This window comes from Mesocricetus auratus, unplaced genomic scaffold (genome assembly GCF_017639785.1).
Source record: "Mesocricetus auratus isolate SY011 unplaced genomic scaffold, BCM_Maur_2.0 Super-Scaffold_4256, whole genome shotgun sequence".
Classification (NCBI taxonomy): Eukaryota; Metazoa; Chordata; class Mammalia; order Rodentia; family Cricetidae; genus Mesocricetus; species Mesocricetus auratus.
Window position 1 is genome coordinate 402,304 of NW_024429182.1, and position 71,482 is coordinate 473,785.

At 42.1% G+C, this 71,482-nt stretch overlaps 2 protein-coding genes and 2 non-coding genes across 4 annotated transcripts; 3 read left to right on the forward strand and 1 right to left on the reverse strand.

Annotated features, from left to right (window-relative positions):
* The first annotated feature begins 2,826 nt into the window (after positions 1-2,826).
* Positions 2,827-33,420, forward strand: Eif3a (eukaryotic translation initiation factor 3 subunit A). Its single transcript, XM_040741990.1, has 22 exons — positions 2,827-3,027; positions 9,814-10,004; positions 10,155-10,291; positions 11,193-11,356; positions 13,138-13,337; positions 14,716-14,924; positions 16,415-16,586; positions 17,790-17,894; positions 18,233-18,331; positions 19,468-19,584; positions 19,795-19,980; positions 20,482-20,829; positions 21,381-21,485; positions 21,798-21,911; positions 22,322-22,444; positions 23,358-23,511; positions 24,467-24,651; positions 25,754-25,842; positions 27,006-27,847; positions 29,974-30,172; positions 31,013-31,212; positions 32,251-33,420. The coding sequence occupies exons 1-22, from the start codon at positions 2,979-2,981 to the stop codon at positions 32,466-32,468; spliced, it is 4,206 nt and encodes a 1,401-aa protein (XP_040597924.1). The 5' UTR covers positions 2,827-2,978; the 3' UTR covers positions 32,469-33,420.
* LOC121135638 lies at positions 17,977-18,104 on the forward strand. Its single transcript, XR_005872738.1, has one exon. It is a non-coding gene; the product is annotated as a small nucleolar RNA SNORA19 (small nucleolar RNA).
* LOC121135635 lies at positions 19,031-19,161 on the forward strand. Its single transcript, XR_005872737.1, has one exon. It is a non-coding gene; the product is annotated as a small nucleolar RNA SNORA19 (small nucleolar RNA).
* Positions 33,421-34,620: 1,200 nt separating the features above from the next.
* On the reverse strand, positions 34,621-38,606 carry Nanos1 (nanos C2HC-type zinc finger 1). The gene has a single exon (XM_013124676.3). The coding sequence runs from the start codon at positions 38,323-38,325 to the stop codon at positions 37,501-37,503; it is 825 nt and encodes a 274-aa protein (XP_012980130.1). The 5' UTR covers positions 38,326-38,606; the 3' UTR covers positions 34,621-37,500.
* Between the last annotated feature and the right edge of the window lie 32,876 nt (positions 38,607-71,482).

A 71,482-nucleotide genomic window follows, 5' to 3' on the forward strand; every position in this document is an offset into this window, starting at 1 on the left:
ATTCTCATTGTATAAACATCTATTTTTTAAAAAAACAAAACAAAACAGGGAATCATTAATCCTTTGAGAGGAGGCATTGGGTATCTTTTCTCTACCACTCAACATTATGGCTGCTAGCTGGTACTCAAAACCTGGGAATGTATTTACCCTGGTAATCAATATTATTGCTTTCATTAACAAACAGTACCAGACTCTATTAAATTGTTGGAGAAGGTGTCTTGTATGCTACCCAGTTGGTCTTGAACTCCTATCTAGGTTCAAGCAATCCTTCTGCTTTAGGCTTTGAGTGCCTGGGACTACAGATACCAGCCACCATATATAACTAATTTGACTGATTTTGCTTAATGCACTTAAATGATCATTGGCTATTATATCACCAATGTTTCATATGCTTTAAACAATGTAAAAGGGAAAATTGTCAATATGAGGGATATTGATTTCAGTACATCTTTTAATTTTCTAGTATTCATCTGACTGTGGGCCTACAAAATTATCAATGCTGGACCCATTTACCTTTTAAATAATTTTAGATTTATGTGTATGAGTATTTTGCTTTTATGTACATATGTGTACCAGGTGTGTGCAGATACCCTGGGAATGGGAGTTATGGATGGATGGTTGTAAACCACCATGTGGATGCTTGGAATCAAACCTGGATCCTCCTCAGGAGCAACAAGTTCTTTTAACTGCTGAGCTATTTCTCCACTCCTATTTGTTTTTATTATTTTCCAATATGATAAGCATCTTCTGATATTTAGGCCAAGTTTCCTTTTATTGTTTGCATCTTCCTTTAGCCTATGAAGTAATTTTTATGTAATAAAAACTTCATGAAAGAACTATTTGCTTTTTATGTTTGGCTTTTAAATTTTGACTTAATTATAATATACACAAAGAAATCCCTTGATCACGCTAATAAAACAGTTGCTAAAGCTTCTTAGTACTTGCTGTTCCTTTACACCAGCCCTGCCTGGTATTTGCTTTGGAAGGTGAAAGCTCGTGCATTTGGCATGGTCTAAGCATTCTGGAGTAAGAACTCTTGAAATCAACTTACACATATTTAAAAAAAAGTTTTGTTTTTGTCTGTGTCGTCGAGTGGAGAGACCAGAGGTGATGGATTTCCCTGGAACTAGAGTTATGGGTGGTTATGAGGAGCCTGATATGGGTGCTGGGAACTGAACTAAAGTGCCCTGCAAGATTAGTAACCTTTTTAAAGGTTAAGCCATCTCTTCATACCTTATTTGAGAAACAGTTTCTCTGTGTAGCCCCGGCTGGCCTCAAACTCAGAGCTTGCCTCTGCCTCCTCTGCTGGGATTAAAGGCTCACTCTCTCTCTCTCTCTCTCTCTCTCTCTCTCTCTCTCTCTCTCTCTCTCTCTCTCTCTCTCTCTCTCTCTCTCATTCTGTGTGTGTGTGTGTGTGTGTAGCCTTGGCTGTCCTGGAACTCACACTGTAGACCAGGCTGACCTCGAACTCACAGACAACTGCGTGCCTCTGCCTCCCAAGTGCTGAGATCAAAGCTGTGTGCCACCACTGCCGGGTTTTTGTTTTTGAAAAGAAATTGTGATTTTTTTTTTTTTGCCCATCACTGCATTACACGGAAATACCTCATTGTGGAGACATAAATAAGAAATGGTTTTACGGCATGTACTGTGGGTTCGCTCATTCATCGATACAGTATCTCATTAATTCACATATCCCCGATCTACTATTGTAAAATCTGTAATAAACTTGCAATAGTTTATTCCACCTTTTTTTGTGAACCTTTTCTTTGTGTGGTGCTAGGGATTGAGCCGAGGACCTTGTACATGCTAGGTAAATGCTCTGCCACTGTACATCCTCAGCCCTCAAATCAAGCTATTTCCTACCAAGAGCAGCCCTGAACTCAAGCTATTTCCTACCAAGAGCTTAATAATTCGACGCAGTTTAAATGGCTTTCAAGCTCTAAGCATAGTAATTAATCTATGCACACTAAATTTCTTAGTCAGCAATAAAAGACACGGCTTGCAATAAACCTTTTCTTCACCAACACACATTTCTTTTGTTTGTGACGTGGGCTGTATGTAAAAATCGAAGACACTTGCGTATTTTCAAACATACAAATCTGCTATGTTCCAAGGCCTTCTCCTTATATGAGGTGGCTCTGCCCTCGCTCGTCTTCTCTCGGGAATCCTTAAGACACTAACCCCACAAGGATACCAAATAACTCAGCTTATTATTAGCGTGCTCCCCTCCCCTTCCGTGTCACTCAGGCGATTATTTCCCCGCCATGAGTACCATTGGCCTGCGATACCTGATCAGCACTTCCTTTAAGCACATTCGGCCGGGCGGGCGGCGGTAGCACACGCCATTAGTTCCCAGCACTCGGCAGGTAGAGGCAGGCGGCTAGCCTGGTTTACAAAGTGAGATCCAGCCCAGCCAGGGCTACACAACAGTGTCCGGAAACAAAAACAAACAGCCTTTCCTGTCAGGCGAGGTCCCCGCGTAGCCAAAGTGACCTTATCCTAAAATACGGCCTGCCCACGCGCCACTCCTTTTTGGAAACGATTGTGTAAACATAGTTTTTTCTCGTCGTAGACATGACCGAGATTTCCCCTTCCCCACCCTACGTTCGTTGGAGCACCGCTGTCAGGAGGAAACTGTCTCTAGGGTCCTCTCCCACGCCCCCAAAGAGGCACACAACAATTCGCGCCACCCGCTAGCCGCCGCCACGTCAACCCTGGCTCAAGACACCAGCGCGCCTGCGCGCGGAGGAAAGTCGGAGCATGCGCAGAGGTCCGCCCCCTACATCCGGGGCTCGGGCGGCGGCGGTGCCGCCGCAAGGCAATCACGTGGCTCCTTCCTTTCCGTCTCTGGCCGGCTGGGCGCGGGCGACTGCTGGCGAGGCGCGTGGAAGCTCGCGCTAGTCCCCCCTCCGCCTCCTCTCCCGGTCCGGGCCACTAGGGAGTTCGCTGACGCCGGGTGAGCCGAGCCTACCGCCAAGATGCCGGCCTATTTCCAGAGGCCGGAAAATGCCCTCAAGCGCGCCAACGGTGAGTAAGGCAGCAGGTCGCGTCGTACAGGGCCGGCCCGAGGCTCGGGAGATCGAGGGCCCCGGCCTGCTCCCCGCAGCCCGGGCTGTGGAGGCCAGCGATGACGGCCGCCGCCACCCCGGCGGTGTCTCGGCACGGCCTCCCCCGCTCAAGCGGGCTCCCGCGGCGGAAAGCGCGGATCAGGAACCGTCGCCCCGGCCTGTCTTCCCCGTCTGCCGCCCGGTGCTTGCGTCGCAGGCCTGCGGCCCGGGAGTCAGGCCTCTCCCGCCCTGCGATCCTTCCCCTCGATGGGCCTCCCGCCGGCTCTTCAGACCCGCGGGCTGCTTGGGAAGCCCCGCGCTCCCTACCGCCATCTGGGAGTGCCGGGGAGGAGGAAACATGGCTCCCTCCCGGGACAATGCACGCGAGAACCTCGGCTCCACCTCCCGTCGGGGCCGGGAACCCGGCTAGTTTACCTCCACCCCACCTCTCAGGCTCGTCTGACCCCAGATCCCACGCGGAGGCCTGCTGGGTCAGGGTCCACTTCCCTTACACATAGTCGCTGGTTTGCACTTCATTCCTCTGATCATTAACTTGTTTCCTGTGGGTCGACCTCCCCCCCCACACCCTGTATTGATTAGGGTCAGTTCTAAAAGCCTGTTCTGAATCACAAAAAGTTAATATTCTTTAGGGATTTAAAAATGCTTCTTCCCAGATAAACCTCTAGAAAGAGTTGTTTCCCCAAGGTCACTTGGAAGTGTCGGGAAACTAGAATAGAAACCTCTCTTGATATCCAGATCAGGTTTTTTTTTTAAACCCCCCCCCCCCATTTTACCGCAGCGCCACCGACAACTATTTCTATTTCCACATGAGTGCTTAAGCCTTGGAGCTTGCAGGAAAGCCATGTCCTGAGCTCTCCAGTTTGACATTGTGAGATGGAAAAGTCCTGTGTACACCTCTGATCTTTAAAAAGTCCTAATAATTGTGTAACTTTCCCTTTTAACTCCCTCAGTCCAAGCAGATAAACCCAATTTGTTAGAACTGGAAGTCAAAAGGCCATTTGAGTCGGTACTTAGAAAGGAACATTGATGATAATCTGTCAGGAATAAAGATGTGTTGGTTACATACTTCTGAAATGTGATTTTTTTTTCTGTGTGTGTGTTTAGGGAGCAATCTGCAATAGTTATGCACCTCGGATTTGTATTTTAGAACTTAATAAAACTGCAAGTTGCTGATAACTAACCAATCAGAACTGTAGCTAAGTTAGAACTTTGGACGTTTTACTTAAAATTGTATTGTGCTGTAGAAAAGAATTGGATGGACTTACTAGGTATAGCTAGCTGTTGTGTCTGTGTTTAACTTAAAGTGTTCACCAGTGGGCATCCCCCCCTCCCCCATAGCTGTCTACTTAAAGCACTACAGTCTTTGGCCTACATATATACATAGTAACATGCTGACCTTGTTTTTCTGCTGTTTGAAATCTTCATATGGACTTAATAGCTCAATAAACTTTTAAAGTAGGAAGGTTACATAATGTGTTCTAAATTTGCTTTTCACTCACTGTTTCTCAGTTGAAATAGACTTGATTAATGACGAGCAAGTTGAGAAAACTATCAGCAAAGTACTGTATGGGTAACGGATCATATTGGTATATTTTTCCAAAGGCCTGTATTGACTTATTTCTGTAGCTCCATTACATTATCTGAAGTAGCAGGTAGTGATACCTTAACTTCCTAGGGACTTGACAAGAGCAGATTGTCTATCACACATAGCACTGTTTATAGAACATTAAGGCTTTTCACATCTTAGAAATCTTGTTTACCTAAGCGTCTTATTTGTAGCATCTGTAACGCTAGGGATATTTAGATCTAGTCTACTGAATTATTATTATTATTATTTTTTGGTTTTTACGAGACAGGGTTTCTCTGTATTGTTTTGGAGGCTATCGGTCCAGCCGGGCCTTGAACTCACGGAGATCCGCCTGCCTCTGCCTCCCGAGTGCTGGGATTAAAGGGGTGCACCACCACCACCCAGCTTCTACTGAATTATTTTAATAAAATTAAATAAAACAGCCCTGCACGTCACCCTAAGCAGTAATTTTGAGGGAAAAATGGCACAGCCTTTCACTTTACACTCATACCCTACAACTCCTGCTTTGAGAGATAGTTGAAGTCCCACAACTGAATATTAACATTATATTTTAGATACTTAATCTGTTGTACAGACTAGTGAAAAATGAAGGGTTGATGTGAACCATTTCCTAAGGATTCTACACTTATTCTAGAATAATTCTGCATTTCAGTTTCTTAAATCTTGAAATCATTTAAGTGTTGAAATCCTTCTAACCTCAAAAGCCTTCCCACCCCATTAACTAGGCAATTGCAAGGAGCTAAGTCTCCATGCATGTGAGTTAGAGTAAGCATGACTCAATCATCATGAAGTTTGTTCCAATTTCAGATTTGTTTAAAAATATCTATCCCCCCCATATTTTTCTTCTTATGGAGGGGTGGTAGGGGTTTCTGTCCATAATTTTGTATGTTTTGAGACAGGGTCTCTTATGTAGACCTGGCTGTTTTGAATCCACCAGAGTTCTGGGGTTAATTTACAGGCATGCTCCATCACACCCAGTAAAATATTTTATATGTAAGTGTGCTTCCTTTAGTTTGAGACTTTCAGAGTTAGAAAGGATGAGTTTTGAACCCAGACTTAATCGTTAAAGGTTTATTTTTGTAGGGTTCTTGTTTGACTGCCAGTCTTATTAGGTAGCCTAGGTTGTCCTCAAACTTGATGCTGGTGCTTCAACCTCCTTCAGTGCTAATGATAGAGATTTGATTCTACCACATGAATCTTCTAAGCATGACACTAAGAAACCACTCTACCAACTAACTGTAACTCCAGTTGAAGGTGATATGTTCTTTTCTGACATACAAAAGCATGCTTGTGGGGCAAAAGAAAGTAAAACACTTCATACACATAAAATGATAAAACAACTAGTATTTTTTAAAAAGTAAAGAAACCACAGTCTCATTGGGAATATGGATTATATTTCCAGTGTTTTATATTTTATTTTATCATGGGTTCAGTTCTCAAGTTTAACTTGATTTGAATTACATATTGTAAACATTAAGAGTTTGAAATTTTAGCCGGGCGTTGGTGGCGCACGCCTTTAATCCCAGCACTCGGGAGGCAGAGGCAGGCGGATCTCTGTGAGTTCGAGACCAGCCTGGTCTACCGAGCGAGTTCCAGGACAGCCTCCAAAGCCACAGAGAAACCCTGTCTCGAAAAAACCAAAAAAAAAAAAAAAAAAAAGAGTTTGAAATTTTAAATCCTTAGTGTTAAAATTGGGAGTTATGTAAATGGGCATAATGTTATTTTAATGTTGCTTTACATTACAATTTGTATTTAATTTTATTTTAGATGTATGTGTGTTTTGCCTGCATGCAATGTCTATGCACTTTGTGCAAGTAGTGCCCTATTGAAAGTCAGAAGGGGGTGTCAGGAAGAGTGTTGGATCAGCTGGAACTGCAGTTATAGATTATGTGAGCTTCTGTGTAGGCGTTGGGAATAGAACACAGGTCCTTGAAGAGCAGCCAGGGTTCTAAACTGCTGAGCCATCTCCCCAGTCCTGCTGCATAAAATGACTAAATTCATTTACTAGTAAGTTTTTTGTTGTTGTTGATAGGAATTTTAGTTAAATTGATATGGAAAACACTTAAAGTAACGTGGAAAACAACCGTAGGCACATTTCAGAAACAGGATAGTACTTAAGACTTTTTGGTTCCAATATCATATCTAACTGTAGGTGCTTGTTTCATATAGTAAGATTTTGGGGTGGCGCTATGCCTGAAATGAAGAGTCTTTCCCACATAATGTTGAGTTTATACTTGTCTGCATGTACCATTTGATACTGTAACGGGTGGAGCTAGGGTTGTGTCTTTTGCCTGGCATACCAGAGATGAGGCCCTAGGTTTGGACTCCAGCCAGAGAGAAAAATTGCTGATAAGTAAGAGGACTTAGAATATTTTGTAAAGATGCTTAGTTTTTGATACATTATGTGTTTTGTTTGTGAACTTAGTATGTTTGAGAGCCAGAGCAGTTTTATTTTACTAGAAGATTGGAAAGCACCATTCCTGAAACCTTAGTCATTAAACCTGTAGATCTGGTAAGCTCCCAAATAAGGAGCTTTTGGCCTACTGAGTGCATGAGTATTTTACTTGTGTGTGTGTGTGTGTGTGTGTGTGTGTGCTCGTGCGTGCGTGCGTGCGTGTGTGTGCGTGTGTACACACCTGCATGTCTGGTGTCCATGAAGTTCAGAAGAGAGGATATCAGATCCCTTGGAACAGATGGTTTTGAGCCACTTTGTGGATCCTGGGATCAAAACTTGAGTGCTGAAAGAGCAACAAGTGTTTGTTCTAAAGCATTGACCACCCACCCCTCCAGCCTCAATGCTAACCATAAAAAAAAAAATGGTACTGGGGATTGAGCCCAGAGCTAACAATCTTGCTTTAAGGCAGAACATTCCCAAATTCAGATTAATTCAGAAAAATTTAAGACAGCAACTGGATTTGTAAATGTGACTTAATTACACATAATGCCTTCAAGCTCATAAAATCATGTTAATTTGCCCTATAGTCTATATTTTTAAAAATAGCCTTAATTTAAATTCATTAAAGTTTTTAGTTTCACAGAGTCATTTAAAGGTGGCACAGAGGTTTCACTGTACCCAGTTGTTTCCATTAGTGAACATCCTAAAACAATAAGGTATATTACTCATAACCAAGGAGCCAGTAACTGAAGTTATTTTTCTTTTGTTTTAGATGTATGGCCTTACTTTGTAGCCTTGGCACTCGCTAGTAGACCAGACCAGCCTCCAGCTCACAGATCTTTCTGCCTCCGCCTTCTGGGTGCTGGGAGCAAAAGTATGGATCAGCATTCCTGCCTAGCAATTGACTTTGTTTTTTTTTTTTTTTTTTGAGACAGGGTTTCTCTGTGGAACAGTCCTAGCTGTTCTAGAACTCCCAGAGATCGGCTTGCCTCTGCCTCCTGAGTACTGGGACTAAAGGCATGAGCTGCCACCACTGCCAGGGCCACAATTGAGATTATTAAGTTTCTACTTTTTTTCAATTACCTTTTGCCCTAGGATCCTATCTATATACTACATACATTTAATTGTCGTGTCTTAGTTGTCAGTGTCTTAGACTTTTCTAGTTTCATTTTCTTTCTTTTTTTCATCACAGATTTGAAAAGTACTCCTGTGTTTTGTAGAATGGTCTTTATTTTAAAATAATCTGTGAGTGCTGTTGTAATGAGATACCATATTCTTGGTACTTTACCAATCAATACAAAGAATTTATTTATCTCATTTCTGAAAAGTTCATAATAAATAAACTAGCAAGTTCAGTGTCTGGTGAGAGCTGGTTGTTTGCCCTTTACTGTTTCAGGGGGAGATTAATGTGGTCCTTGCTTGATGAAATAGATAGAACAAAAAGGAAGCTATCTATGAAAGCTACTTGTTGCATTTAGAGGCTAGAACTCTTTGAATCAATCATCTCTTTAAAGACCAACTCTTAAGTTTGGGAGGACACTTGAATTTAGACCATTGAATCCTAGTTGGTGTTTCTCTTGATAATTGTTTAGAAGTTTCTTTTGGTTTTATTTTTTGTTTGTGTTTGTTTTTTGAGGCAGGATTTCTCTGTGTAGCTCTGGCTGTCCTGGGACTCAAAGATCTACCTGCATCTGTCTTGCTGAGTGCTGGGATTAAAGGCATGTGCTACTAGGCTTAGCAGCTCCTTTTTCTTTAAAGGTTTATTTTTGAGCAGGAGCAGTGCTATATAGATGAGAGAGAGAGAGAGAGAGAGAGAGAGAGAGAGAGAGAGAGAGAGAGAGAGAGAGGGAGGGAGAGAGGGAGAGGGAGAGAGAGGGGGGAGAGAGGGGGAGGGGAGGAGAGGAGAGAAAATTTTGTGTGTGTGTTAAATGCTGGAACAACCAGAAGAAAGCTGAAAGTTACAGGCTGTTGTGAGCTGCCCGTGTGGGTGCTAGGACCTAGGTTGTGTGCAAGTGGTGGTATGTGTAGTGACCCATTTACATGATAGGACTAGATGAACTTAGATGAACTATAACTACTCAATATAATCCCAAACAAAATCTTTGCAAGCTGTTTTGTAATCATTTGTAAAATTTGTATGGAAAGACTCAGACCTATGTCAGAACAGAGATACCAACTGAGAAAGTTGGAACACTTCTATCCAATTCCAAGACTTCTAGATTTCCATAAGAATGAACTCATTTAAATGTTGCCAACTGAAAAAAATGTTGCTAACTGGTCTTAAAATAGATATTTAAACAATCTACTGTTTTTTACTTCATCTTAATCATACTTAGACTTTCAGTTACTGGGGTACATATCCCCCAATCCATTACTTCAGTTTCTAGCATTTTAAAAATCACTGAGTTCTACATGGACGCTATATCTTGAGATAACACTAATTTTTCATTATTATATGTTGGATGATTTTGGGATTCCTATTAGGAGCCAAATGAGTTAGAAAATTAAATCACTAAGGAGGCAAATTTAGATTTTTAAAAACCTTTTCTTTTACGTTTATTTGTGCAAGTTAAGGGGACCTGCATATTTGTGCATGTGGAAGTCAGAACAGTTTTCAAGAGTGGGTTGGTTCTCCTGCTAACAAGGGTTCTAAAGATAAAACTCTAGAGGATCAGGAAGGACCTTTACCTATTGAGTCATTTAGATTTTTTTTTTATATAGTATGCACAACTAACTTTAATTCTTAATTTTTTTCCACCCAGAATTTCTTGAGGTTGGCAAAAAGCAACCTGCCCTGGATGTTCTTTATGATGTTATGAAGAGTAAGAAACACAGAACATGGCAAAAGATACATGAGCCAATTATGTTGAAATACTTGGAACTGTGTGTGGATCTTCGTAAGAGCCACTTGGCTAAGGAAGGTTTATATCAATATAAGAATATTTGTCAACAGGTACTATGCTCATTTTTATATTTTTAAAGTGCTGTTAGTAACTTCTAGAGGAATTTACCTTTCAAATTAAATTTTGTATCTTGATTTGCTTTTTAAACATTCTTTTAATTAGTTCATTGGAGAAAAATACATTCTTTTTCCTTCCTGTAGGTAAACATTAAATCTTTAGAAGATGTTGTTAGGGCATACTTGAAATTAGCAGAGGAAAAAACCGAAGCTGCTAAAGAAGAGTCCCAACAAATGGTGTTAGATATAGAAGATCTGGATAACATTCAGACGCCTGAGAGGTATGTGAGTTCAATCCCTTAGTAAATATTTTTATTATTGTTATTATCTTTTTTTGTTTTGTTTTTCAAGGCAGGTTTCTCTGTGACTTTGGAGACTGTCCTGGAACTCGCACTTGTAGACCAGGTAGGCCTCGAACTCACAGAGATCCTCCTGCCCCTGCCTCCCGAGTGCTGGGATTAAAGGTGTGCGCCACCAACGCCTGGCTAAATATTTTAATTATTAACACTGGTTTTCTTTTTGCTTTTTTTTCGAGACAGTTTCTCTGTGTAGTTCTGGTTGTACTGGAATGCACTCTGAAGACCAGATTGACCTCAAACTCACAGAGATCATCCTCCTACCTTTGCCTCTCAAGTGCTCAGATTAAAAGTGTGTGACATCACACAGCAGTGTTTTTTTTGTTGTTGTTGTTGTTGTTGTTGTTGTTGTTGTTGTTTTGTTTTTTGTTTTTCAAGACAGGGTTTCTCTGTATTGTTTTGGAGGCTGTCCTGGAACTAACTCTGTAGACCAGGCTGACCTCGAACTCACAGAGATCCGCCTGCCTCTGCCTCCGGAGTGCTGGGATTAAAGGCGTGCGCCACCAGCCCGGCCAGTGTTTTTCTTTATATGGGCCATTATCACCCCCACTTGAAGGTAGGTGGTTATCAGGAAAAAATGCTTATCTTTGAAATTTAAAATGTATAATTCAGCCATGTAAGTGATATTTAAAATTTACACCTTAGGATAGAACATGCACTAAAAGTTCAACTGTTGTAATACAGACTGAAAATTCAGATACAAATGGTGAGGGACAGCTTTGACAGTATATATATATGAGGTTTTGGGAAGAGTTTCTCGGATTTGGGCTTTCAGGTCATAATAAAAATTGTCTAAGATAGTTTTCAATCCATTTTTTCTTCGTAGTGTTCTCTTAAGTGCAGTAAGCGGGGAAGATACTCAGGATCGTACTGACAGATTGCTACTGACTCCCTGGGTCAAGTTCCTGTGGGAATCATACAGGCAGTGTTTGGACCTTCTTCGAAATAATTCTAGAGTAGAGCGTCTTTACCATGACATCGCCCAGCAAGGTAAAACAACAATGTGAAATGCTAATAGACTGATTTGAAAAGATGACTTTAGATATTTGTAGACAGTTTTTAAAAATAACTAGTTTTATCCTTAGTGAAATTGACCTTTATTACATAAATAACAGAAAAAGAGACTTATCTTACAGCTTGATACATTGCCATATGAATTGTTTTACTGACTCTTGAAGCCCCCTCCTGCTTTTTAAAAGTTAAGCACACAGTGATAGACTTCATTATGGTATAGTTTCATGTTGTTATACTTATTCTTGATCATCACCCTCCTACTGCCTACTCTCTGACTTCTTTTTGTTGCCCCCACCCCAGTAAATCTGTTACCCTCCTTTCTATTTGGATAGCCTTACCCTTGGGACAGGATGACCTTGAACTCAGATATGTCTGCCCCTCTGGGATTAAAGGCATAAACCACTCTGCCCACCATATTTCTCATTCCTAAACACAGTAGTGCCTAGTATTGATGTCATGGATTACTTCATACTTGGTTACTTTTCAACACAAACTCTGAAGGACTAGATTTTTTTTTGTTTTGTTTTTGTTTTGTTTTGCTGTGATGCATGGAGCCTTGTAACTGAGTGACTACTTGATTTCCCCCCCCCCTCGGTTTTTAACAAGTTTACATTAGGGTATCATTACCTGAATTTCTTTCTGTGTCTGTCTGTTCTCCTATGTAGTTAGGATAGGTTGATCTTGACTTTCCCAGGTGCTAAGGATTATATAGAAACTCACCCCCACACACACACCTGGCTCAGAATTTCTTTATGTGTTGGTAACTTTCTACTATGACTGCTTTAAGAGGAATATTGTTACCTGTGTTTATTTGCATATATAGCTTCTATATCATGTCTCACAAGCAAACTTGGACTTGTTGCTGATTTGGTAAAAAAAAAACTGAGTTGGGGTTAAATAAAATTGCTTATATAGAAAGGTTTGTTTATTTACTTTGAGACAGGGTTTCTCTGTATAACCTGATTGTCCTGGAACTTGCTTAGTAGACCAGGCTGGCCTTTAACTCAGAGATTCACCTGTGTCTGCCTCCCAAGTGCTGGGATCAAAGGCATGTGCCACCACCACTCAGTGAAATACAATTTTTTTAATAAGAGCAAAGATGTCCCAAAAAGTACTCCGATACTGCGTAGATGTCCATTTTAATGATGCAGCAAGTAATTATACATTTTTATGTTTCTGTACAAAAGCATGTCACATTATATGTACATTAGATATATAAGTTCTTTGTATTTCAACCTAACAATTTTTGTTTTTTTAGATCTTTGATAGATTTTTTATTTTGAAATAGTTTGTTTTTTGTGTATGGGTGCTTTGACTGTACGTATGTCTGTATACCATGTGCATGCCTGGTGCCTACACAGGCCAGAAGAGGGCACTGGATTCCCTAGAACTGAAGTGACAGCTGGCCCTGAGCTGCCATGTGGGTATAGGGAATCTAACTTGACTCTGGTATAGCCAGATGTTGTCCATCTCTCTAGCTCCTGACTCTTCCTAAATTTAAGTTCTATTCATTTCCTTTTTTTAAATTTCTAGAACCATATATTGGGCCAGGACTTATGACCATGTCTTTTATTTTGCTCAGGATTCAGAGTGGTGGCAAGTTCATGAAGGGAGTTAAGACTGGCTCTCATTACATAGAGTAATGGTGAGCTTAGTGAATCTTGTTAAAATTGATCTTAATATGTGGCATATCAAACTTAACTCAGATGTTTAAGTTGACAGAGTATCTAATTCTTGTTTGACAATTATGCTTACAGCTTTCAAATTCTGCCTCCAGTATACTCGAAAGGCTGAGTTCCGCAAGCTCTGTGACAACTTGCGAATGCACTTATCTCAGATTCAGCGCCACCATAACCAAAGCACAGCAATTAATCTTAATAATCCAGAAAGTCAATCCATGCATTTGGAAACCAGACTTGTTCAGCTGGACAGTGCTATCAGCATGGAACTATGGCAGGCAAGTTAACTACCTTGTATTGGTATTACTGTTTAATTTCCGTAGGTAATGTGAAAATTTAAGGTTGTCTGATTGACAGCAGAAATACTTCTATGTAGGAAATTCATAACTCAGTTTTTAATCACTTGCAAAATCTTGGCTAAATCATGTAATCCTTTCACTCTATGCCTAAACAAGTCAAAAACAAAACAAAAAAACCTGAGCATTGGTGGCGTGGTAGCGCTCTCATTTAATCTCAGCACTCAGGGAGACAGAGGCAGGCAGATCTCTGTGAGTTCAAGACCAGCCTGATCTACAGAGCGAGTTCTAGGACAGCCTCCAAAACAAAACAGAGAAACCTTGTTTTGAAAAAAAACAAAAAACAAACAAAAAAACCCAACAAAAATAAAAACCCAAAACCCTGCTCAAAATGTGGTTCTATGTAATTGGTACCATTCTGAGCTGGATAGTCTCAAAGTATGGAGGAAAATATTAACAGATGGAGGTGTTTTTGTTGCTGCTGCTGCTGTTTCCTCAACTCATTTTGTTTGGTTTTGGTGCCAGGAATTAGTGCCACTTTGTGTATGCACTAGTCCTAAACCAAGGGTCTTGTTTTGACTTGGTAGGCTGGCACTTTAATGAGCTAAATCTCCAACCCCCTGGTGCTGGTGGTTAAACCCATCACCTTTCAAATGGTAAGCATGTGCAACACCACTGATTACATCTCTAGTTTCTACAAAGGCTGTTAAATAGCAGGTTCCTCATAATTTTGTATTAACCTGATAATACATTGTAACTTTATTATACGTTGAGCATTATTGATAATTAGAAGTTAAAAAGGCACACCCGTTTTTGTGTTTGGAGAAGTGCCGCTTTAGCCCCATACATGGTGTATACTGCATTTTAGTGATGGCAATAATGATGAAAAGCTTCTGGCCCTTTCCCCCCCTTCTTAGAATATATTCACATCATTTTGTGACTTTTTAACATGAAGGCTTTTATATTTATTTAACATAAAAGCCAGCTGAAATTACATAGTATTAAACTAAAACAGTTTTTAGTTAAAATGTGATTTAAAAATTAAAAGTAAAAATATGATTCAGTTTACTGCTCTTGCCCATAGTACTTTTCTATACTGCTTGGAGAGGACAAGCAAACTTGATTATATTAGGAAAAATGTTCCAGGACAGCAAAGGCTGCACATAGAAGCCCTGTCTTGAAAAAACAGCAACAAAGCAAAACAAGATTTCAAAGATAGCATTTTTGTGGTTATAACAATTTCTCAAACAGAAATAGAAACAATATTAGGCATTTTATTTATTTATAATGGGTTTTAATTTCATAAAAGTGATTTGTGTTTGATCATTTTTTATTGAAGTGATTAATTTGTACATTTTAGGAAGCCTTCAAAGCTGTGGAAGATATTCATGGGCTATTTTCCTTGTCTAAAAAACCACCAAAGCCTCAGTTGATGGCAAATTACTACAACAAAGTCTCAACAGTGTTTTGGAAATCTGGAAATGCTCTGTTTCATGCATCTACTCTTCATCGTCTTTATCATCTGTCTAGGGAAATGAGAAAAAATCTTACACAAGATGAGATGCAAAGGTAAGAGTGTTAGAGTTGAATGGCAGTGAAATTAAACTTCAGTGGTAGTGTGGTCTAAGCATGGTATCAGCTCCTGGATGGACATTTTGGATTGGCTAATACTGTTGTGTATTGGTAGAATGTCTAGTATCCCTAGACTCTACTCCTTAGGGTCAGGAGCAATCTCTGATTGTGACTACCAAGTGTCTCTGAGACATTGCTCTCCTTGGAGAGTATTTTTAAGCCATCTTCTACTTCTTCAGGCCCCAAAAAAGCTGCCACTGGAAACCCAATTGAGAAAATGTGTATTCACAGAGGTGATGTTAACATGTGAACCTATCCATGCATTGGTATATTCTATTCTTAGAGCAGTTGGATAATTAGATAATTCCATCAAGCTCTTTTCTTTTTCCTTGATTATAAAACAGTAACTAGTCAAGTAACACTTGACTTGTGTTAGGTTGTATCTTAGTAAACCTACTGTAAGTTGAAAATGTGTTAAGTAATGATGTATTACACTGACCTATCAATACTGGGTAGTATACTAGGAGAGGCAGGAGGTCTGTTTACTCTTAGGATTGCATGGATGATAAGGAGCTGTGGATCATTCATTGCTGCTGCATCCTAAGAATACAATACTTTATGTCACTAGTTTGGGAAATGATGAATTCTTTTGTACCATGGTAAAAAATATGGGTTAAAACTTCATGTTTCCTAACACGTGAGTCATAAAATGGAGACTATTTGTGTGTAATTTGCAGAGTATTAAAAATCAAAGTATAGGTTGAATGTAGTGGCACGTACCTCTTAGCACATGGGCTAAGAAGAGGATCAAATGTTCAACACTAGGCTAGCTTAAACTACCTAGCAAGATCCCTTACCACAAGAAGAATCCACACAGACCCAATCATATTTAGTGTGTTTCTTTTCATTTGCTTTCTTTTTTTATTATTTTTGTCAAGCTAGAAGTTGAATCCATTGCCTTGCACAAACTAGGCAATTCACATGTCATCTTTTTTTCCCTGTTAGTAAACAGGCTTTTTTATATGTATCTGTTTTTCTTAGTGTTGCGGAAGAATACGAAATCAGCCAAATGGTTTTCCTTAAGGAAGTTAGTACTTGTAATATTATAGGATAGCATCAGGTCATTTTCTCCTGTATATGTTATGAAGACTTTGCTACTTAGCATTCTAAAGTGTAGACTTTCTTGTGTTTCAGGAAAGTAAAAACAAATAGTTTTTTTTCTATCCTCTCATTTTCTGTCATAATTGTGTTTACTTAAAGTCCATTTTCTTAGTTTCCAAAGCTACCTTTAATTCTTTTGGTAAGGATGTTTGTCTTTACTGCTGTTGGGCCACATTTAGTGTGTTGATATGAGATTGAGTTTACAAGGATTTACTTCCTCAAGGTTCAGTTGTCTAATGCTGTGCTGGAATAATTAGTATGACATACAATAGATAATTAAAAGAAGCATATTTATAATTTAACAAATAAAACTTTGTTCGCCACAGAATGTCTACTAGAGTCCTTTTGGCGACTCTTTCCATACCTATTACTCCTGAGCGAACTGACATTGCTCGACTCTTGGACATGGATGGTATTATAGTTGAGAAGCAGCGACGCCTTGCAACACTGCTAGGTCTTCAAGCCCCACCCACACGAATCGGCCTTATTAATGATATGGTTAGTATACGTTTGAGTATTTATTGCCTTGGAGAGAAAACTTTGTGGTAAGTTGTAATTCATGATTAAATACTGGAAATTAAGATTCATTGTCAGGCCGGGTGTTGGTGGCGCATGCCTTTAATCCCCAGCACTCGGGAGGCAGAGGCAGGCGGATCTCTGTGAGTTCGAGACTAGCCTGGACTACCAAGCGAGTTCCAGGACAGCCTCCAAAGCCACAGAGAAACCCTGTCTCGAATAAACCAAAAAAAAAATTCATTGTCAGGCTCTGTGTGGACAAGGTACCACTGATGAAATGGATATCTTGTTCATTTGAGGAGACTCATTAAAGCAGTGCTTCAGGGTATGTGATGAGTTAGGTATGGTTTCCAGTTATACCTGAAAGTGTCTGCATGATACTGGTTCAGAACATTGGTTCAGATCCCAGTGGACATCAGAACCCACTGATAAGCTGAAATAGGGTAGTGGTTCTTTTTGCACATAATCTATGCATAACCCCATGTTAGATTGAAATAATCTTCAAATTATTTATATTTATGCCATGTTTAGGTGATTAAAAAAGCATTTCAGACAGATGTACTTTTTTTCTTGAATATTATCTAAATATGACTGGCCGAGTGTGTATGTGGGACCTGATGATACAGGGGGCCAGTGCTGTTAAATGAGTATAACACTGTTATGTTAATGGATACTGAGTTTTCCAAATTTGATCCTGAGGAGAGTAGAGCTGTCCTGGTAATTTTTTTGATGCTTCATATAAGAATAATTTGTTGCCAGGCTGTGGTGGTACACTTCTTTAATCCCACCAGTTGGGAGGCAGAAGCAGGTGGATCCTTGAGTTCAAGGCCAGCCTGGTTTATAGAGTGTGTAGACCGCCATAGAGAAGACAATAGCTACACAGAGAAAACCCTATGTCAGTGCACACCCCCATTTTTTAAAGCTGTTATTTCACATTTTTGGGTATGTAATTTGTGCTGTCCCTTGTAATTGTCTTTGTAAATTTTGTATGTTACCTTATAGGTTCTCTTTTCAAGTTTTTTGGGGGGGAGGGTTAATTATAGCTAGAAACAATATGGAATAATTAATAGTATTTAGTAAATTTATAGGGAACTGAGGTCAGATACTTTTCTAATTTTAATTTGTAGTCCAGAATCTCTGCTAGAATATTTCCTTTAGCAGTTAAACTTTTTGCCTTTCTTATAGGTCAGATTCAATGTGCTACAGTATGTTGTCCCAGAAGTGAAAGACCTTTACAACTGGCTGGAGGTAGAATTCAACCCACTAAAACTCTGTGAGAGAGTCACAAAGGTAAGCCTCGGCATGGGCAGGCTTTGCTGCAGTTGAGCATTTTATTTCTCTAATAAAGAACTGTTCCCCTGTTTGTTAAGACGTGCACATTTGCTTGTCTTTTTTCTTCACATCAAGAAAAAAGATATTTCTGATGTGCTAAATAAACCTTTGGAGGTAATTAGCAGCATGACTACTTTTGCCACTGCTGTCAGTCACCTTCAGATAAGCATTGATAGTGTTGTAGATGAATTTCGTGTCTTTATATTACATGCTGTTTTGTATATAAAGAAGTTGAAAGAATGTGAACTGTTTGCTACATATAAACTATTTTTTTCTCAATTTAATTGGTTTTATAGGTATTAAATTGGGTTAGGGAACAACCTGAAAAGGAACCAGAATTGCAACAATATGTACCACAACTACAGAACAATACCATACTCCGCCTTCTGCAACAGGTAAAATACAAGCAAATGCTTTATGGAGAAACTTGAGATTTCTGCCCTTGACTCTGTATCACTGTAGCAAATATTTGTGTGTGTGTGTGTGTGTGTGTGTGTGTGTGTGTGTGTGTGTGTGTGTGTGTGTGCGTGCGTGTGTGTGTGCGTGCGTGTGCGTGCATGAGTGTACAAGTAAGTGGATGCCAGAGGTAGACATCAGCTATCTTTCCTGTTAATCTGTTGTTCAATCTTGTATTTTGAGATTGTCACTGATCCTGAACCTCACAAATAGCTAGACTGCCTGGCTCTAGGAGTCTTTCCTTGCCCCTTTACTCTTTATTTTGATGACAAATGGAAAAACAATTATAGTTACTCTAAGAGAAAGCCATCCCAGTTTCCACTACTGTCCAAATTTCCCAATTTGTGATTTTGAAAGAGTCAATGACTTAACTGTACTTCCTCCCATACTTTTCTTTCTTTGCTAAATACTCAGTTTTCCTTAGGTGTTGTGTTAGGTTGACCTTTTCACCCCCCCCCCATAGGGTCTCGCTATTTGCTCTGGCTACTATGGAACTCGCTATGTAGACCAGGCTGACCTTGAACTAACAGAGATTGGCCTACTTTTGTGTTCCAAGTGCTGAGATTAAAGGTGTTCATCACTGTGCCTGCCGCTGAGTTTTCCTATTTTCATTTGGTGAGGGAGTGTTAATGATGTGTTTGCACATTTCATTGACCTGCTTTCTTTGAATATGTGAGCAGTGTTATTTCTTATGTGCTATATAAATACTTGAAGGCTAATTAGCAGAGTAACTGTATATAGTAATGCTGCCAGTCTCCTTCAGACAAAAAAAAAAAGATTGGAAGTATTTGTATTAAGTAAATAGTAGGCCTTTATAAATATGTAGACATTTAGGTTTTTGATTTATGAAATGGAATTCAAAAGATGGTTATACATAATATAACATAATTTGGGCCCTTGAATTGAAACTCCAGTTCCAATAATCTATTGCTATGCTGATTTATATGAACTTTGTTTTTTTTTCCCTTTCTGAACAGTGAGCATAATTTCTGCTTCCTCTAGCTGCCATGAAATTGCACATAAAAATGTGACTAAATAGTAGCTGTTATTATTAACCCTGTGTTTTTTTGTGCAGGTGGCACAGATTTATCAGAGCATTGAATTTTCTCGTTTGACTTCTCTGGTTCCTTTTGTTGATGCTTTCCAACTGGAACGGGCCATAGTAGATGCAGCCAGGCACTGTGACCTGCAGGTATGTGCTATAAGTGGGCACTGGTGGCAGGTTAGAAGGTCTTTGGGAAGTAGAAAGACAGAAATCTTTAGTTTCTCTGCTTTTGGTACAATGGTAACCTTTTAAAAACTCTATTGAGCAAATTCTCATACTTTTCTATTAACTTTGGATTGATAATTTCCTTCTCAAATGCAGTTGTCGACTTGGTTACTGATAATTTAATTTTCTAAGGTTCGTATTGATCATACTTCTCGGACTCTGAGTTTTGGATCAGACTTGAATTACGCAACTCGAGAAGATGCCCCAATTGGCCCTCATCTGCAAAGCATGCCATCAGAACAAATAAGAAATCAACTCACAGCTATGTCCTCAGTGCTTGCAAAAGCACTTGAAGTCATCAAGCCTGCTCACATTCTGGTATGTGCCTTTAGGGGGATATGAGCCACAAAAGTTTTGAGGGACTTTTATCTTTCATAATATTGTTTGAGATGAAATCCGTGGAAAAGACTTCATGATTTCCTGTTCACTAGTTGTTAAGATTGTTTTGTCAAGACGAGTAAGTCATTGAAATGCCTTTCAGTGGGTAATAATGGATATTGTTACATAAGACAGCAGACTGCATATATCAAGCATATACCCAAAACAGTTGTTGAGGTGATTGAATTCTTGCTAAGTTATTGTTGGCTTGACCCCAATAGATTTGGTCCTTGGAATAATAATAGATTGTCAAATAGCATTTTAGCTTGTGTCATTGCTAGTTAGAGACTGAATAGCTGTAGTGCCACAGTACTGGGTACTAGAACATTGTCTGTTACTAAGTTGCACATTATTTGTGGAAACCTAGCGTTTCACAATTAATTTTTCTAGACTCATGCCAGGTATATTTATAATCATTTTAAAATGCAATTGTTTTTGAAGCAAGAGAAAGAAGAACAGCATCAGTTGGCAGTTACTGCGTATCTTAAAAATTCAAGAAAAGAACATCAGCGGATTCTGGCTCGTCGACAGACGATTGAGGAAAGGAAAGAGCGTCTTGAGAGTCTGAATATCCAGCGTGAGAAAGAAGAACTGGAGCAGAGGGAAGCAGAGCTTCAGAAAGTACGGAAGGCTGAAGAAGAGAGGCTGCGCCAGGAGGCAAAGGAGCGGGAGAAGGAACGAATCCTTCAGGAACATGAGCAGATCAAAAAGAAAACCGTTCGGGAGCGGTTAGAGCAGATCAAGAAGACGGAGCTAGGTGCCAAAGCATTCAAAGATATCGACATTGAAGTACGTAGCACACCAGCCATCAGGAGCTTCTTTACTCTTGAGCTCCCATTTGGCTAATAATGAAGTTTTCTCATTGAATACCTATTTAAGGAAATATAGGATTTGGTTCTAGGAAGCAGTGAGCTCACATGAAAGTTAACCTTACTTGTCTTTAATTTGTGACCTGGAGAGATGGCTCCGTGGTTAAGAGCATGCACTGCTTTTTCTTCAGAGGACCTAAGTTCAGTTCCCAGCACCCACATAGGTGGTTCGCAACCCCTTCCTTCTTCCAGCTTCAGCTGGATCAGACACTCAAGTACCTGTACTTCAGTGCACATATACCCTTCCCCATAACTAAAATTAATCTTTAAAAATATTTGTAGCCAGGAGTTGTGGCACTGTCTTTTGATTGCAGCACTTGGGAGGCAGAGTCAGGTGGATCTATGTGAGTTCAAGGCCAGCCTGGTCTACATAGTGAATTCCTAGGACAGCCAGGGTTATAGAGAGAAATCCTTTCTCAAATATTTACTAAAATGTTTGTGATGACCATTCTGCCTTTGTGTTGCCATTAGGACCTTGAAGAACTAGATCCAGATTTTATCATGGCCAAACAGGTTGAACAACTGGAGAAAGAAAAGAAGGAACTTCAGGAACGCCTGAAAAATCAAGAAAAGAAGGTAAATGAAAGGATGGATTTTTTTTCTTGCTAATTTTTTAATAAAAGGTCTCCATGTTGGCCTCAAACGGATTGTCTTGCCTAGTGGGATTGCTATTCTTTTCACATAAGTTAAATAGAGTTATTTTGGCTGGACTGTGGAGGTAGTACACACCTTTAATCTTTGCACTTGGGAGGCATGAGCAGGCAGATCTCTGAATTTGAGGCTAGCCTGGTTCTAAGATAGCCAGGGCTACATAGAGAAACTCTACCTCTAAAATGCAATAAAACAAAAGTTATTTTGTAAAATGGCATTTGTTTTTGTACCATTCAGATCGACTATTTTGAAAGAGCTAAGCGTTTGGAGGAAATTCCTTTGATAAAGAGTGCTTATGAGGAACAAAGGATTAAAGACATGGACCTGTGGGAACAACAAGAAGAAGAAAGAGTAAGCTTTTCATTGTGGTATCATTTACTGTAAACTAAGTTACAAGCATGCCAGTGATAGTTTTTAAATAGTTTACTAGAAATTTTGGTTAACAGCTGCTTATTTAATAGCTTGGTGGCAAGAGAAATGTTCACAATAGAGATTTAATATGAAAATGTAAGTCTCAGCCTTGTGTGCAGATAAACAAGATAAAGGGCATCTGTGTGGGAGCCTGCAGCCCCAGAGTTTATTATCTGGAGATTTATAGACCTTGTGTTGTCAGTTATTCCTATTTTAGAAAAGATAAATCACAAGATAGAATGGGGAAGGAGCAACTTCTCAGTTTTAAAGAATGTCTATTAGGATCTTTTTGGGGTAAATTAGGAAAACAAATGCCTTGGAGATTAACCTTGTACTGTATATACTTTCAGATAACCACAATGCAGCTAGAGCGGGAAAAGGCTCTGGAACATAAGAATCGAATGTCACGAATGTTGGAAGACAGAGATCTATTTGTGATGCGACTCAAAGCTGCCCGGCAGTCTGTCTATGAGGTGAGGTTCCTGTGCTTAAGGGAAAGTAAATTTGTGAGCTTTTAGGGATTTTGGGTTTTATTTTTATATTCTTCTTTTGAGGGGGATCCTCCCTTAACACATTGGCAGAATCTGTCTTGAGTTAAAGTGAAACAGATAATTATTCAATATTTCAGTAGGAAGAGTCAGGAGATATTTTAATCACCTCAAAAAAACGTTTCAAAGATGAAAGTTGTATTTTCTCATTTGAGGTGTGGGTTTTTGGGATGGGGTCAGGTTAGTTTGTCTTGCTGTGTGTGACTTAACACTCACTGACCTATCTTGAAGGGGATGGGATTTTGTGACACACCATTTAATCCAAATTCATGTGTGCTTTTAAGTTGTATATTTACTATTTGATACAGAAATGAACTAGATCAGGATTGGACATGGTGGTGTACACTTTTAATCCTAGCACTTGGGGAGGCAGAGGCAGGCAGATCTCTGAGTTGGAGACCCATTTGGTCTACATAGTGAGTTCCAAGGCAATCATGATTCTGGAGAGAGACCCTGTCTCCAAAAGAACTAAATCAAAGATGTTTTGTTAAAGTTCTTAGTCATTTTTTTATTACTATTACAAATAAAATGTGACTATAGGGGTTTGTTTTGTTTTGAGGTAGGGAGTAGAACTTCAGACAGCCAGGCAAAGTAACTTGCTCTCTCAGTTCTAGTGTGTAGATTCAATGTGAAAGTCACTGTAGATTCATTGTGTAATTCAGTATTTTAGAAACACACTGACAAAATTTCTCTACCCATTAAGAGAGTCTGCTTTTGTATTTATTGGTGGCCACTTTCTATGGCTTTCAGATATTGTGAGTTTACAAGTGTAAAAGTATTCCTGGTTTATATTTTGAACAAAATTGACTTTGGGAGGATATAACTGTTCAATTCACAGGAAAAACTGAAACAGTTTGAAGAACGGTTAGCAGAAGAAAGGCATAATCGTCTGGAAGAACGGAAAAGGCAGCGAAAAGAAGAACGTAAAGTAACCTACTACAGAGAAAAGGAAGAGGAAGAGCAGAGGAGGGCAGAAGAACAGATGCTAAAAGGTAACCATTTATATAAGTCGCATGGAAAGTGTTAGTGTTACAATCTTATTTAGAAAACAAAGCAATCTGTATAACTGGTCTTTTGATAATAAAGCTAGCTTAATGCATTATGTTTAGGTGCTGATACCTCTATCAACCTATAGCCAAACACTTAAAATTTTATACTTTTTTTCCCTGTTGTTATAGTATCCTGTTTTTTCCCCCCCCCCGGGCCAGGGTTTCTCTGTATTGTTTTGGAGGCTGTCCTGGAACCTGCTTGGTAGACCAGGCTTGTCTCAACTCCAGAGATCTGCCTGCTTCTGCCTCCCAAGTGCTGGGATAAAAGGCGTATGCCACCAATGCCTGGCTTGTTTTGTTTTGTTTTTTCAAGATGGGGTTTTTCTGTGTATCACTAGCTGTCTTGGAACTCACTGTGTAGGCCAGGCTGGCCTCATACTCAAGAGATCTGCCTGTCTCTGCCTCCCAAGTGATGGGATTAAAGTTGTGTGCCATTGTCAACTGGCTTGTTTTAATATGCTTATCTTTTAAAGCTTTTTATTTACTTATTTTATGTGCATTGGTGTTTTGCCTGTTTGTATTGTCTGTGAGGATATAAGATCCTGGAGTTACAGCTATGAGCTGCCATGTGTGTTCTGGGAATTGAACCCGGGTTCTCTGGAAGAGCAGTCTGAGCCATCTCTGGCCTGTCTTTTTTTTTTAATTTATTTTTATTTTATGGGCAATAGTGTTCTGTCTACGTGTATGTCTGTGTGAGGTTGTTGGATCCTAGAGTTGCAGACAGTTGTGAGCTGCCATGTGGGTGCTGGGAATTGAACCCAGGTCCTCTGGAAGATCAGTCAGTGCTCTCAACCACTGAGCTGTCTCCTGGTCTGCCTTTTAAAAATTTGCCTTTACATGTACTACATTATACCAGTGTGGGTGGGAAGCACATTGCAGTAACTTGACAATTTCATAGAGCGAGAAGAAAGAGAGCGTGCTGAGAGAGCAAAACGGGAGGAAGAACTTAGAGAGTATCAGGAGAGAGTCAAGAAACTGGAAGAAGTAGAAAGAAAAAAACGTCAGAGGGAGCTGGAAATTGAAGAAAGAGAACGACGCAGAGAGGAGGAGAGGAGACTTGGTGATGATCCACTTTCTAGGAAGGTGAGTACAGAAGTTATTCTTTTGATTTTTCTTTAGTACTGGAGGGAGAATCTGAACTCTTCATCTGGCCAAGTCACATAGTATTGATCTGTCTTCCCAGGTCTGTGTATTTATTCTGTTTTAATTACATGTAGATTCACTGATGAATTTTCTTTTGTAATATTGTGGCTTGATTAACTACTTCACATTCTCTTGATTACTTAAATACAAAGATCTTTTCGGGTTCATAATATCTCTGTCGTTTGGGAGAGGTAATTAGGTTCCTCTCAACCTCATTCAGAATGTGCAGTGTAATACAATCAGGAGCCTAGGTGATATTGCTTGTATACAAAACTGACTTATTTCTTTCATCTATTGAATTCTTCTAATTGTGGTCTGTTATAGTTCATTTTAATGAACCTGTATGTCATTTCTGATTCCTTAACTGTCTCCCAATCATAATCATATTCTAGACCTATTTTAGTTTTCATAATGGCAGCATATGTGACCCTTAAATCTGTTCTTCTGTCTCAGCTCCCTTTGGTTCATACTCATTACTGAGAGCCAAAGGCAATCATACTTGGCGATCACTTTTCACCAGTTTCGGCTGTCAACTTGTGTTTCAGACACTTTGAGTTACTGCTTTGCCCCTTAAACACTGCCTGGTTGTTGATTATTTTTTCCAATTTTTTAAATGGTTATTTTTAATTATGTGCCTGTGGGTATGTGCACATGAGTGCAGGTGCTCACCGAGTCGTTGGATTCACTGGAACTAGAGTTACTGATAAATTTGTGAGGCATCTTTTGCTGGGAACTGAACTCTAACCCTCTGGAAGAGCAGTACACATACTTAACCACTGAGCTCTTTCCAGTCCCTAGTTTTTTTATTTTGTGGTAAGACAGTTCTTACACACAGCCAAGGCTGTCTTTTAAAAAATTTCTGATTCTATTCCTCTGCCTCCAAGTGAAGAGGTTAGAGTTGTGCACCTTCCTTCAACCAGAGACTTTTATTTTAGGACCTTGAGGTTTAAGGAGAGAATGGAATGCTTGAGTGATAGATAACTCTAGTAGTGGTTGGAATCATAACTTTTATTACAGTGATGCCTCTGCTTTGTGGGTGCAGGACTCTCGGTGGGGAGATAGAGATTCAGAAGGCACATGGAGAAAAGGGCCAGAAGTTGACTCTGAGTGGAGAAGAGGCCCCCCAGAGAAGTAAGTGGAATCATGGGAACAATGTGTTTAGTCTTGGGTCCTGGTATTTAGGTTTTAAAATCAGATTTGAATTATAGAACCTATTATTTGAGCCAAGATCATGGTCCTGTGTAGCTTTAAGGTGAACCTGAACTCCCAATCTTATCTCCACTTCCCAAGTGTTGTATTTAAAAGCTTGTGCCACCATACCTGGTTTTTAACTGTTAATGAGACTTTTTTTTATAGGCCACCCCTCTTCAGCATTGCTCTGATGACTGACCCGTACGAATCTTGAGAAATATATCTGTCAGATTCCAACAACATTGAGTTTAAAAGAGCAGTGTTGTGGTGGCTCACTTTTTATCTCAGTACTCGGGAGACAGGCAGGCGAAGTTGAGGCTAGCTTGGCCTACAGAGTGAGTTCAGGACTTCTAGGGCTATACAGAGGAAACACCCCATCCCCCAAAAGAGCAAAAACAAACCCTGTCCATAACATTTTTTCTAATGGTTGAACATTTATTTTATAATTTAAAAATTTTTTTGTAGTACTGGAGATAAAGTTGTAATAAGTTTTTTGGTTGTTATGGTTGTTAACTAGTGGTAGTAATAGTGCATTTTTATGCAGAAATTGTTTAGAGAAAAGCTTGTTGTAAAAGATAAAGAACTTTGCAAGTGTTCTCAGGAAGGAACCAGATAATTGTAGGCTGTTGTCTGCTTGTTATTCTTAAGGTACTAGATTTTTTTAAAATTGGTTTTTGAGACAGGAAGCTGTTCTGGACTCTTTGCTCTGTAGACCAGGCTGGCCTTGAACTCACAGAGATCCCCACCTGCCTCCCTAGCGCTGGCATTAAAGGCGTGCACCACCAACACCTGGCAAGGATTTTGTATAATTTTTATTTGAAAACCTTTTTTTTTGTTGTTTTGTTTTACAAGGCAGGGTTTCTCTGTATTGTTTTGGAGGCTGTCGGGCCAGCCCGGCCTCGAACTCACAGAGATCCGCCTGCCTCTGCCTCCTGAATGCTGGGATTAAAGGTATGCGCCACCAACGCCTGGCTTGGAAAACATTTTTAAAGGATGGCACTGACTGAATTTAGATTTAGTGATTTGTAAGAATGAGTGAAATCAAGGATCCATATGCTTTCTGAAAATTTTGCTTTTAAAGCTTGTAACTTGTTACTCTTTAGGGAGTGGAGACGAGGAGAGACTCGGGATGATGAGAGACCTCACAGGAGAGATGAAGATCGGCTAAGACGCTTGGGGGATGATGAAGAGAGAGAATCTTCTCTTAGACCAGATGATGATCGCATTCCCAGGCGTGGTCTGGATGATGACAGAGGGCCTAGACGTGGTCCGGATGAAGATAGATTTTCTCGTAGAGGAACAGATGATGACCGTCCTTCCTGGCGTAATACAGATGACGACAGGCCTCCCAGGCGAATTGGTGATGATGATAGAGGAAGCTGGCGTCACACGGATGATGACAGACCACCCCGACGGGGACTGGATGACGACAGACCACCCCGACGGGGACTGGATGACGACAGACCACCCCGACGGGGACTGGAAGATGACAGACCACCCCGACGGGGACTGGAAGATGACAGACCACCCCGACGGGGACTGGATGATGACAGACCACCCCGACGGGGACTGGATGACGACAGACCACCCCGACGGGGACTGGAAGATGACAGACCACCCCGACGGGGACTAGATGATGACAGAGGAAGCTGGCGTACAGCAGATGAGGACAGAGGGCCTAGACGTGGGATGGATGAGGACCGGGGGCCGAGACGAGGAGGTGCTGATGATGAGCGGTCATCCTGGCGTAATGCTGATGATGACCGGGGTCCCAGGCGAGGTTTGGATGATGATCGAGGACCTTGGAGGAATGCTGATGATGATAGGATTCCCAGGCGAGGTGCAGATGATGACCGGGGGCCTTGGAGAAATATGGATGACGATAGGATTGCCAGACGGGGTGATGATGCAAGACCTGGTCCTTGGAGACCATTCGTCAAACCAGGTGAGATTTAATATTTAGAAATCCTGTACAAAAAATGAAATTGTAGGGCTAAATGACAGTTGTACTATATATATTCTTATTTTTTTAATGTAGGTCTTTTTTCCTTGAGTGCCTGTGCAGTGACTTTTAAATGAAAATTATTATTAAACATTTGTTTACACAAACTGTCCACCCATAGGATCCTACTCAGGATCTCATTTTTGTTCTCTGAGAGTGCTCACTTGACACTTAAACTTATCTGTTTCCTCCTTTCAAAATAAACACCTGTTCTGTTAGGAGTTCTCTGCTTTCTGTTTTAGCCTGCGTTAAGTCTGTCATTTAGTTCACTTCTTTGTTTTAAAGCTCCATTATTTTAAAATTACATGTGCATCATTTAGTTTAGTTTTTTTTTAAAAGCTTCATTTTAAAATTACATGTATGTGCATACTTATATGTGGGTATCTATGAGTATGTACATGTGAATGCAGGTTTAAGTGGAGGCCAGAGGCACCAGATCTCCTGGAGAGAGTGAAGGCAATTAGAGCCACCTGACATGGACATAGGGAATTGAACTACAAGAGCAGTATGTGCTGTTAACCACTGAGACACCTCTCCAACCCCTAAGTCTGCCTTTTGATGGTTCTTAAATCCACCCACTTTAGTGTTCCCCATGATTGTAATTGAGTCTGCTGTGAACTTTTACCCTGCAAACTGGTTTCTGCTATTCATTTCTTTTTTGCAGTACCCACAATAATCCTTCCTGAGTTCAGATCTAATTACACCTTTTTTTGCTTTTACTAGTTGTGATTTCTTTTTTGGTCTTGGCCATATTCCACTGTTCAACTATGTGACCTTAGGACAAATGACTTCCATTCCTTGTATAAAATGGGCTTCTTAGTCATTTGTGGTTACATCCTATAAAGTTGCCAGAGGATTATGAGGAATCTGAGAAGAAATACAAGCTTAGGTGCCTTTCTATTTATTCTGCTATTTGTCTCTTGATGTGTTTCTGTTTAAGTCACTTTCTCAAAGCTACAGTGATCTCTGATTTGCAACAGTGAATTCATGGTAGTTTGTCTAACTTGTGTTTTCCTCTTAAGTTTAGACATAGTACTTCAGTCTGTGCCTGGGTCAGTTGAATAGTGAAGTAACAAGCAAAGATCACAGTACTAAATACACAGTCCTTTAATGGGATACTTTTTATAGTTTCAAAAGCCAATTCTGGGAGGCAGAGTGCTACCAACTTGAGCTGGCATCACATGTCAGGAGACAGCTTTATTCTTTCTGAACTTACTGATTGCAAAATTGCAACAAGTATTAATTTGGTATTAAAAATATTTGCAACTGAACAGGAGGATCTCTTTGTGTGTTCAAGGCCAGCAAGTTCTGTCTCCATAGCAAGTTCTAGGACAGCCAGGGCTACATAGGGAGACCTTGTCTTGGGGAGGGGGGTTTCAAGTATCTGACAATAATTAGGATTGACTTAATTATGGCAAGGATTAAACAAGTAAATATAAATGGTATTTAAGTCTAATTTGGCACTTGTTGATATGAAAGTCAGGTACAATGGTAGCTATAATACACCAGTGAGAACTTAGCTTGTTTGGCTTCTTCCTGCTTCATGTGAAACTGGGGAGAATCAAAACATTTATCCTTGTTTTATGACTGAATGGTGGGGTGATGACACAGAACAGGAATAGGGAAGAGTCATTGATAAAATCTTATAGAGTATAAATTCATAATTGGGGTGGTCATTCCCAGGAGACTCTGAAGTTTTCTACTTGACTGAGTAGTCTATAGTAAAATTAGAACAGATTTTTATATTGGCAATGTACATAAAAATTAATTGATAATCTCTTATGAAACATTAATCCCGACCGTTTCCTATAGCTACATAATTCAGAAATGACCAACCATGTAAGGAAATACTTGGGTTTTGTTTGTTTGTTTAATTTTCTTATTGGAATCTGGGTATCTTCCATTTGTTTAGGATGATGAATTAATGCTAAGATATCTTCATAAAGGCTGGAGATGAGCTTAGTTGATAGAGCACTTGCGTAGCATTCATGAGGCTTTGTGTTAAATTCCCAGCACCAAACAAATAAAATTGCTAATCTGTTAAAAATAAAATTCTTTTTATAAAATAGGTGGATGGAGAGAGAAAGAAAAGGCTAGAGAAGAGAGTTGGGGTCCACCTCGAGAGTCAAGACCATCTGAAGAACGTGATTGGGATAGAGACAAAGAGAGGGATAGAGACAGTCAAGATCGAGAGGAGGACAAGGACCCTGAAAGAGACAGAGACCGAGACAGAGATGGAGACCGGGAGGATCGCTTCAGAAGACCCAGGTTGGAAGGACCTACTTATAATGGGCTTCTCTTACACTCTGTTGTGCATTCCAAATCACTTTTGAGAAGTAATGTTCTGTCCTTACTCAACCATTTAGATACATATCGAGTATGGCTGGTTAGCCCTCCAGGTCCCCCCAAAATATCTAGAAAGTGAGAACACGGGGGTGGGCTTAGCCTATTGGCTGCTGAAGGTTGTATAACTGGTAAAGGAACCTGTCCAGGTGTCTACCAATCCTGTTTTCTTAGAGTAATGAATCAACTTAATTGTCTTTAAATTAGCCTTTGTTTGTTTTTGAGAAGATAACATCTTTCTATGTTGCTCAGGATGACCTGAAGTTCAATTTTTATCCAATCCTCCTATGCTGAAATTTATAGTCAGTTTTTATTAGTGCTAAAAGTCTGGCTTGTTCCCTTTACCATATTAGCAAATCTGGTGGTAAAAGTTCTTTGTGTTCTGTCCAGCATGGCAGCCAGCAGTTTCATGGTCTTGGAATATGGGTTGTGCTATTGTAGGATCTTTAGTTAAGTAGCTACAAGTGATATGGTCTAGGTGCCTTGTTGCTCTATGCCTGAGATACCAGATTGAGATTGAGGTGCCATGAGTTTAAACTCAGATTAATAAACTGGATTTGGTGTGTTGTCGCCCCCATTCCCCTTTTTATTTTGTTGTTTTTTGAGACAGGGTTTCTCTGTGAAGTCCTGGCTGTCCTGGAATTCACTCTGTAGATCAGGCTTACCTCAGACTGGTGTGTACCACCACCACCAGGCTGGTGTGCTGCTTACAATTGCCCATGTAGTCTTATCAGTAACTGAACTTGTTACTTTAAATGGTTACAGGGATGAAGGTGGCTGGAGAAGAGGACCAGCAGAAGAGTCTTCAAGCTGGAGAGATTCAAGTCGCCGTGATGATAGAGACAGGGATGACCGTCGTCGGGAAAGAGATGATCGTCGTGATCTAAGAGACCTGAGAGAAAGAAGGGATTTAAGAGATGATAGAGAACGGAGAGGACCTCCCCTCAGATCAGAGCGTGAAGAAGGTATATAGACATTTTAGTTGTTGGAATGTTGGGCAATAGTTTTGTGGCAGGGTTCGGACCGTATATAATAATCTTTTAGATTTATGTGAATATTGAAAATAAGAGTAAATTCAGTGTGCTTAATTACGAGGTTGTGATGTAACCTCATGCAAGGCAAGTATAGCAATAGACTAAATGATAAAGTAGCAGAAACAATGAAAATGGAGAAACAGTATTCATTAGTTAAGTTCCTAATGTGTGAACACAATAGTGTAAATGTGGAGATAATTCAGGGATGGTGAGATGACTCGGTGAGTAAAGATTCTTTCTTGCTTGGCATCTTGATTTCAGTGCTGGGGACCCACATGGTAGAAAAAGAACTCACTCCCTGAAAGTTGTTTACTGACCTCCACTACCTCACATCCATAAATATAACACATAAACAATCCTAATTATATTTACTTTTGAATTTTTTAAGACAGGGTCTCTCTGTATAGCCCTGGCTGTCCCAAAACTCACTCTGTAATCTGGACTGATCTCAAAATTCAGATTTATCTGCCTCCCAAGTACTGGGATTAAAGGCAAGGGCCACTACCACCTGGCAACACAAAAAAATTTTTTTAAAGTACTTCTAGTGAGGTTAAACTGTCCATTGTACTTAAGTGCTTTCCTTATATGCTTTTAACAGTTTGCTTGGCAGGATCAGAAGAGTATTAAAACCATAACTTAAAATTTCACATCTTATGACTCATTTGGTAAAATTCAAGAGCCATAAATGCTTCCTACTTGATATGTTCTGACTTTTTTAACTTGTGTTTGGTTTATAACTATTAATCTATTTCCATGGCCAAGGATTTCTGTTTGCTTCCAATTTTTTAATATGGCTGCAAGTTCATACCTTAATTGACACAAAGTAATTAAAATGTGGACTTTTAGTAGGATTCTGAATTGTTCATTTTCTCAGTAGTTTAAAGCAAGCATTTCTTTAGTTTGACTTGTTTATTTTGAATCAAAATAATTCAAGCTTAACATTAAAAAAATTTTTTTTAACTTTTCTAGCAAGCTCTTGGAGACGAGCTGATGACAGGAAAGATGACCGGACTGAAGAACGGGATCTACCTCGTCGTGTTCCTCCCCCAGCTCTTTCAAGAGATAGAGAGAGAGAACGAGAAGGTGAGAAAGAGAAGGCATCCTGGAGAGCTGAGAAAGATAGGGAGTCCCTTCGTCGTACTAAGAATGAAACTGATGAAGACGGATGGACCACAGTACGACGTTGAGCCCCAGCAATGGTGGAGTCAAACTTGTGTCTACATAGGTTTGACCACATTCAAGGATTATTATACTTGTGCTTCACCCAGTCTAAATTGAATTCTTTAATGTTGTCTCACCATAACTCAAAAAGCATGAACTTGTATTAATCATATATAATAGATTGATCATGCACTGTATTCACAGGAGGTTGAAAAACCATTCCATTTTCCGGAATTTAAGGTGTTGCATTATTTCATCAATCATTTGTTTAAAAAAAAAAAACTAAAAAATAAAAATGAACCCTTCAGGTGTTAACACCTATATCTTGGTATACAAATGATTTTTTTTTTTTATTTTGGAATATCAGATTAATTTGGAATAAGGTAAGGTTCTGTTAAAATATTTGAAAACCCTTTAAGCCAATGAGTCTGACAGCTTTCCCATCATTAGTGGGAACATACCTTCTTAGGTATTTACTATTAACTACACTTAGACAGTTTATAGCTTCTGACCAGTGTAGTAGACATGGCAAACACTGGTTGCAAAGGGGTTTTCTGTAGACTTTACTTGAGAGAGGTGAGTATAAAGCATTTTGTAGTCATCATGACAACACTGCTCAAGCGCAGATCCAGAACAGTACAGCTCTGGATTCCTAGAGCATTTGGTAAACTGTTGCTGTTTCTTTTTTCTGTTGCCAAAAGAAGACTGCTTTCAAACTAATCCATGCCTTTCAAGCCTTTTAAATATGACAATATTTATAAATGTGTGGTTTGGAGGAATTGTTTAAATTCTTTTTCCTAATTTTCTTTCTTCAGGATAGATTATTTCAACGCGTAATTTGTAGTGATGACTGTGTTGACTTCAATTTTGGAGTGTAGTAGCTGTGTTAAAGAGTAACCATTTGGTTTTATTGAAGCCAACACAGAACTTGCTGCTGTGTTTTTTCTTCAGTGATAAATAAAATACTTACATAATTGGTGTTAGTGTTGATTTGTTAATGATATATTCTGTGTATTCAGTTGAGGTTTAGTGCTGTTCAGAATGACCTAATAGTAACAAGACAAGCAAATGGTAACAGCCAGAAAGTTTGAAGTGCTCTTGTCATTGGGTTTCATCTGGAATTCGGAAGAAGAAACAAACAAACAAACAAAAAACCCGCAACAGACTTGCAGTGGATTTTTGTGACAAACTTTTAGTGGGTATAGGTAGTTTAAAATTTTCTACTGTTAACAGTCATCAGGCCAGAAGAGGGAGTGCTGATGCTTTTCTACCTATCAGGTGCTTTTGAATGGTGTCACTAAGGACTGAATTTCAGACGTGGAAGGACTTAACGCAGTCGTAACAAATAAAAATACTTATAGTCCATTGGTTATATTTGAGGCAGTCACCTGCTATGTATGCTTTTACTAGTGAGCCAGACAGTAATATGATGCCACAGGTAATCCTTAGCAAGTGATTCTTTTAATCAGCTACATATAGGGGAGTTGCACCTATATGTGTGTGGGGGGGGGGCAGGTTTCAAGGTTATCCTGCAAACACCTACCTTTGCAGCTCAGCTGGGTCTCCAGACATTTTCAGTCCGGTCTCCTGTCCTGTCCCGTGTTGTGTCCGGTCATATCCCATCCCATATCCCACTCCCACTCTCCCCCCCCCCCAAACACAGAGAACAGGGTAGGGCAGAAGTAACTGATGCTGTTGCTTTGTGGGTCCAGCCCATGGAATCCCACTATCACCACATTCTCCATACATCAGACAGGTTAAAGGAAAGCTGATAAATCTCCAGGTGAGCCTGTGGCTATTGTAGTTGTAAACAGTGGAACTTAAAGCTTCTATAGCTGTACAGGAAGGAAAGACACTACACTCAGATCTGTATCACACTTGCTCATACAATGCCAACCTGGAATGGGTTGGAACCTACTTGTGGGATATAGTCAAGAACCACCAGCACCACATGGCAAGTAATCTCAGAACTTTGTTGGGTAAGGTGGAAGGATACTGGATTTTCCAGGTCAGCTATGTCTGGTGAGACCCAGGCTCAAAAACTGTATCTCCATGTGTTCTGTTTTTTTCCCAAAGACATTGTGGGCTAAGTTATAATAGAGCTAACTATGAGACACTGGAGGGAATGTTCTCACCAAGAGGCTTAGACAACAAAATTAACCTGAAATACATTTCTGATAGTTTTGAAATACATGGTTTTGGTTTAATAGATCTGACAAAAGTTCTAATAAAAGCTATTAACTTCTGAAAAGGATTTTGCAGGAAAAAAAAGTACACAAAAGTAAAAAAACAGAATTAACAAGTTTGGACAGACAGGCTAAAGCATAACACTGCCTGTACCTCTGCCCATGGAGAAGCTGCTACAGGGCTGTACCTTTTGTGGTTTAGCAAGATACACAATGCATTCTTACAAGCCAACCTTGTCACAGTTTTGTATTAAACTTTGGGTTTTAAATTTCATTTTCTTCCCTTTAATAATGAATATTGATCTTAGGGTTTTGTGCATTCTAGACAAGTGCTCTACCCCTGAGCTATAAAGTTGGCTCTCTACTGTAAACATTTTTGTAGAACCTAAATGTTAACATTGCATTCCAAGGATTACTTAGCCTTCCTCTGCCTCAGGAATGCTGGGATTAATTGAACACACAATGTCTGGTTCCAAGGGTTTATATTTCTTAAGGGCTGAGTTTGTTTGCTCTAGAATTTGTTAACAGTGGAAAACCAGTAATATTTATGTTGTAGACTTTCAATATGTTAGCTGGTAAATGGACTTAGTATAGGGTAGAGAACATATGCTATGGGTTGCGTTTTGTGTGTACATGTTCTTTGTGCAAGTACATGGAGGCCAGAGGTCAACAGGTGCCCTCAATCACATTCCACTTCTTTTGTTTGGTTCAAACATTGAGTTTGGAGTTCTCCAAACTGGGAGCTAGACAGCCTGGCCAGTGAGCCCCAGGCAGGTTGAGACCATAGCCACCAGCCACCTTTGACTTAAAAAACTCACCTCTAACTGCAGATGATGTGCATTTACGTGGAGGTTGGCCTCAGATGTCATGAGCTCACCTAACTTGAGAGGGTTTTTCACTCAGACCTGAAGCTCACCCATTTAGCAAGGTTGGCCTCTGCCTCACCAACACTGGGATTATAGGCATACCACCATTCCCATATTTTTATGTGGATGCTGGGGCTACAACCCAGGTCTTGGTGCTTCCTAGAAGCACTTTATTGGTAGCTATCTCCCCAACTGTTAATATTATGGGTGCTTAATATGAGGACATTTTTTGGATGCCCCTTAATACCACTGAACAGGAATGCAAATCTTAACATCCCTGGTTCTGATAAGATGTCAGAAAATAAAAGCATTAGGTTCCTGTCATCAGTGGTTCAGCTCATGTATTAAAAAGTACTGGCACCACACACATGCCTCAAAACTACCACAATTCAAAGAGCCAAATGACTTGATTTTTTGCCTTTGAGATTGCTCACTTGGAAAATTTAGACCAATTAGGGGGAGAGAACGTGAATTTATGTTCACTTGAAAAACTTCACCCCACAACAAATGGTTTATTTTCTAGCAAAAGGACAAGGAACTAGGAACTAGATGGTTTTATTACTTGGTTTAGGCCTAGGCTGAGTGGAATCTGCAGTTCTGTGGGGCTATAACTAACCAGGGGTATGTATGATGCACCTCCCTCTTAACCAATAGGGCACACTAGCTATCCAGTATTTTTACGTCACTCTGTTACATGGAAATCCAGTTTGTTATGGAAGTTAGCTGTTTAATATGAAAGGCAGTCTAACTCTCAGTACTCTAGCTAAATCTAATTACTGTAAGTTTTATACACTTAAACTCAGGGTTAGGCTGGTATTTTCAGATAGTGGTGTTAGTGTTTATCTTAATTCACCTTGATGGTAGGTAGTTATGTACCATACTTCATCCAGCATTCAATGTGATGGATGTACTGGAGTACTGAAGTAGGGGATTAGGAACTTTTGTCTTAAGATTAGGGTCTGGAAGCAGACCAGTAGGAGTGGAACCATCACCAGCAAGGTCATGTTACTTGTACCCAACCCCGATTATTAGAGCCTTTAAATGGTGTTTATTTTGGCACAACTGTTATATCTGAAGGCAGCAGTCCAGAACCTTCTGGAACTCAGGTTATTGCTTCAGTTTCTCATTTTCTATTTAGGAAGCCTGAAATTGAGCAATCAAAGGTGAATTAACACTGCTCTCTCGGGTTTCCTCCTTTCTGGTCTTAGCATTAGACATAAACAATTGGACACGTTAGGGGGTGGTGCATAGAGAAAATGCTAAGTAAGAGTTACAGGGGAGATTAATGTATTCATATACTGTCACCGTATAAATACACAAGTCTCTTAAACAGCACCATTTCCAAATATGTACACGATATGATTAGGACTTGGCACAGTTAATTTTAAGAGTGGGAAGGGCTACTTGCTAATTCGGTAGAATATCTGATACATAAAAGGTTAAGGAACTAGTCTACCTACTACAGATTGTGCCTTTAAGCCTCCCAGCTAGGACAGAAACAAGCCACGAGGAGGAACACCCTCTCAAAGTAATACTGGGAAGTATACTAGATTGCTTTACCTGCAATTAGAGTAAGGACAAATTTAAATTAATAAATTGCATCAAACAATAAAATAGACATTTGCCGACATTCCATAAAATGCTTAGTTTTACACACTCAAGTTCAGAGGCTATGAAAAATACTCTAGACCTAATAAAGTGCCTCCATTCATAAAACGAAAACATCCAAAATCAATTTCATACTGATTGCGCACTTAAAACAGGCCGATGTATACAGTAAACACCGCCTTAGTCGCCACACTTAAAGCCGATGGCATACCAGCTCAGATCTCACGGTTCTGGATGCGCACTTTAAGACAAAATTCAAGATTTCAACGTCAGAGACCCGACCACTCCACTGAAAAGTGCTGCGCCCTGCCGGCTTCAGCAAAACCAAGACCACTTCCCAAGTTAAGCCACCGGGGAAAGGAGACGCGACCATGACTTCAGGTGTCCGCAGGCTGGTCCTAGCGTAGCTTCTTGCTGGGCAGGCTGTCCCTGGTGCTGCGTGGAGGCGGGCGGGCAGCGGTCGGTGGCACTTTGGAGAGCGGGCAATACTTGATGGTGTGTGCGTTGTCGCCGCTGGCACCGCACAGGGGACACGTGTAGCGGCGCAGGACCGGGCACAGCACTCGGCCGTCGGGGCCCTTGAGGATGTGTGTGGTGTAGAGCGCGACCGCCTCCTTGTTGTTACGGCAGAACACACACACCTGCAGCTCCGGTTTCAGCAGACGTGCAGCGGTCGCCCCGGAGGCTGCATGTAGACGAGGCTCGGCCGCCCACGCAGGGCCCGGCTCCTCGCGCGGCGTCATCTCGGCCGTGGGGACGGCGGGGGCGGCGGAGGCGGCGGGCGCGCAGCTCAGCAGCACCGCGGCGGCGCGCCCTGCGAACGGGTTCAGCTCGGCGAAGCGCTCCTCCAGCAGCCCGGCCTCGGCAGTGCCGGCGCACAGCTCTAGAGCGCGCAGTTCCAGCGCGCCGCCCAGGTAGCGGTCCCGGGCCCCCGGCTCATCGCCATCGTCGTCGTCCTCGTCGTCGGGCGGCCCCAACGTGGGCCCCACCGCCAAGGGTACCGACCCTTCGTGCGAGGAGCAGTGGGATGAGGAGGGCGGGGAACCGCGGTCTCCAGCCCTGGTGATGAGCGTGGCTAGCCCCAGGTAGTCGTTCCAGGAGCTGAAGGGCTGCGGGTGCACCGGGCCCGGGGCGCTCATGTAGCGGGCGCTGGGCACGAGCGCCATAGGCGCGGGGGCGCGGGCGCGGCGGGGCGAGCGTGGCGCCCAAGGGAAAGCCTCCATGGGCCGGCAGCGGGCTGCGCGCCTCCCCGCCGCCGCCGCCGCCGCCGCCGGCACAGGCCGGACGGAAGGGACGCAAGAGCCTGCCCACCGGCCTGCCTCGGGGTGGGGCAGCCTTGCCTCCTTTTATCGCTCCCGCTTTCCCGGTGCCCCTCCTCGCAGTCTCGGCCCTGCCCCCTGCGATCCTCCGCCGGGGCCACCGTGCCCGCGCCCCCGGACGGAGGCGGAGCGGAGGCGGGCGCGCGCTCCTCTCCAGCCCCGCGCGCCTCCCGCGCCCCGCGCGCTGCGCCCACCTCGCCAGCTGCGGGGCGCCTGGCATCCTGCGAGGGGGCGGGTGAGGCGCCGCCTCGGGCCCTGGCGCTCAATGGCTGCCGACCTGACTCCGCGAGCGCCGCTCCGGACGCTGATTGGTGGCAGCCAGGGAGAGGGCGGGCGGCGGTGTTGGGGGGCGGGGGAGGGGTGCTGGGCAGAGAGGGCCCGGGAGGGGCGGTGGCTGGGGTCAGCCTTCGCCAGAGCGTGGGGACTGCAACTCGCGACCCAACTTGGTTTTTCCTCTTCGTGGTAGTGAGGATCCCTGGGCTCAGGTCGCAATGGAGCTACGGAGATGCAAGTATCCACCTGCAGCGTTGGCTGGACCGGGGGTTACGGTCTGAAATCATCGTTTCCCTTTGCCTTTCAACGTCGTCAGCAAGAAAAGCTGTGGGAGGCAAAGCTAGGCGCTATCTCCCATCAAAGCCCAGCTAGAGACCCCATGATTTTGGTTGGCACAGCGCTCCGGAGCTCTTTCCAAAGAGTGAAATCCTCCTACAAACTTTGAGGCTCAGGGAAGAAGCTCACCATAGTAAATGGTGGAGAATCATAGCAGGTCCAACAGGTGTTCAGAAAACTGGGGACGGTAAGCTGTTTACTTAGGTGGTAGTGAGGACTGGGCCAGAAATTCTTTCTACGGGCCTGTTTGCTTAAAGCTCATCTTCTGGGGGGCTTATATTGAAATCTAGAGTCTGTACTACTTGAAAAACAGCATGCTCGATTCTTTGAAACGAGTAACATTTTCTCTTTTTGGCAAAACCCTGGAGAATAAAGGACTTATTAGGAGAGAAAGAGGTAGTCTTGCCTTTCTCTGGAAAAGACATCTTAAAATGCAAACATCAACAACCTCAAAAAATAACTTGAATCTTCGAAAATGCCACAAGGACCTAGGACGAGAAACAGAAAACACTTTCTCTTTGTTAGCTAGGCAGGTAGGAGAGCTGGTTTTGTTTTTCCCTCCCCGCACCGGTGTCCATGGAAGTAAGCAGATAGGATCCCTAATGCTATCTGCTTTCTTTGGGTCCGTCACATGACTTTCTGTACCTGGCGCAGGATGCTCAGAACTTGCTTCTGGCTTGGATTAATGTTGAATTGAATGTGTGAATGTGTGAGTGAAACAGGCCAGTCATGAGAGGAATTTTTGGGATCATCCAGTCTAGTCTTTATGGATGAAGAAAAGAGACCCCAAGAAGAGATGAGTTCTTGAAGGTCAAACAGTGACTATGTAACAGTCAGAATTAGGACTCTGGCCCTCATTACTCCTGACCAAATGACCTCCCCAAACACCACAGCCCAGAAGGAATTTCAGGCTAAGTTGGTGTTAGCATCAGTGGCTAGCTGTGAAGAAGTGAGTTGAGCCCCTGCCTGCAGAGAGCAGTACAGAGCACAATGGAAGTATAGGGTCTGGATCAGTCAAGAATGGGACACCTGAGCTGGACAGGGGTGGTATATGCCTTTAATCCCAGCATTTGGGAGGCAGAGGCAGGTGGATCTCTGGGTTCGAGGCCAGTCTGGTCTACAAAGCAAGTTCCAGGCTAGCCAGAGCTGTTACACAGAGAAACCCTGTCTTGAAAAATGAAACAAAACAAAAAAAAAGAGAGAAAGGGACATCTGTTGTGGTCAACTGTCAAGTTAGGGTTTGATGATATGTGTTTCATGTTCTTTCTCATGCCCTAGCTTCCAGCGTTTGGTAGAGACCTGAAGCCAGGCAGGAACACTCTGCACTTGGCAATGTAACTCCTTTTTAAAGTTTTTTTGCTGGCACTCAGGTTCAAAGTCACCCTTTATTTCCTCCCTGTCTCCCACCAAAAATAAACAGAAGAGCTTTGAGTGCTGTGGGTCTCCCACAGAAGCCTGGCAGGTTTGCTGACACTGAACTTGAGTCCTTACCACAAGCACGGTTGCCCCCGGAGTGGTATTAAGATTATTATTCTATAAATGGAAAATTCCACTCTGTATACGTGTCTATGCCGTCTGCATACTTTCAATGTATGCAAAGTTTTCAAGCTTGGAAGGAGGAGAGTCCTATTCTGAGAAACACTTCAGCAAGCAAAGTTCAAACCTGGTTACTGTGTCAGTTTCCTCTGGGTCAGGCTGGAGTAGGGAGGAAAACAAGAAACAGGCCATTTTCTTCTACAGGCATCTTAGTTCTTGTGGTTGAGTGAGAATAAAACTTAAAAGACTTCTTTGTGTTTTTGTGTGTTCACTCTCCCCCCACCCTCTGTGCGTGTGTGTGCCCCTCTCTCTCTCTCTCTCTCTCTCTCACACACACACACACACACACACACACACAGAGAGAGAGAGAGAGAGAGAGAGAGAGAGAGAGAGAGAGAGAGAGAGAGAGAGAGAGAGAGAGAGAGAGAGAGAGAGAGAGAGAGAGAGAGAGAGAGAGAGAGGAGAGAGAGAGAGTACGTTACACAGCAGTATGAGTATGGAGGTCAGAGGACAATTTTCAGGAGTGTGTGTGGGGGTCTCATCACCTTTGTGTGGGACTGAACCTTGACTGTCAGGCTGCATGGCAAGTGCTTTTACCTGCTGAGCTGTTTTGACAGCCCAAGAATAAGATGTTTACATGAATGAGATCAAATGCTTTGTCTAGTTCTTGCAGCCTGAAGTCAGAGGTGTATCCTGGGGCACAACTACATGTGCTGCTGCTTCCCACTGCCATTCCCTCTCACTCTCAAGTGTTAAGTAGGTGTTTGACCCAGAAAGTAAGTCCATGGAGGCTTTTAGATGTCCTTAGGTGCACACGTGGCTTCCATACAAAGGGAGTTTTTGCTTTTTATCGACGTTGGAAACTCCAGAGTGAGTGGTTGCTCCAGGTCTGGGCTAAATAAACATTTACTTTTTTTTTTGTCACCGAACATGGGCCTTAGTTTAGCTATGATTTCTGCAGCCCCTTCTCTGTGAGGCAGTGGAACTGACAACAGACATATTCCAGTATCTCCCATGAAGGTAAACTGCGTGTTGTTGACCCTCCAAGAATCTGAACACAGCAGATAAAAATAACCAGTGTGAAAGTTTTTTGCTTTTTTCCATAAAATATACTCATCCATCAGAGGCAAGAAGGCAAGTGGCCATGGGCATCATCTTGGCTCTCTTCTGAAGTGTGTTTGGCTGGCTGGACAGAAGACTGTGGTGGGCTGGGTGGGCGTGGAGCTGCTGTTTGTGCTGTGTTTTTCTCTTCACACACTCCTAGCCTGGATGCTTCCTTTGCTGGTATCAGAGCTGAGCCAGAGGCAGCACACAGACTCTGGGTAGACGGAAGCTTGACGGTAGTGGGATATCCACCCCGTCCATACCTGTAGCACTGACCACGCTTGTTTGGGGTGGTCACAGGTGCGGACATGACGGAGGGAGGACTAGATCTGGGGTCCCTGACCCCAGCGTGCTCTCTTGCTTCTGGTTGGCTCACAGAGAACAACCTGGGTGGATCCTTGGAGCTGGAACCTGCCTCTTGTGTAAGTGCATTCTCCCTGAATAAACTTCACTTAACCTGTACTGAGTCTAGTGAAATCTTGATTCCCACGCAATGCTTGACCTCTCCAGAAGCATGGGTTCAGCTCTGGGTAATGAGGAGGTTTGACTAGGCACCAGATTGCTGGGCAGTGGGTTCTCACTAGCCTGCTTGCCAGGCTCTGGTGAATACCTCAAAGTGCTTTTCCCTACCATGGGCTTTGTAGGCAGGCCCAGTGAGCTGCACTGGAGGAATCCATTTGAAGGGCCTTGACCTTGTCCATACATCTGGCCAAGTTTTGGGCTAATGCTCATGCCCTGTGGAGTCACAGAACTGGACATAATGGAGACACCCTCACCCCCCCAGGTGAAGTGGCTTTACTAGGCATGGCTGGGGTCCTTGAAGACTTTTGTGGCTTAGGATGAGGAATTTAAGGTCTGTGGGTCCCAGTCCCTTCCTGTGAACCTTGAAGGGGCTCCCTAAGGAAAATGGCAGCCACTCTGCCCTGACTTCTTAATTCTGGGTCCCACCCTCACCTTGTAACTTGTCTAAGGCAAGCAGTGATATCTCACATTTATGGTTTCCAGTGAAGTGAGGAGAAGCCTCGTGATCCAGTCCTAGCCCTTGAACTTGAGATGTAAGCAAATATCTCCTAGAGGGTTCTTGGGAAGGAGTTTTCTCCTCACCTAAGACACAACCCTTAAAACTAAGGCCCAGGGGACACCACAGAAGAGAGGGCAGAGGCAGAGGACCAGGATAGCTGCTGTGAGACAGGGTCTTCTGTGGATGACAGGAAGCTGTGTCCATGAAAACTTAACAGTGTGGTTTTGCTTAAGTAAGACCTGAAAAATGACAGTTAACGTGCCAATGTGAATGAGGAAAATTTCACTAGGAAGAACTACAGGTAATTAATGGTTGCTGAGAGAGGAAGTCTTTTCCAGGCAGGAGCCCAATAGATTATCAGATCTCAGGTGTCAGTGCTAACACACATAGGAGCAACACGAAAGCGTGTCAACAGGTTACATTTATACATTTATATGTATACATGTAACAGTAATAATTAATGAATAAGCTGGGGGTGTGGTACATGCCTTTGTCCCAGCACTTTGGAGGCAGAGACAGGAGGATCTCTGAGTTCAAGGTCAGCTTGGTCTACATAATGAGACCCTATCTAAAAACAGAGAAAAGGAAAAAAAAAAAAAAGAATAAGAGTGGAGGGACACAGAAGTTGGAGGGAAGAGGGGAAGGAAGGAAATGATATAAATACAGCACTCATAATATGAAATTGTCAAAAAAATTTTCATATAACAAAAAGCCAACAACTCAGTGTATACCAGGAAATCCCTTCCTCAGCTCGGGTTATGGAGCTGGAGTGACCTTGAGGTAATAAGGCTTTGGGATAATGCTGCACAGTGTTAGGTTACTAGACATGCTTATTTTAAAAAAAGCTGTGGTTACATTTTTGTTGGTGACTTGTTATTTGACATAATTGAATGTCTTTGTGGTCAAGGTGCTTGTAGCTGGATTCTCTTACTTGCAGCTGGTTTTATTTCTCTACTAGAATTTTGTGGTCATACGAAAGTGTATTTGTCACCTGTCAAAAAGGTACGCTTTTTTTTGGCCAGACAGAGGTGATGCCTGTGTCAGATTCCCTCCCGTGCCGCCCCCCCGCCTTTCTTTTTTCCTGTTTGAGTTAAGGTCTAATTATGCAGCTCAGTTGACTGGAACTCAATGTAGATGTAGCCAAGGCTGGTCCTCTAATTCAGGATCCTCCTGCCCCCATCACCTGAGTGCTGGTATTAAGGGTGTGGGTCACCTTGCCTTGTACTAAATCAGGATTCTGTATATGTGTACAAGGGCTGGCAGGGAATCAAATCAGGACATTCCTTCTCTCACTTCCTGCTTTGGATACAGTCTTCCAGCTGATGGGAGTGATTTCACCACCATGAGCACCTGGCATTTCACTTGCTCCAGCCCATGGATCCCAGGGGCTTTAATTTGCCTTGTGCTTCAGACCTACCAGCTGATAAGCGGCAGGTCTGAGCCTTGCATTTGTGACTTTCTTTCTTTTTTTTTTTTAAAGGTGTATTTATTTATTATGAATACAACATCTTGCCTCATGTATGTCTGCACACCAGAAGAGGGCAGCAGATCTCATTATGGATGGCTGTGAGCCACCATGTGGTTGATGGGAATTGAACTCAGGACCTCTGGAAGAGCAGTCAGTGCTCTTAACCTCTGAGCCATCTCTCCAGCCCGAATTTGTGACTTTCTTGAATCAAAGGTCCTTTCATCCCTATCTCCCTTTTGCCCCTTCAGATGATCCAGGTGTTTCTGGGATTTCACTAGGGGTGTGGAAGCCAGGCAGTAACACACGGTAACAGGAGAGGATGGATCAAAACTGAGAATGTCCTGTTCTGTGTTAGAGAGGTTCTCCATTCTCTAGTCAAAAGCAGATCTATGGAAATCAGTCTGGATGTTTGTCCAGTGATGAGGATTTGGATTAAGTGAGTGAGCATTTCTCTTAGTTACTTATGTTCTTGTTTTTCTTTACTTTTCTTTTTTTTTCTTTTTTTTTAGATATCTGGAGTTCCCAATTGTGTTTAAAGCAGACTGTGTATGAAGTAAATAGGTTGAAGGGCTGATGTCCCTGGGCCATGAGGTTGATAGTAATGGTAATGGGAGGCTGAGGGTCCCTAGCCCTGGGAGTGCATTGTTAACTCAAAGTAGTTCTGAACTCCTTTTCCGAAGCCCAGCCTGGTACCTATTTCACAGATATGAAAGTGGGGTTTGGATAGGCTGACAAGTCCTAGCATCCGACACCTGGATGGTGGTGGGATTTCTCTAAGTCCAAGTATCCCCGATTATCCCTAACTTCATTTAGAGTTCCCCCACATCCAGCTCAGCACCCTATTCATGCACTCCCTAAAGGGACATCTTCCTCCCCCCCACTCATCATCAGTCCTGCTCTGACATAAGTGTTGAATGCAAAACGGCTCAGTCACTTTGGAAAACAAGTTTATTTAGTGCCCTTTGGTATGAACAGTGTGCAGAATAGTAACTGAAGACTGTCTGCCAGTTACATTGTTTTTAAAAAATGTAAGACACAGGCTGTGGGTATAGTTCAGCAGTAGAGCACTTTATGACCAAGCAAGGCTCTGGGTTCCTTCTCCAGCACTTCAAAAATGAGAGAGAAAAAAAAAGCCAAACATACTGATAGTATACATTTGTAGTCCCAGCACTGGGGAGACTGAGGCAGAACAATTCAATTTCACATTTGAGGCTAGTTTGGGATATAGTGTGTCTCAGATTTAAAAAAAAATCAAACATAAAAGTACTCTCTGTCCCATTAATTCTACTCCTGGAGAAGTGAAAAGATAGGTCCCCATAAGAGTTTTGCACACAAACACTCTCCAAGAATCTCTCAGCTGGGACCTGAAATTCAACCAAGTTTTTACCTCTTGGGCAACGATAGGCAAAAGCACAGAATGGAACACTCTCCAGCACTGAAAAGGACCAAACATGGAGAAAGGTGGATGAGCCTCAAAACATTCACTGGGAAAGGAGCTGAAGGCAAAACACTGCTTATTGTCTGAGTCTACTTGTGTGAAATTTCTAGAAAAGCCAGAGTGCAAAGAGCAGAGCAGTGGTGGTTTACAGCAGGTGGGTTTGGCCGCAAACGGGCACGAAGGACCTTCTGAGGGTGATGAAAGTGTCCCCAAATTCATTGATGGTGAGATTTGCACAACTGTATGAATTTATAGTTTACTTAAAATGGGTAAATTTTATGGTGATACATATCACACTCCAATAAGTTTGTTAAAGCTGTTCACAGTAGCATTATTCTTAATTGCCCCAAACAGGAAAACAGCTCCAATGTTCATCAACAGTAGAATGGATAAATAAACTCTGATATGTTTATTCAATGGATCCTGCTGAGCAATATTAATGAGTCAATTACAGCAACACAAGAAAATGTAGCACCAGGAACATAAGGGTGACTGACAAAAATACAATTGGAAAAGAACGAATTGTGTGGTGCTTCCATTTTACCAAGATAATGTTAACTATTATTTTTAGGTGGCTTTTGATTTGCCCTGGATATCTGTTCTGGGCCCAGCATACTAAACCAATAAAGAAATTTAATGTTAGTAATAGGGTTTTGTGTGGTTTCGGGAGCCCTAGTAGCCAGTTAACTAAGTTGTAAACAGCTAGTTATTCTGTAACCAGTTGACAGGTTTATTGAAGAGGACGCAGCCAATTAATTTGTTTACTGTGTCTCACCTCTGTTCTCCTGGTAAGAGCTGTCTGATGTTGGTCTATGGTCTCATGATCACCTCTGGTTTTGTTTAAATACACTATTCAATATAATTGGTCTAGGAATTTTTTTCCTTTCTTCCCCCCCCCCCAGACAGGGTTTTCCCCTCTTGAAAAACCAAACCAAACCAAACGAACCACCCCATTTTTTTTTTTTTTGGTTTTTTTTTTCGAGACAGGGTTTCTCTGTGGCTTTGGAGGCTGTCCTGGAACTCGCTTGGTAGTCCTGGCTGGTCTCGAACTTACAGAGATCCGCCTGCCTCTGCCTCCCGAGTGCTGGGATTAAAGGCATGCGCCACCAATGCCCGGCTCCCATTTTTTTTTCTTAAGATTTATTTAATGTATACAGTATTCTGTATGCATGTATCCCTGCAGGCCAGAAGAAGGCACCAGATCTCATTACAGATGGTTGTGAGCTACCATGTGGTTGCTGGGAATTGAACTCAGGACCTCTGGAAGACAAGCTAGCGTTCCTAACTACTGAGACATCTCTCTCCAACCCCGAAAAATTTTCTTTTTAACACTAAATCATAAAACAAAGTGCTACTTAATGGCAAAACACATATGGCACAACTCTAGAGAAGAATAAAGGGGTGGGTAGTTGGGGAGGTAACTCATTCAGAAGAACAGTAGAGTGCTTTGGGAGTACAAGGACCTGAGTCCCATCCTCAGAACCCACGTTAAAATACACACATTACACACATACCACAACAAAGACAAAACAACAAGTCTTGGCATAGTGGCACATGCTTGTAGTCTCTTCGGCTAGCCAGACTAGCTCAGTAGATAAGCTTTCAGCTTATCTTGAGGGAAAACACCTGAGATTTTCCTCTGAGACTGACACACACACACACACACACACACACACACACACACACACACACGCACGCACACACGCATAAACCAAGAAAAAGACAATAAGATGTAGACTATAGCTCCTTTGGGAGCCTGGGCATGGTATGGGACTGGGAAACAGTGGTCTAGTTGCCTCTTAGTGGACAGTCGGGTTGGGCTATCAGACAGTTGGTCAGTCCTTCCTTCCTTCCTTCCTTCCTTCCTTCCTTCCTTCCTTCCTTCCTTCCTTCCTTCCTTCCTTCCTTCCCTCCTTCCCTCCCTCTAGGTCTAATGTTCAGCTGAGTGTGTATAGCTGAGGACGACTTTTTTTTTTTTTTTCGAGGCAGGGTTTCTCTGTGGCTTTGGAGGCTGTCCTGGAACTCGCTTGGTAGTCCAGGCTGGTCTCGAACTCACAGAGATCCGCCTGCCTCTGCCTCCCGAGTGCTGGGATTAAAGGCGTGCGCCACCAACGCCCGGCGCTGAGGACAACTTTTAACATCTGATCCCTCTGCCTCTAGCTCTTGTAATCTTGGGATTACACAGGTGTTATCATGCCTGGCCTTTTGTTTTCCAAACAGTGTTTCCTCTGTGTAGCCCTAGCTATCCTAGAACTCACTGTGTAGACCACTCTGGCCTCAAACTCAGAGATCTGCCTGCCTGCCTCTCTGCCTCCTGAGTGCTGGTATTAAAAGGTGTGTGTCACCACCTCCTGGCAATGCCTAGCTTTTTTATTTTTATGATAGTCTTCTGAAACTTTAATAATAATTTTTTTTCTGGATATGGGGTGTAGACCTGTAGTCTTAGCTACTTAGGAAGCTGAGGCAGGGATGATCATGAGGTTAGCAGTTTGGGGCTACCCTAGGAGGACATTGTGAGAACCCATCACTTAAGATAAGTTGGGTGAAGAGCTGCCTCAGAGGTTAAGAGTGTGTACTGCTTTTCCCAAGGGACCTGAGTTCAGATCCCAACACCCACATCAGCATGTACCCCCATGTGTGAGCTAACAGAGGGGATCCTGCTTGGGAGGGTCCCATAGTGACCTGTTCACCCTTTGTGTCTGTAATTTAGTGTCAGTGTTCAGACTTCCTTTTGTGTAAATTTCTCTTGGGTTGTAATTCAACTTTTCCATCTGTTTACAGAATCTATTGTCAAACTTTGTCCAAGCATGGTGGCCCATGACTTTAATCTCAGCAGAACCAGGTGGATCTTTGTGAGTTCAGGCCATTTTGGTCTACATAGTGAGTTCCAGGACAGCCAGAATAATGTTTCGACCCTTTAGTACAGTCCCTCAAAATTTTAAATTATTTTAATTGTTACTTCATAACTATAATTTTGTTACTGTTATGAGTAATAGTGTAAATATTTATGTTTTCCGACGGCCTTAGGTGACCCCTGTGAAAAGCTTGTTCAGTCCCTAAAGGGTTATGTGACCCACAGTTTGAATTTTTTTTTTTTGAAACAGGGTTTCTCTGTGTAGCTTTGGAGCCTGTCCTGGAACTAGCTCTTGTAGACCAGTCTGGTCTTAAACTCACAGAGATCTGCCTGCTTCTGCCACCACCGCCCAGCTGACCCACAGTTTGAAAATTGCCTAACTAGAGAGACCCTGTCTCAAAACTGAACAAAAAGTTGCAGAACTTTGCCTTCATGGTTAACATTTCACAGGTAGAGTGAAGTTGTGAAGTAAAGAGTTATGTTTAAGAAATAACTGTTTAAGAAGTAGGTGCATGCAAATACTTACTCTTTGGGGGTGTTTCTTCCAAACTATTTAGATCAGTGGTTCTTACCCCTTTGCCAAACTTCTATATACAAAAAATATTTACAATACAATTCATAATAGTAGCAAAATTACAGTTATGAAGTAGCAACAAAAATAATTTTATTGTGGGGGTAATTACCACAACATGAGGAACTGTGTATAAGGGTCACAGTATTAGGAAGGTTGAGAACCACTTATTTAGACCATGAATAAAATAACAATGGAAAAAGTAAAAGACATGACAACAAAGAAAGAGAGTAAAACATTAACAACACCAAAAATTTAAAAGACAACAAAACCAAATACTTGGTAAAATGTTTTCTCCCAAATGCATTTTCTAAAATACATCTGTTGAATATATGAGAACATGGGGTTACTTCCTTTTATTTAAAACACAGAGTGGCTAGGAAATGAAGAAAATAATCTGTAGATGAAATAAAGATGCACACATATATGGGAAAGGTTTAATTCTTTTACTAACCAAAGAAAGGCACACTAATGGACACTGCTTTAAAAGATCTACTTTATTTGTGCGTATTGATTTGGGTGCCCATATGGCTACTCAAAGAAGGTATTGATTGCCAGGTGTGTGATATACACTTTTAATCTTAGCAATTTGGGAGGTAGAGGTGGCAGATCTCTGTGAATTTGAGGGCAGCCTGCTGTTCTACATAGTGAATTATAGAGAGCCACAGCTGCATAGTGAGACTCTGTCTAAAAAACAACAGCAGCTTCCGTTAGAAGGATACTGGACAAATAAGGTAGGTGCTGGGATCTGAACTCTGGTCTTCATGATTGCTCAGCTAACTTTATTTTAGCTGCTAAGCCATTTGTTCAGTCCTAACAAGTACTATTTCTATCTTTCAAACGATTCTTTTGACAAGATCTCATGTAGCCCAGGTCCTCTGGAGGTTGCTATGTAGTTGAGGATGACTTTGAACTTTATCACCCTGCCTCTACCCCCCAAGGACTGGAATTACATGTATTGGTCACTATGTCTAGCTCTTAGGTCCCTTCCAGCTAGAGCAATATATTCTAGTAACTGTTGAGTCATCACTCTAGCCCCAAAGTTACTTGTTAATGAAAACGCTAAAAAGAACTTTTTAAATTATTCAAATAGTAGTGACAAGGGAGGTCAATGCAATATGGAATATAATATATTTATTTACCAGAGAAAGAACTTACACACAAGCTGGGAGATCCGAAGTGTGGCAGGCTTCCAACCAGAGAGAGCAAGAGAATACTTTTCTTTTCCTTAAATAGCCCACCTGTGCTAATCTTCCTATCCCCGCCCTTTTGGGGGGATAGTTTTGTGGGCTCACCCCTGCAGTTCCCTTTCTAGTCTAAATAGAAGATTTAAACTTGATACAAAACTCAAACATATACAACATATGTACATAGAAGATGATAAGTAAGTTATAATCTACTTACATCCTAAGCTAAATATATCTATCTCATCTAAATTCTAAACTTATTTGAAAGGGATGCCCGAGTCTGAACACCTCCTTCCAATCCCAACCCTAAAATAATTGAAAACTAACATTAACATGTATAAACTATCCTGTGATATCAACAATAGGGAAAGGGGGTGTGGAATTCTTCCTGCAGAGATGGGACCATGACAATCTCATGGGGACCTGTGGGAAAAAAATGTTAATGTACCAAGAGTCTTAGGTAGGTTAATTAGTCTCTGATTGGCCAGAGATGGTTGATTGACTTTCTTGACTGGAGTTCTAATTTCGATTGAAGCTCTCATCTGAAGCTCTGGTCAGATTGTAGAAGATGTACTGTATCAGTTCCTTGCTCTGGAGTTGTGTCGAGTGATGTAGTTCCAAATCAATTTCAGGCTGGTACTCGTCAGGTGGAGTCGATGATGTCGGGCAGTTTAGATGTATCAAGTCAAATCAGGTGGAATTGATGAAGTGGGGCCCCATTTTCCTTCCCTCATGTTATTAAAAATTAAAAATACAGATAGCATTAATATTTTTCTTCTGATCCTGCCCATCTTGTGTCATTCCCTTCCCAATAGCAACTCCTGAGAGGCAAATACTACAAGGGTAGTAACTTATTTAAAGACAGGGTCTCACAGTGTAGGCCAGGCTGACCTGGAACTCACAGAGATCTGAAGGGCAGGGACTTTATTGGTAAAGTTTCACATCAGTCATCTCCTGGGCTGGAGATGGAACCAAGCTTACAGCGGTCACCCAATTCATGTTTGTTAATGAATGAGTTCATGTATATTATCTGACTGATTAAAATGCTACAGAAATTGTTATTATATTCCAGTTCTTTAATGTATGGACCATGTGGTCAAGGTAGCTGACCTCACAGAGTGGGTTAATGCTACTGCATGGGGTTGGAGCTTTTACAAACTTATATATACACACACACACATGATGTGGGATGTCCTTCTGTATGCTGTGAATGTGTTGCTTATGTTGGTTGATAAATAAAGCCAATTAGGTCAATGGTCAGGCAAAATAGGGACAGGTGGGAAATCCAAACAGATAATGGAGAAAAAGAAGGCAGGGTCAGGGAGACACAATGTTGCCTCAGTAACGGTAAGATGCCAGAACATTACCGATAAGCCATGGCCACGTGGTGATATACAGATTAGTAAAAACGGGTTAATTTAATTGTGAGAGCTAGTCAGTAATATGCCTGGGCCATTGGCCAGACAATTATAATTAATATTAAGCCTCTGAGTGTATATTCTGGAACTGGTAGGCAGGAGACAAACCTCCATTTACACATACACAGGTACATACTGTGGTAGTTTGAATGTAATTGACCCCCATAAGCTTATCGGGAGTAGCAATGTTAGGAGATGTGGCTTTGTTGGAGGAAGTGTGTGGGTGGGCTTTGAGGTCTCATATATGCCCAGTACCTCAGTTCACTTCCTGTTGCCTGTGGATCAAAGATGGAGGACTCTTGGCTCCTTCTCCAGCACCATGTGTGTCTGCAAGGCACTATGTCCCACCGTGATGACAATGGACTAAACCTCCGAAAATGTAAGCCACCCCAATTGGATGCTTTTTATTCATAAGAGTTGTCATGGTCATGGTGTCTCTTCACAGCAGCAGAAACCCTAGGATGCATACGCACACACTTTTTTTTTTTTAGTTTACTGTAGCTAAGAGTCCCATACATACTATAATTTGCCTGATTTTGTTACATGTCTTAGGATCATTCCAGACTGTATAAATAGAACTACCACATTCTTCTGCTGCTGTAAAGATGATCCATAGTTTATTTAAGGGGTGCTGACCAGTGCCCTATCTCTCTTGACAGAACTGGCTGGTACTCAGTGGGAAAAAAAATCTCCTGCTGATGGAGCACAGTGCTGTGCAAGCCAGAGAGGCCAGCTGATATTTTTGTTTTCACTACCACACCAATCTTTGAATCTTTTGGGTTTGACTGCGTCATAGTCTTGTCTGGAAATCTACCCTGAGGCTATTTTTAGATGTTTGGCCAGGGGTTCTGCTGAGCTACTCAAACATGGTGTATGCAAAGTGGGTTGTTAAGTCTGTAGGTTTAGCCTCCTCAGGCAGCCCCCAATTTTAGGGTATGTCTGTTCCTTTTTGGCAAACCTGTCTTGGGACTTGGGAACCTTGAGTTTCTGAATCTTAAGGCAGGACTGAGGCTCTTCGGAGTCAGCTCCAGTTGCAACGGATCCATGGGTCCTTTTATACTGGGACCACGATAGTGGTTGAATACTAAAAGGGTGTTGCATCGGCCCCTCCCCTCTGTCCACTGAACGCTCACAGCTTTTTGCCTTCACACAACCTGGTTCAATTGCTACAAATGTTCTTTCCTTCCTCCTTGTTGACTTTCGTTTATTTTATTTTTAATTAGTTTTTTGGAAACAGGGTTTCTTTGTATAACCCGGTGTATTGTGGAACTCCCTCTGTAGACCTCAAACTCAGAGATATGCCTACCTCTGCCTCCTAAATGCTGGGATTAAAGGTGTGCGCCAACACCACTCAGATTTCTTTCATTGTCTTTTAAAGCTCAGCTTTGCCTTTTCTCACATACGTAATGGAACTGGTCACTTCCTTTTCCTAGTCCTCAGGGACTTTGTGCTTGCTACCTGGTTGTCACAGGTAGAGCTGATGCTCCTTGTTGGCAGGAGGGACTCTTGGTACCCATGCTGGCTTTTGAGTATCTTGGAACAAATATCTGTTGGGTGAGGAAATCTGGGGGCTGCAGAATGGATTGTGGGAACAAATAGAGGGCTGAGATTCCCAGGATCGATAGAGGACATCCATAAAGGGCTGAGCTGTGAGCACTTACCCAGTATGCACAGGCCTTGTAGTCAGTACCTAGAACTGTAGAGAAGAGATAAACAAGAGAGCACACAGAGTTGGCTGTCTTGAGGGGTCTCCTTTTCAACTTGGTTTCACATAAAATAAAGGGGTGAGAACCCAATTGCTGAGATTTTAATTTGACTAGTGAAAGTCTTTCATCTCTAGAAAAAAAGACTAAAGGAAAACCGCAGCTCAGATAACCATACATCTGCCAATCACTGCATCCTCTTGCATTCTCTGAGTGTGGGGAGCTACTCAGATCAGCCTGGCAGTGGCCAGTTTTCTAGGGGTATGACTGTCTGGGGGAGGCAGAGAAGGAGGTAAGAGGGGGGGAGTTGCTGCTACCTTGTAGAGATGGCTCCAGCTGCAGTGTTTTGTTCTGTTTGAGACAGGCTCTCACTATGTAGCCCTGAACTCCCTCTGTGGACCAGGCTGGTGATAGAGATCACCTGCCTCTGCTTCCTGAGTGCAGAGATGAAAGTAAAGGTGTGGCCTCCACCCCTGGCTGAACTTCTTTCAGCAGAAGCAGCAGCTGTGTTCTGGAAGACTGTTAACTCTCACTTTCCACACATTTATAACAAGCATTTTTAATCTGTTTTTTTATTAAAAAATTCGAGTTGTATATGTTTGTTTTCATTTGAATATTCACAGATCAAAAGATTGCATTTTATTGGTGGTTTTAGTAGAGACTGTGCAGCACTGGTTTCTGATGGGAAAAAAATGTATCTCTTAGCAGGACTGGGTCTTGATGATGGCTTGAATAAAGTCATAACACTTTGTGTGGTACCTAGAATATGGGCTTAAGGCTTGAAGCTGCAAGCTTCAGACAAGCCTCAGATGCTGCTTGCTGACTGCTACCTCTTTCACATACCCCATGGGCATGATGTTGTGTGACCCATGGGCGCAACACAGACGAACATAGCAGTCTCATCCTTGGAGGACATGAGTGAATAAATGGAGACCATGCTTTCACAACTGATGAGAAGCCGGGCATTGGTGGCGCACGCCTTTAATCGCAGCACTCGGGAGGCAGAGGCAGGCGGATCTCTGTGAGTTCGAGGCCAGGCTGGACCGACAGCCTCCAAAACAGAGAAACCCTGTCTCGTAAAACCAAAAAACAAACAAACAAAAAACCCAAAAAACCTGATGAGAATCAGAAAAACAAACAACAAATAAACAAACAAAAATTTGCTCCAAGAATATAAGGCTTTTTTTTTTTTGTTTTTGTTTTTCAAGACAGGGTTTCTCTGTATTGTTTTGGAGGCTGTCCTGGATCTCACTCTGTAGGCCAAACTGGCCTCGAACTCACAGAGATCCTCCTGCCTCTGCCTCCCGAGTGCTGGGATTAAAGGCATGTGCCACCAACGCCCAGCTGGATATAAAGCTTTTTATAAAATACATAGAAAAGAAGGGCCATTGAGATTGCTTAGTGGGGTGGTTATGCTTTGTGCCAGTTGTCATTTAACTGCATATTTTTCAGCCGTACATGGAATATTTGTAAAGATGGATCACTTGCTAGCCCAAAGCAAGAGTCAATACTACATGGATGTGAAACATCTTCCTTAGGCTCATGTTTTTAATGCTTTGTCCCCAGCTGGTAGTGCTACTCTAGGGGCTGTGAAACCTATAGGAAGCAGAGCTTGACTGGTAGAAGTACATCAGTAAGGCTGGGCCTTTGAAAATTTTAGCTCAGCCCTGGTTCCTGTTATCTTCTCTGTTTCCTGGTCCACCACGCTGTGAGGTGACTCTGCCACATGGTCCTGCTGCTGTGGAATGAGTTGCTCCATCATGCCATCCCTACTGTGATAAACCTCTCCTGTCTGGTCACAGCAACACAAAAGTAGCTAATACACTTATTAAGTAATCAAGAACTGATATACACAGACCAGATGCACAAGCATCAGTACAGTAAAAATTACAGCAAAAAGTTAGCCCCAAACTGAAGGAGATTGTTTCTAGGATTGTTCAACAACATTCAGTACCATAAACACAGGTCCTAGGTCCCACACTACCTAACTACCTACAGTTACTGTGATGACTAATTTTATGTCAACTTGAAACAGGTGAGAGTCATCTGAGGGGAGGGAGGGAACCCCAGTTGAGAAAATGCCTCCATAATATTGGACTGTAGGCAAGCGTGGAGAGCATTTTCTTCTTCTTCTTCTTCTTCTTCTTCTTCTTCTTCTTCTTCTTCTTCTTCTTCTTCTTCTTCTTCTTCTTCTTCTTCTCCTCCTCCTCCTCCTCCTCCTCCTCCTCCTCCTCCTCCTCCTCCTCCTCCTCCTCCTTCTTTTTTTTCCGAGACAGGGTTTCTCTGGCTTTCTGGCTTTGGAGGCTGTCCTGGAACTAGCTCTTGTAGACCAGGCTGGTCTCCAACTCATAGAGATCCACCTGCCTCTGGCTCCTGAGTGCTGCGATTAAAGGCGTTCACCACCACCACCTGGCTGAGCATTTTCTTAATTAGTGATTAATACAGGAGAGCCCAACCCATTGTGGGTGGTGCCATCCCTGGGCTGTTGGTCTAGGTCCCATAAGAAAGGAGGATAAGAAAGCCGTTGGGAGCAAGCCAGTAAGCAGTATCCCTCCATGGCCTCTGCATCAGCGACTATCTCTAGATTTTTCTCACCCTATTTGAGTTCCTGTCCTGACTTCTTTCGGTGATGGACTGTGGGTGTGGAAGCATAAGCCAAACAAACACTTTTCTTCTGGTCACGATATTTCATCGCAGCAGTAGTAATCCCAAGTAAGACAGTTTACCATTCCTGAGGCAGACTGCCTCTTCCAGGCTGGGCTGAGGACGCAAGGTGTCAGGTGCACTGTCAACATGTACTGTGGTAACTAACTCAGAGGCACTTGAGTGTTATAACTTAGGCCTGATTCCAGCAGCAGCAGCAGCAGCATAGAGTGAATGGACAAGGTGGAGATGATACCTTAGCTGCTTACCTTCAGTTTTCCCCCTAGCTTCCCCACTGACTCTGAATATCTTTCAGAGTAGAAAACCCCCATTGAGCTGAAGCAGTCCATGCATCAATTGCTACAGAAGGATTCCCTTTGCGCCTCTGGGTCCTGGATCCTGCCAGGTGGGGTTGTTGCTGAGTGAGCATCTAATTCTTTAGTGAGTTTGGGTTTGTGCTGAACTCCAGGCAGAGGAGAATTGTCTGGGAATGTCCAGTGACCTAAGTTTTAGCCCTAAGTTTCAGCTGCTCTGTGACTCCAAGCAAGTCACCACTGTCCTCATGCCCAGAGTGTATTCATTATGACAAGAAGAGTAACTCTGAGGAAATCTGGGTAGCTTATCTGGGATTCATGGTTATAAGTGACAGAAAGTTGCTTGAGACTGGTCTTAAACAAACAAAAATGATTGGTGAAACTGGAATGTGTGGCAAACGGCTGCAGGCATGGATGATTCCAGAGTCTCCAAGACCATTAGGACTTTGCATTTCTCTCCATCTCTTAGCTCTGCTGTCCCTTCAGTTGGCCCTCTCCTGGCCTCATGCTCCATCCAGTCCTTCATTAGTGACAGTCACCTGCACTTCCAGATGTCCATCAATCAGCTTCATGGCCTGTGGAAAGGAAATGCCTTTCCTTGGACAGCCTCAGCAAAAATCTCAGGACTGACTTTATCCAGTCTGACTTAAGTTCCTGCCATCAGCCAGGCTTATGAGGCCGAGGACTGGAATGCCAGCTGACCAGAGTTGGCATGGCCTCTCCTGGAACAGAGAGGATCTGGGATATTAGAGAAGAGAAGACAGCACTTGAGGCTTATATCTCCCCCTTCACTGTGTGATTTTTGGGAATCTGATGGGGATGAACATATGATTTCGATCTTGGGTTGCTCAAACTCTGGGGAGGCAGACAAGTATCCCACCAAAAGCCATTGTAATAGCCAGACTATCAGTACTGTTGGAGATCAAAGGGTTCCGTGTGCCTTGGAGGCCAGGAAAAACTTCATAGGGAAGGTGACATCTCATTTGGTCTGATATCTTTGCAAGTATTTGTTACTCACAAAAGCCAAGACCTGTGGATGTCCCAGGATGGAGCCTGAAAGAGGGCCTTAACCTCCATCCTGCAATCCACTGGGACCTCAGCCTCCACTAAACCAGGACCTCACTTAGCCTCTAGCTCACCTTAGTGAAGATGTGAATAATTATGACCACAGCTGCTGATCTAATTATTGGGAACTGAATGGCTTCCAAGGACCCAAGAGGAGCCTGGTTTTGCACATCTAAATATGGAAATTTAATAACTGTACTTGATGCAACTCTCTATCTCTGTCTGTAGTGCTGCAGAGAGAAAATTAGTCTTGGTGTTTGTAATTTTACAGATATTAAGAGGCTGATGCAAACAAGAAGACTCGAGAGGTGGAGGGGAGGGTTTAAGGTGGCAGAGCTCGTCTCATGGCCCAGTTGGGCTGTTGATAGGGTTGTATGGTGTGGGAGTTGGAGGACCTTATTGCTCAATTGAACACAGGATCTGCATGTGGGGATAGTGAAGTCATCTAGTTTTTAGGTAAAATGTGTGTGTGTGTGTGAGTGAGTGTGTGTTCTCTAGGGAGAGCTTGCATTACTTTCCTCAGATTCTTGAACCACTAAGAACCTGGAATGTAGACCATGTCCTTTCACTGGTTGTGGAAGGACACAGAACTCTGGGAAGAAGACATGCCAAAGGTTCAGGTCATTCTCTAAACTGGTGCCAAACCTCAGCAGTCCAGATTCTAGATGTAAAAAGTCTTGTTTTAACCTGATGTCCCTAAACCTGACTAAGCACCAAAGCCCTCAGTGGGATCAATTAACAGTTTTGTAGCCTGAGCTGACCCTGCCCCATTGAATCCAAGGTGTAGGCGAGCCCTGAGAGCCCCATTCCAGGCAGCTCCTGTGCTTGTTATCTGGAACTGGCACTGGGATAAAGGTCTGGATTCACACTGTGAGAAGAACATCCTCAGAAAGAGCGGACCATGGTGTGGGGGGAGGCACAGGGGGGGGACTGGGGACTGTGCTTGAATATGTGTGTGTGGGTGGTGGTGAGTGGGTATGCTGTTTGTCAAATACCCTTTCAGATTTGGTGATTTGCTACAAGGACTCGCAGGACTCAACATAGGGTTGCATCCACGGCTTGGATTTATTTATTATAGCAAAATGATACAAAGAAGAAGAATAGCAAAAAGACAAATGGGTATGGGGTGAGGTGCAGAAGAAAACAGGTGTAAACTTCCTATCTAGAGTCCTCCCCCAACTGTAGAGTCACACAGGATGTGCTAATGATTTTTTAAATTTTTTAATTATTTATTTTGTGTGCATTGTTGTTTTGCCTGAATGGATGTCTTTACGAAGGTATTGGATACCCTGGAACAGGAGTTACGGACAGTTGTGAGCTTCCATGTGGGTGCTGGGAATTGAACCCGGGCCCTGTGGAAGAGCAGTCAGTGCTCTTAACCACTGAAGCCATCTCTCCAGTCCCCGCTAATGATTTTCTAGTAGGTGATCATGATAGCAGGCTTGAGCATGGTTCACTAGGAAGGCTCATTTAGGTTTCAAGGAAGAAATGTCTATTCAAATCTTTTGTCGATTTTGAACCAAGGCTTTGTTGAATTTTAGGAGTTTCCTAGACAATTTGGATATAAACTTATTGTTAGATATATCATTGACAGATAGTTTTTTCCATTATATATGTTGACATTTTGCTCTGTTGATACCATCTTTTGATGCACAGACATTGGGTGTGCATTCATGTGTGTGTGCAGGGATTCACCCAGGTGGATCACCTCCCAATTCTCTCTCCTCCAACTTCTCCCCTATCTCCCAGATAGACTCTCTTATTGAACCTGGAACTTGCTGTTTTTCAGTCCTGTTGACCAGCAAGCCTAGCCATTGTATGGTCCCTGTCTTCACCACCCTCTTTGCTGGGGTTACAGGTGTGTGAATCCATGCCTCACTGTTTTATGTGGACGCAGGGATCTGAACTCAGGTACTCCTGCATGTGCAGCAGGTGTTTTTACTCACGGAGCCATTGTATCAGCCAATACATAGACATTTTTAATTTTCATAAAGTCCAGTTAGTTTGTATAGCTTTTTTTTGTTCTTGTCCCTTATGCTTTTGTTTCACTTAAGAAATCATCAAGTCCAGTGTCATGAAGCTTTCGACTTGCTTTCTTCTAAGAGGCCTTTTTTCCTCCATTTTTTCCTTCTCTGTCTACTTTAGTTTTATCAATTTTATTGATCTTTTCAAAGAATGACCTTTATTTTCATGGATTTTTCTATTTTTAAAATTTCTGACCTACTTTTTCCTCTGTTCTAATCATTATTTTCTTCCTTCTGCTACTGTTGAGTTTGTTCTTTTTTTCTGTTCCTTGAGTTTATGAAGTTAGGTCATTGATTAGATCTCTCTCCCTCTCTGTATCTCTGTCTCTGTCTCTCTTGTATGTGGAGTTACATATTTCCTTTCTTTTTTCTTCATTTTTCTCTAGGCACTTTCTAACCTCCCTGTGGGTTCTTTGGTCCACTTGTTGAGAGTTTGTTGTTTAAGATGGGATATAGCTTAGTGGAATGAAGTTTTTGTCTAGTATTCTTGAGAGCCTAGGTGTACCCTTAGGCTTTAAAAAAACATGTTGTTTAATTTATACAAATGTGGAAAATTTCTTACTTTAATTGTATGATTAATTTAAACTTCAATGCTTTGAATATCTATTGAAATTTAATTTATGCCCTAACATGTTCTATCCTAGTAAATGTCCCATGCACACTTGAGAGGAACATGTTTGTTCTTGCTGAGTGGAATGTATGTATATCTATTTGTTAGACCTTGACAATTAATACTGTGAAACAACAAAAGCAATATACATACTTAATGAAATCTCCACCAAAATTGCATTGATATTTTTCACAGAACTAGAGAAAACAATCATAAAATTTGTGTGGAAATACAAAAAACTATGAGCAGCCAAAGAAATTCTAAGAAAAAAAGAGCATTTTATTATCTGAATTCACACTATACCACATGATAATGGCACAAAACAGACATGTAGACCAATAAAAGACCCAGAACCCAGAGATAAACCCACACAGCTATGCACAGTCAAATTTTCAGAAACATGTAAAAATCATGCATTGGAAAAGTACTTTTTTTTTTGAGACAGATTTTTCTCTGTATAACAGCTCTGGCTGTCCTGGAACTCACTCTGTAGACCAGGCTGGCCTCGAACTCACAGAGATCTGCCTGCCTCTGTTTCCCGAGTGCTGGGATTACAGGCATACGCCACCACTGCTCCGCCAAGACATTCTTTTTAAGTAACTGGTGCTGGAAAAACGGGATATTCCTCAGCAGAAGAATAAAGTTATATCCAATCTCTCATTCTACACAAAAAAATTAATTCATACTGATTAAAGAGCTTAATGTAAAGTGGGAAAAACTGAAACTTCAAGGAAAGCACAGGGTAAACACTTGAGGATATAGGTATAGATAAGAAACCTCTAGGCAGGGCATTGGTGGCTCATGCCTTTAATCCCAGCACTCGGGAGGCAGAGGCAGGCAGATCTCTGTGAGTTTGAGGCCAGCCTGGTCTACAGAGTGAGTTCCAGGACAACCTCCAAAGCAATACAGAGAAACCCTGTCTTGAAAAACAAAACAAAACAAAAAAACAAACAAACAAAAAAGAAACCTCTAAGTAGAACCTCAGCAGCACAAGAAAGTCTCAAGAACTGGCAGATGGGATTACATGAAATCTAAAAAAGCTTCATGTCAAATAAAATTATCAAAAGAACCCAGGATGGAGAAAAACCTTTGCCAGCTATAATTTAGAAAAGGGGTTAACACCTAGAATGTATAGAGAACTACAAAAATGAAACACCAAGACAGACAAACAAACCAAACACCCCCAGTCAATAAATGGACCAATACACAGAACAGATGGTTCTTAAAAGTAAAATACAAATGGCACTAAATATTTAAAAAGAAGCTGGGTGTTGGTGGCGCATGCCTTTAATACCAGCACTTGGGAGGCAGAGGCAGGTGGATCTCTGTGAGTTTGAGGCCAGCCTGGTCTACAAGAGCTAGTTCCAGGACAGCCTCCAAAGCCACAGAGAAACCCTGTCTCGAAAAACCAAAAAAAAATAAAAAATAAAAATAAAAAAAATAAAAAGATGCTCAGCATCACTCGCCATCAGAGTCATGCAAATTAAAAATACTTCGAGATTCCATCTCATCTCAGAATGACAAACATCAAGAAAACAAATGACCACAAATGTAGATGCGGATGTGGGGGAAGAGGAATCCTATTCACTACTGGTGAAAATACATGATTGTGTGGAGGTGTCTCAAAAAAACAGAATAGGGGCCAGGCTTTGTGTCACAGGCAGAGGCAAGCAGATCTTTGTGTGTCTGAGGCCAACCTGGCCTACTTAGAGAGTTCTAGGCCAGCCAGGGCTACATACTGGTGCCCTACTCAAAAAAAAAAAAAAAAAAAAGAAAAAAAGAAAACAAGCAACCAAGGAAATAAACCACAACAAAACTCCAGGAAGTTAGTTAACTAACCAATCAAAGAATAGAACCACCATATGACCCAGCTATACCATTCCTAGGCATACACACAAAAGGACAATACATCCTACCACAGATGTACCTCCACACATGTGTTTATGGCTGTTTTTTTTTTTTTACAACAGGTGGTAAATGGAATCAGTGTAGATGTCCATCAACAGATTAAAGGACAATGAAAATGTGCTACATATGCACTTAAAATTTTATTAGTAGTAAAGGAAAATGAACTCATGAAATGTGCAGATAAATGGCTGAAACTGGAACATATATTAACCTAGGTTTAGAAAAACAAAAACCATATGTTCTTTATGTGAATCCTAGTTTCTAATTGTTAAATATGCCTGACTAGGCAGGAGTAAATGTGAGTAGAGACCAGGAAACTAGCTAGTGAGAGATGGAAAAGAGAGGCTTTAAGGGAGGCATCAGAAAAGACAGTAAGTAGTGCACATTTGATGTTAAAGTGGAGGGGAGAAACTGTAGTAAAAGAGTTCAGCAGAGAAATGGGGGACAGGGAAATCGGAGGAAGAGTTAGGAGAGAGAATTAAAGATGAGAAATATGTATGAATATAGTAAGGAAAACCGTTGCTTTGTAAGCTCATTAAAAAATAAAAGCAATCTTTTTAAAAAATAAAGCAATTTCTCATGGAGGAACTTTCTTTTATAATTTGCTACTTATTTTCTATATGCCTCATACCTGATTTCTGTTGGTGTTGTTCCTGATTTCCTATATTATTATATATTTCCTATATTATTATATTTATTTGATTTTTTTGGTAGTAAAATGCTTGAGTTTCTTTCTCATTCCCTTTGGGTATATTCTAGGACCCTTAATGTGTGATTGCTGTCTTAACACCCTAAGTTATCACATTCTACGTTAAATTTCCACCAGCTTTACTTCAGTCGTGCAAGGAAACTCTGCTCCTTTACATCCTTGTCCTTCTCTTTATAAAATCCTATCTCAATAAGATAGGGAAGTAGGGGGTGAATATGATAAAAATACATTAGAGACACCGCTGTACTTCCTGGTACAAACGACTCCCTCAGCAGACAGATCAGAATATCTCTTAACCCTTGTCAAAGTTGCTTCTTTCTACAGTAGAAGGTAATTAACACACAGCACAAGTGGTCAGCATGCAGAGAGGAGGAGACTGGAGTGCTCAGCTCTAAATAGGACATTTATATCTCACCCCCAGTCCCAAGGCTCAGGGATCATCATGGAAGAGGGATAGGAAGATTGTAAGAGCCAGAGGTGGTGTGTGACCATCTGTAGTAAAACAGAATTTGGTGAACGCAACAGGGCTATGTTGCATACATAAACTCAAAACAACCAGGCTGCATGCGCAAAACCTGAACAAGATCAAGCCATCCAAAATCCCAGGACAAATGGAGTACATTGATGAAATCTGTTCCCTTTTCCAAAGCTGCAGAACTACTGGCAAATCGTGGCTTCTGGGGGAGGGAACGCCTGTTTTCTTCATGGATACAACCCTTGAGAGGCTGCTTACAACCATCATACTAAGTGGGCTCAGGTTAATAAACCAGCATATGAAGTTGGGAAGGAATAGCAGCAAGGGAGGATAGGGTAGACCTGGGAGGGGAGAGAAGGGGGCATGAATTTGATCAAAATGTGTAATATACATGTATGAAGTTCTCAAACAATAAAAAAGAAAAAAACATATGTATCAACTTACTAAAAAATAGGAATGTCATGTTAAAATTCTATCTTTATATATTACATGACCCCAAACATTAACTAGTAACTGTTTTTAAACCTATTACTTTCTTCCATTGTGTAGAAAACAAAATGTAGGCCTCTAACTTTAACATATAGATCCTTAAAGGGAAAAAAAAAAGAGGAAATGGAAAAAAAGGGAGAAGTGAACTCACTCGGTAGCCAGAATGACCTTGAACTCAGCTTGATCCTATCTAAACTAGCCAACACAACTGGTCTGAAAACTGAACTCTATTCAATCAATTGTAAAAATTTATTTTACGTGTATAAGTGTTTTGACGGGATGAATGTGTGCGCAGTGTTTATGGAGGCCAGAAGATGGTGTCAGATCCTCTGGAACTGTAGTTACAGATGACTGTGAGCAGTCATGTGGGTGCTGGGAAGTGAACCCAGGTCCTCTGCAAGAGCAAGTGCTCTTAACTTCTGAGCCACCTCTCTAGCACCAAACTCTTCAATGTAATAATGTAATAACTCTGGAAATCAAATTCTCCCCTTCCCCAGGGTTTGCAGTCCACCATATTTTACACCTTTCCTCTTTTGATTGATGTCTTGGTTCCAGGGGTCATCTTGAGTCATAAATCTAGGCCTTCTCTCTTCTGTTCTTTTACCTTTTCTTGAGCATGTGTGGTTCCTTTCTAAGTTTCTCCAGACATGTGTTTGCTTTTGAACGTCCTGGTCTCTCCTGCATGGGTACCAAAGGGGAAACGAGGAAAATGAAGGAGAAACTATTGTCCCTTCCAGTTCCCTGGAAGTACCTTTGTCAGAGGAAGTGACTTGCACCAGAGGAGGAGCTTGCTGTAGACAACAATGGCTGTCTGCTCCTTTGTCTGCAGCTTGGTGATCAGAAGAGGTCCCTCATCATCAGGAAGCAGATCTCTGAGACTTGAAGGATGGCTCCTATTTGCCCGTGCTGACTCTCACAAATTATATACAGCTCACTCCCAGAATAAGTGAACAGCTGTCTTCCATCTTGCTCCGGGTCCCTACCACGTTAGACAGTAGCTGCTGCGCTGAGAAACAAGACGGATTAAATCAATATAACTGTAATTTCAGTTATAAGTAGCTGCAGAGATCCTAAATAGCTAGGTCAGACAGCTTCTGTGTGAAAGGTGGAGAAGGCAGACATGTGTTACTTCTTAGTCTGTTATTTCCTGGAATTCTCCCCAAACTTATTTTATAAGAACTCCAGTTATATTGGATTAGGCTCCACTTCAATGACCTCATTAAACCCTAATCCCCCTTTAAAGATCCTGTTTCCGAATAAAGTTACAGTTTGGAGAGTTGGGGATCGGATTTGGCTTCTTGAAGAAAGGATTTGGGAGCTGTGGCTCAGTTGCCTCTGGTCTGAAGTCCTGGCAGCTCCAGCATGTGTGGCTAAAGAGAGACTTAAGGGTGGATGGGAGCCTTTCCTGTGAACATTGCTGCTGTTGAGCAAGAGCCCCCTTTAATCCTCCTGGAACTGACAGCTGATATCACCTCCTGGGTGATATCAACTTGGTTGGAAGACAGCATGGAGTAGTGGAGAGATTTGGCCTGGGCTGCTGGGGATTATGGAGCCATGTGAGTCTCCTGAGTCTCTGTTTCCAGATCTGGAAAGTGGAATAAAGTCTTTCTTTGACTTCAGGTCCGTTTTCAAGGGGTGAGAAGGAAAGGACTCAAGCTCTACTGTAGGAGTAAGAGAAGAGGCTGTGAGATATCTGAATCTAGACCACAACAAGACCTTGATAACTTCCAGGCTCCCTTCCCAGATACGAAGTACCCTGTCACCAGGGCTACTTCAGGTTGTCTGTGGCCTCACCCCAACCGCCCCATCCCAGCTACCCTGGATCCTCCTATGCCTTGCAACAGATGGGAGGCCAGATTTGCTTTGTGGTGTGTGAATTTACAGATGATCCTCCTTGTGTAGAAGGAGGTAAAACCCAATTTAATTCTAACAGGCGTCCTCAAGTCAGTTGTAGCACACGATCCATGTTTGACTTCTAAGGCTCTGGGATGTCTGCAGTCCAGTGATAATGGTTTTCCCAATAGGCTCAGCTTCCCAAGCCTTTTAGGTGGCAATAGTGATGGTGTGCTTTTGTTCCTTGGTCTTTTTAAGCAACGTTCCAACACACATAAGGAAAATGGCTTTGAAGCATTGACTTCAGTTGTTCAGATGCCTTTTTTTGGGAGGGGGGAACTATAGAAAACCTTGAGGTAACTTAGTGTCAAAACAATGACCACACAACAGTGTTAACAGTAGCTGAGGAGATTGGCAGTGTGTCACAAAGTGTGTGCCAGGTACTTTAGCAGCAGGAATGCCATTTAATTCTAAGAGTGATCCCATGGAATAGAAACTATTATTATCCCTATTGGGTCAGTGAGGAAACCAAGGCATAGAAGAGTAGCTGGGTAAACAGGAGCTCACTCTTAGGTCAGACCAAGGTAGGTTATAAATGACATGGCTTTTTCTAGTCCATCTCAGAGACCCATACACGCAACTGAGGGAAGGGGCACCCAGCCCCTAACCGGGAGTCTACTCTCTTCATTGTTGATGCTTTCCTACCATTAATGGCATAAATGATGGCATTGATCCTTTTTTAAGGGCAGAGATTTTTTACCTAGATATACCTTACAGTATTCTCCTCTCAACTCCAAACTGAAGTCTTGAGTTTTAACACATTAACTTTGGGGACATATTCAAACCGTACCAGAGAACTGGAAGGTGGAACTCATCTATAACCAGGTGGAGGTCCCCCCTTCCCACCTGTCCCTCCAAATGCATATGGCTGCTTCACACGCATTCATACACATTTTAAGGCAGGGGTATCACCTCTCATGTATTGGCCACCTTCATGAACTCTGGGGTCTGTTTCATTGCTCTCCCCCTCGGTCCCTCCTCCAACTCAGTCTTCTTGATTCCTCATGGTCCCTTCTTGCCCCTTATAGAAACCAAATAAGGACCTTAGCAAGTGTCCTCCTTTGGTAGGCATTATAGAGTTTCTGAGGTTCCTATAGGGGGCTGCCTGGCACATGTCTTCAAAGTAACATGGGATAGTGAAACCAGCTTCTACACTTGTACTGGCCAGGGTCAATTACCCGCTCCCCCACCCTCAACACCATGTAGCCAGGTTTCCACTTGATGGGCTGTGCCTTGCTCCTCCCTAGAAGAGCACACTGTTGTCTTCCCAGCTCAGTCGTTAAATCTGCAACAGTCTGTGATGCTCCTGTGAGCATTTGAAACTGAGATGAAAGAATGTGCCCATAGAAAGGGGCGGTACTTGGGTTTAAGAACTGCGGTGATTGACTGGTAGTTGGAGGTGGGGGCTCTCCATGTGCAGGTGGTGCTACTTCTAGCAGAGGCCTGTGTATACCATGGCAACCAGACAGGCAGTACGGTGCTTCTCATTGCTGAGCTCTCCAGGTAATTGGGTCCTGCTGCCAGAAGAGGCTGCAGCCTGGTCAGGCCAGGACACACTGACTGAAGGGTGCCCCCTGGTGTCCGTCACTCAGATCTTCAGGCTCCAGTGGGATTGACAAGGTCAGGGATTCTCCTTTCCCTGACTTCGGATCCTCTTTTCCCAATGCAGTTCCTAGCTGAAATGGAAGGAGACACTTAAGCTGGGAATGCATTGGAGCATGGTCTTCCTGCTCTTTAGTGTCTCCAACATGAAATCTTTGCTTAAGTCAAGGTCACAAAGATATGCTTCCACCCCACTTCCTGGAAACATCTACTTTACTTCTCAGAATTTGTGCTTAAAAAGAAAAAAAAATCAGAAATTTGTTTAAAGATAGATATTGACGGTCTGGTGATGTAGCTCGGTTGATAGAATGCTTGCCTAGCATGCCTGAGGCCCCCAGGTTCCATTTCCAGCGTTACATAAACAGCATGTAGTAGCACATTGCCTGTAAACCTACAACATTCCAACCTCTCCACAGCACTGCAGTTCTAATCAGTCAGACAGGCTCTGCAGACACAGCTTCCTTCCAGGAGACTCTCCTTCACACCAGCTTCCAAAATGTTGTTCCAGCTGTTTCTCATTCCTTTTGTTCTGGTGTATTGATTCCAGTGTGTGGCTGGGGATTAGCTGAGTGGTTGGCTGAAGGCTCAGCCTATATAATTAGTTCATAGTGCACACACCTGCGTGTATGCACGCGCACGCACTGTGTTAGTGGTTTTCCTCGTAACCACGACAAGGTGCACTGGTCAGAATATCATCACCATGACAGGTAGGGAAGTTCTTATTCAATGGTGGGCAAGAGTCAGAGATTCTGAGACAGGAGTTGGCCAGGGACAACCCCCAAGGTTTTCCCTTAATTACCTATTTCTTCCAGCCTGGTTCTACCTCCTAAAGCTTCCAGAACTTGCCACTGTAGTGCCACCACCTGAGGACCCAGGCTTCTACCCATAGGCCTGGGGGTGTATTTCAAATTCAAATCTTACCAAAGCCCTTTATAATGATTTTAATAACGAGGACTCCCTGGGAGACATGCTTATCATTGTTTTAGGAAGAGCCTTTTGTGTGGGCATATGATAGGTTACTTTAATCTTTTTCTTTCTTTCTCTCTCTCTCTCTCTTTTTTTTTTTTTTTTGGTTTTTCGAGACAGGTTTTCTCTGCATTGTTTTGGAGGCTGTTCTGGAACTCGCTCTGTAAACCAGGCTGGCCTCGAACCTACAGAGATATGCCTGTCTCTGCCTCCTGAGTGCTGGAATTAAAGGTGTGCACCACCAATGCACGGAGGTTACTTTAATCTTAGGGATAGGCTCATGAGCAAATTCCAAGTCAGATTCACAGGTGTAATTTATCTTCCAAGAGGTACAGATTTTACTGTGAACAAAACAGCCTTCTGGAACATGAGTGGGCTGGTAAGAGAGGAGTCTTTTGAATTCTCATGGGACAAACTTATGCTTTGTTTTGAGACGGGGTACCGGGTAGCCCAGGCTGGCCTCACTCTTGCTGTATAGCCAAGGATGATCTTGGACTTCTCATTCTCCTTCTCTTTCACACTTCTGTAAGTTTCCCTGATTTATATTTCATAAACAAGTTCAATAAACTCACTGGTTCTCAGAGTTGGGCTTTGGTGTGATTGTCCTTTGGTTTGGAACCCTCCTATAAAGAGGAGATAGATGTTTGTGTATGTCTCCCTAGGGAAAGAGTTCCTGAAACAGCCAAGCATTCTAGGTAAACACTCTGAGGTCCTGCCTAGAACAAACTTGTAAAAGAGCTTGGCTTCCATTTAACTCAGAAATATGGCAGATGGTCTCATAAATGCTGCTGAGTGGTAGCTTGGGGATGTGAGCTACACTCATCTGTAAGTTTATAGTTACAATTGCTGTAGGAATGTGTTGTATGGACTGTCTTTCTGGAATAACTAGACTTGGGCATTTGGTTTTTGGGCATAAACATTGTGTTCCTTGATGCACAATCCTGAGGTCTTTAAAGTGAGGAAAACATTGTAGGTGCTTGGAAGAAGGGAAGCAGAAACCTCCTCAAGTGATGATTTGTGTACCCCAGGGTCTTTGCATGGAAGAGTGACTGGACTGATTCTCTGGGATTTATTCCTTTTATACTTTGGTCTCTGATACTAGTAATGATGTTGCATTTAAAAGTTCTTTTAACATGTTGGGGAGACACAAGTTCTCTGGCATGCATGTGCCTCACATCCCCCCCATCCCTGCATTAAATAGATATAATCATGCATCTTAGATATCATCAGTTCACCTTTAGCAGCTTGAGGTATGTAGGCAGATTTCTGTTAAACTGGTTCTGTGTTGTTTGCTTGGATTGCAGTAGCAACAAAAACTGTTCCTGAAGTTTCTCTGCCCCTCTGACCATGAGTTTCCTATGGTACAGGATTTAAGCTATGAAACCTCAGCACATCACCATATTAGCAGAATGGTCTCAGTGTTGGGAAAACTCCTGATTCCAGGCTTGGTAGAGCTATGCTTAGACTTGAATTCACCCATGAAACATTCAAATCAAGGCTAAAGACATAAATGTGAAATAAAACTGGGAACCTTCGTTTTAACATTGATCTAACTTCCTACATTGGATCAATATATACTTAGGTGGCACTGAAAATGGCCAACTACTTAATTTAAATCTCAAAATTTAAATTATGAAGTTTACAACAAAACCAATATTTCACAAATGCACTTTTAAGGTATTATAAGGGGCAATTTAAGCAGTTTCTTGGCACCCATATCAATTTTTGGGATTTTTATTGCTGTATGAGAATTTCACTTAAACTTGTGGGTGTTTTATATAAAGCAGGTCTCACAAGTTTTAAAACTTTGCTACCTTTAATATTTCTTCTAAAGAATAGAATTCCTGCTTCCATCTAGTCCCATTTGAGAAAACATATTAATAACTGGATGAATTATCACCCTGAAAACTTATTTATTGCATTAAACTTAGTTCAGGCTTGATAAAGCACTCCAGAAGTTTTTTTTTCTTAAACTACAGTTTTTATAAAACCACCACTGCTTCTAATGCATTTTGTTTTAAAAGAAAGAGAATAATTTGCAAAACATCTACTGTGTCCTTTTTTTTTTTTTTTTTTTTTTTTGGTTTTTACGAGACAGGGTTTCTCTGTATTGTTCTGGAGGCTGTCGGTCCAGCCCAGCCTTGAACTCACAGAGATCCGCCTGCCTCTGCCTCCCGAGTGCTGGGATTAAAGGCGTGCGCCACCACCGCCCGGCTACTGTGTCTTAATGGAAGTAAGGAGGCACTTCATAAGACCACCAAGGTTGTGTTCAGATTCTCAGTGTTGGCCTTGAATGTAAGATCTACACTGTTAAACTTTCCTCAGTGCAGTGTGCAGCCTGTGTCCACCCAGAGTGGCTGTAACCATTTTGACATGTAATGGACAATGACCCCTGAAAAATAAACCAAAGAACCAGAGTATTTTATCGTTAAATGTTGTAAACCCTGTTTCATGGATAACTTTTCAGTTGTTCTTCCTAAAGACTGATGTGCTTCAGTTTGGAAATAATGTTGATTTTGAGTGGACAGAAGTAAGCTCACCAACTACCATAATGTTTTAAACTAAGGAACACACGTTTCAGTAAAGTTATTGAAATGCAAAAAAGCAAAAAAGAAAAAAACCCCAGCATGTTGGGGATACCCACAGAAACAGCTGACCGGAGCATGTGGGAGTTCATGGACTCCAGACTGACAGCTGGGGAGCCTGCATAAGACAGAACTAGGCCCCCTGAACAGGGGTGTCAGTTGGGGGGCTTGGGCAGTTTATGGGGCTGCTGGCAGTGGAGCCAGTATTTATCCCTAGTGTATGAACTGGCATTTTGGAACTCATTCTCTATGGAGGGATATTCTCTCAGCCTAGACACCGGGGGAGGGGGAGGGCCTTGGTCCTGCCCCGAATAATGAGGCAGACTTTGATGATCCCCCAGGGGAGGCCTCATCCTCTCTGAGTAGTGGAGTAGGGGGTGGGATGGGGAGGTGGTGGTGGGGGGAGTAGGAGGACGGGATGGAGAGGGAACTGGGATTGGTATGTAAAATGAAATTGTTTTTAATTTAAATTAAAAAGAATAGATTTTAAAAAGTCCTTTAACATTTTGGTAAAACTACTTTCTTTCTTTTTTTTTTTTTTTTTTTTTTTTTGGTTTTTACGAGACAGGGTTTCTCTGTGTTGTTTCAGAGGCTAGCGGTCCAGCCCGGCCTCGAACTCACAGAGATCCGCCGGCCTCTGCCTCCCAAGTGCTGGGATTAAAGGCGTGCCACCACCGCCCGGCGTAACTATTTTCTTACCTTGAGTAATATAGTGGCCAAAAGCTGATTCATTGCGTGACGGCCTCTGTTTCCTTTCCACTTGAACACAGGGGTCATACTATCCCACTAAAGAGGAAGGATCCTAATGATGGATGCATTTGGAATAACACATTAGGAAATCTGAAAATGCTTATGGAAAAGTGCATTAG

What these genes read in the sequence shown, in the direction of transcription:
- Eif3a (XM_040741990.1), top strand. Translation starts at nt 2,979, where the DNA reads ATGCCGGCCTATTTCCAGAGGCCGGAAAATGCCCTCAAGCGCGCCAAC. An exon ending in AGAAGAGGCCCCCCAGAGAA is followed by an intron (nt 25,843 to 27,005) that starts GTAAGTGGAATC and finishes GTTACTCTTTAG; the next exon opens with GGAGTGGAGACGAGGAGAGA. An exon ending in GATCGCTTCAGAAGACCCAG is followed by an intron (nt 30,173 to 31,012) that starts GTTGGAAGGACC and finishes AAATGGTTACAG; the next exon opens with GGATGAAGGTGGCTGGAGAA.
- Nanos1 (XM_013124676.3), bottom strand. Translation starts at nt 38,325, where the DNA reads ATGGAGGCTTTCCCTTGGGCGCCACGCTCGCCCCGCCGCGCCCGCGCC.